This window comes from Haliotis rubra, unplaced genomic scaffold, assembly GCF_003918875.1.
Source record: "Haliotis rubra isolate DU_JTF1 unplaced genomic scaffold, ASM391887v1 Scf63, whole genome shotgun sequence".
Taxonomy (NCBI): Eukaryota; Metazoa; Mollusca; class Gastropoda; order Lepetellida; family Haliotidae; genus Haliotis; species Haliotis rubra.
In genome coordinates, this window is record NW_025767335.1 from 1,191,230 (window position 1) to 1,252,364 (window position 61,135).

At 39.5% G+C, this 61,135-nt stretch overlaps 2 protein-coding genes and 2 long non-coding RNA genes across 5 annotated transcripts; 2 read left to right on the plus strand and 2 right to left on the minus strand.

Annotated features, from left to right (window-relative positions):
* Positions 1-14,131: 14,131 nt before the first annotated feature.
* LOC124256473 lies at positions 14,132-14,615 on the plus strand. The gene is made up of 2 exons (XR_006892930.1): positions 14,132-14,185; positions 14,442-14,615. It is a non-coding gene; the product is annotated as an uncharacterized LOC124256473 (long non-coding RNA).
* An 11,223-nt stretch (positions 14,616-25,838) lies between these two features.
* Positions 25,839-31,265, plus strand: LOC124256513. 2 transcript variants are annotated; one of them, XM_046690503.1, is made up of 2 exons: positions 25,839-26,289; positions 29,100-31,265. In XM_046690503.1, the coding sequence occupies exon 2, from the start codon at positions 29,258-29,260 to the stop codon at positions 30,284-30,286; it is 1,029 nt and encodes a 342-aa protein (XP_046546459.1). In that variant the 5' UTR covers positions 25,839-26,289; positions 29,100-29,257; the 3' UTR covers positions 30,287-31,265. The 2 variants fall into 2 exon arrangements, with proteins under 2 accessions (XP_046546459.1, XP_046546460.1); XM_046690504.1 differs by lacking the exon at positions 25,839-26,289 and adding an exon at positions 26,778-26,940.
* A 1,672-nt stretch (positions 31,266-32,937) lies between these two features.
* Positions 32,938-34,296, minus strand: LOC124256480. The gene is made up of 2 exons (XR_006892932.1): positions 34,226-34,296; positions 32,938-34,150 (listed from the first exon to the last, which is right to left on the minus strand). It is a non-coding gene; the product is annotated as an uncharacterized LOC124256480 (long non-coding RNA).
* A 334-nt stretch (positions 34,297-34,630) lies between these two features.
* LOC124256479 (peroxisomal acyl-coenzyme A oxidase 1-like) lies at positions 34,631-53,305 on the minus strand. The gene is given in 15 exon segments (XM_046690467.1): positions 34,631-35,791; positions 37,227-37,433; positions 38,328-38,474; positions 39,430-39,535; positions 41,118-41,270; positions 42,051-42,241; positions 43,528-43,690; positions 44,656-44,825; positions 45,385-45,500; positions 46,591-46,710; positions 48,087-48,194; positions 48,842-48,861; positions 48,863-49,000; positions 51,754-51,916; positions 53,153-53,305. Coding segments are annotated over 15 exon segments (2,010 nt in total). The 5' UTR covers positions 53,277-53,305; the 3' UTR covers positions 34,631-35,707.
* Positions 53,306-61,135: the final 7,830 nt, after the last annotated feature.

Genomic DNA, 61,135 nt, shown 5'->3' on the forward strand with positions numbered 1-61,135 from the left:
ACACCGCACTCAGCATTACCCCAGCTATATGGTGGCAATCTGTAGACAATCGAGTCCAAGGATATTCCAGACATGTTCGATGGGTGACAAGGCTGGTCTCAGTGCTGGCCATTCCAAGGTGGTTATGTTCTCCGGTTGTAGAGTGAGTGAGTTTAGATTTACGCCACACAGCAATATTCCAGCTATATGGCGGCGGTCTGTACATCATCGAGTCTGGACCAGACAACCCAGTGATCAGCAGCGTGAACCTCGATTTACGCAATTGGGATACGACGACATGTGTCAACTAAGTCGGCGAGCCTGACCACCCGATCCCGTTAGTCGCCTCTTACGATAAGCATGGGTTACTGAAGACCAATTTTAACCCTGGCAGGAGCTTAAGAGAAAAGCTGGAAGTTATGCAGGCTGTAGACGTTTACAACGCCAACGTTGGTGTACATGTAATGAGGAAAGAACAGTGTTTAACAACGGGGAGTCAGTATCTACTCATGTGACGTTTAGTCGTGGGATTACATCACTAAACATGCAAATCCGCATGAAGTGTTTTCTTGTCTATTAAATATGAAATGTTGAGAAATGGGCTCACAATGTTTCATATGATGAACGGAGTTTGTTTCGTATGACCTATTTCTACAACCATGTGTGAACTGTTGTTGACGAGGCAGACGCGGCTAATTATAATACACCTTAAATACACCTTAATACACCAGGTACAATATTGCCAACTGAGGAAGACTGGGTGTTTTAAACTGCTCTACAAGATATGGTCGGTAGTATTGTGTAACTTAAAGTGATGCTAAATGTTAGTTTCATTGCACAAAAAAACAGCTTCCACAGAAGATATCGCTAAGGTGAGGTCATCGATATCTCCTGAGAGAAATCGCACAATAGAGATTACTACATAAATGTCACGAAAATCACGAGATTCTTGTCACTAAACTAGAGTGCAGTCCAAAGCAATAGTGATTTCTACACACGTTAGGATTAAGCTATCTAAAAAGCATAAACATTCTAAATCCCAAGAATTGAACTTAAGTCAGGAGTGGAGTCCGAGATGACCTGGCCCCAATTTCTCGAAACAAACTTAAGTCTGAGTTTTTACTCAAATTTGAGAAAACACAGAAAAATGCATTTCCCAGAATAAACTGAAATCAATATTACACTCAAACCTTGTAGACAATTTGAGTTTGGTGGATAGGTTACTTAGGTTGTTTGGGCTTTTCTATTTTAAAAATGCAGTTGAGTTAAAAATTCAGCTGTTTCAAATTGTCAAACTCAGTTTGATCTCATTCTGGAGAAAAAAAGCAGGGATTCGATCTACCACACACGTTTACCAGTTACTAGTATCTCAAATTAGTTTCTCACTGAGAAACTACATCACACGCCTTTGTATATCATGGCGTCACAATAACATAACATCACTGAGATCCCTGCTATCGGGGCTGCTTAGCTGCACGTTTCATATTCAAAACGCTGGTTATTATTTAAAGAAAAAACTGAAACAAAGATTTCGAATGATATGTAGAAGTTCACCCTTGGTCAGGCGCGTAGCTAGCCAGATTTTTCGTGTAAGCCCGATAGGTTGCAAAACTTGATATTTAGATAGTATTGAGTGCTTGCCCAACTGTTTTAGCAACAATCATGTGTAAGCCAGGGCTTTTTTCACAGTGGTAGCCACGCCCCTGGTGTCTCGTTTGATATCAATTAGGTCAACACTCGTCGGTAAAAGTTAAAACTTTTGAATGTTTCATCGATTCTGGTGGATATATTTGATACCAAAATACATTTTCTTAAGATAGACTGTATAATTACCTTGGGTGACCTCGTTCAGGTGATGTTAACAGTCGTGTCCTGTGATGAACCTTTGGCTACGACAAGTATTTATTTGTCTACACGCATCTTAGTGGCTGTCATTACACGATTGATATAAAAGTGTTTTATCAGTTCAGAATGGAACAGGTTTGTCACATGCATTTACATTTCATGGCTCACAGTTTCTATTTCTCTCAAATTCTCTCTGATGTTTCAAAGGATGTGACCAATTTGAACCTGCCTGCAAAGTACACCGTATCTCTGTTTAAGCACAAACAAGGAGCCGTTGCAATGGAGACGTATCGTTTTCTACCTATCAAGTACGAATATTGCAGTGTATGTATTGAATTACCATTTGCTTCCACACATCTGAAGTCGTTCAGGGAACTCCAGTTGACCACAGACATAGTCACACAGTGATACTGTGCAGCGTGATGAGTCATCTACATGTAAGTCCAGACATCTTTTCTTAAATTTCGAGCTCAATTATTCCATTAAAAGTAACGATTCTTATTGTCATCTGTTTTGGATTATCTAACTACACATTTTAAGTACCCAGGCGTACATTGCCAGAGGGACATTTTCCAATATGTTCAGGACAACAGGAAAAAGCGCACTGTAGAAGACAATTGGGAGTTTTCCCATGTTAAAATGTGTGGGCGTCAAATACTGAACAATATCCGCAATTCTGAACCCGACGAACCCGAATGCGGCGGTGACGGGTAGCCTAGTCGTTAAAGCGTTCGCTCGTCACGCCGAAGTGAGTGAGTTTAGTTTTACGCCGCACTCAGCAATATTAGAGCTTTATGTCACGCCGAAGACCCAGGTTCGATTCTCACATGGGTACAATGTGTAAAGCCCATTTTGGTGTCCCCGCCGTGATATTGCTGGAATATTGATAAAAGCGGCGTAAAACCATACTCACACACTCACTCACTTTGGAGTGCTGGAAAGTCCTAAAATGCTTGAAACGAAATGCTCGCTCCGTGATAACTCGTCAGCAGATTATGGAAAGGTCAATTAAATCTCCCTCAATGAGGTTTGTATCCCATTCAACAACATTTTCGACCTGCACAAACTCTCATTCATTTAACAATCGACATTGGCGGACTTGAATTATTTATTCGGGCAGACAGATGTGGCGTTCGTACAGTTACATTACCTGAATAATGAAACTCTGCACTGGTTGTCAGCATCAGCGTCAACACGAGATGAGTAATGTACCTACATCTAACCAAGACGTGTGCTCACGCCAGTACAAATGCATGATGTTGAGTCCATACCAAATTCTTTGATGTTACTGGGTTTATCCTGAAATCCTGCTAATTATTTAACCATGCAATTATGATCGAGACACTCCACTAATGAACCGGATATTAGGGATGCCCAAGCAGCACAAAATGTCTCTGCTCAATATTCTAACTCCGAGCGCGGGGCCACCGGTTTTGTGAAGAACGTTTCAGAGTAGTTGATTGCATCTTTCAGTGATGACACCGGATTCGTCCCCATGGTAACGTACTAACGTTATTGTCATCATGTCTGTCAAACCTTCTAACCACAAGCACCAACTGATCTCAACATGCCTATTTTTCTCATGAAATACGGATTGTGGTGTTGGGTCTTGCCGGGTTTGTCACTGTGACGAAGTAAGGGAGCAACCGTAGCCTCGAGTAAGCATACTGAAAAGAGAAAAGCTCAACATGTATACGTAACACTGTGTGGCCAGTCTTTGAGAAGCTCGTGTCGCTGTGTCTGGGAAGGTCGTCATTCGGGGATACATCTTGCACTGTAAGTAGACATATGTGAGGTACCCTATGTTAACTTAAACACGTATTTTTTATAGAGAAAGTGGCTTTTATCTGTTACGATGACTTTACTTCACTTATGATAAATAGTGGTGACATTTACAGTGTGTCACGAGTGAAGATTCTTTATTTTCAGTCTGCGTTAGTTCCAATTACAATGTAAATACCCCTTTAGGCCGTTAGGTACAATTGCACTGAAAATACCCTACAGGCCGTTAGTATACAATCACACTGTAAATACCCTTTAGGCCGTTAGTTACAATTACACTGTAAATACCATATAGGCCGTTAGTTACAATTACACTGTAAATACCCTACATACCGTTAGTTACAATTACACAGAAAATACCCTACATACCGTTAGTTACAATTACACAGAAAATACCCTATAGGCCGTTGGTTACAATTACACTGTAAATACCCTTTAGGCCGTTAGTTACAATTACACAGAGAATACCCTTTAGGCCGTTAGTTACAATTACACAGAAAATACCCTACAGGCCGTTAGTTACAATTACACAGAAAAATATCCTTTAGGCCGTTAGTTACAATTACACTGTAAAAACCCTTTAGGCCGTTAGTTACAATTACACTGTAAATACCCAACAGGCCGTTAGTTACAATTACACTGTAAATACCCTTTAGGCCGTTAGTTACAATTACACAGAAAATACCCTATAGGCCGTTAGTTACAATTATACAGAAAATATCCTACATACCGTTAGTTAAAATTACACAGAAAATTCCCTTTAGGCCGTTAGTTACAATTACACTGTAAATACCCTTTAGGCCGTTAGTTACAATTACACTGTACCCTACAGGCCGTTAGTTACAATAACACAGAAAATATACCCTATAGGCCGTTAGTTACAATTACACAGAAAATATCCTACATACCGTTAGTTACAATTACACAGAAAATACCCTTTAGGCCGTTAGTTACAATTACACTGTAAATACCCTTTAGGTCGTTAGTTACAATTACACTGTAAATACCCTTTAGGCCGTTAGTTACAATTACACAGAAAATACCCTACAGGCCGTTAGTTACAATTAAACAGAAAATATCCTATAGGCCGTTAGTTACAATTACACTGTAAATACCCTACAGGCCGTTAGTTACAATTACACAGAAAATACCCTATAGGCCGTTAGTTACAATTAAACAGAAAATATCCTATAGGCCGTTAGTTACAATTACACTGTAAATACCCTACAGGCCGTTAGTTACAATTACACAGAAAATACCCTTTAGGCCGTTAGTTACAATTACACTGTAAATACCCGTTAGGCCGTTAGTTACAATTACACTGTAAATACCCTGTATAGGCCGTTAGTTACAATTACACAGAAAATACCCTTTAGGCCGTTAGTTACAATTACACTGTAAATACCCTTTAGGCCGTTAGTTACAATTACACTGTAAATACCCTGTATCGGCCGTTAGTTACAATTAAACAGAAAATACCCTTTAGGCCGTTAGTTACAATTACACTGTAAATACCCCTACCGGCCGTTAGTTACAATTACACTGTAAATACCCTTTAGGCCGTTAGTTACAATTACACAGAAAATACCCTACAGGCCGTTAGTTACAATTACACAGAAAATATCCTACATACCGTTAGTTAAAATTACACAGAAAATTCCCTTTAGGCCGTTAGTTACAATTACACTGTAAATACCCTGTTAGGCCGTTAGTTACAATTACACTGTAAATACCCTGTATAGGCCGTTAGTTACAATTAAACAGAAAATACCTTTAGGCCGTTAGTTACAATTACACTGTAAATACCCTTTAGGCAGTTAGTTACAATTACACAGAAAATACCCTATAGGCCGTTAGTTACAATTACACTGTAAATACCCTAACAGGCCGTTAGTTACTATTACACTGTAAATACCCCTTTAGGCCGTCAGTTACTATTACACTGTAAATACCCAACAGGCCGTTAGTTACAATTACACTGTAAATACCCTTTATGCCGTTAGTAACAATTACACAGAAAATACCCTACAGGCCGTTAGTTACAATTACACTGTAAATACCCTACAGGCCGTTAGTTACAATTACACAGAAAATACCCTATAGGCCGTTAGTTACAATTAAACAGAAAATATCCTATAGGCCGTTAGTTACAATTACACTGTAAATACCCTACAGGCCGTTAGTTACAATTACACAGAAAAATACCTTATAGGCCGTTAGTTACAATTACACAGAAAATATCCAACATACCGTTAGTTAAAATTACACAGAAAATTCCCTTTAGGCCGTTAGTTACAATTACACTGTAAATACCCTGTATAGGCCGTTAGTTACAATTACACAGAAAATACCCTTTAGGCCGTTAGTTACAATTACACTGTAAATACCCTTTAGGCCGTTAGTTACAATTACACTGTAAATACCCTTTAGGTCGTTAGTTACAATTACACAGAAAATACCCTATAGGCCGTTAGTTACAATTACACAGAAAATATCCCTACATACCGTTAGTTAAAATTACACAGAAAATTCCCTTTAGGCCGTTAGTTACAATTACACTGTAAATAACCCTTTAGGCCGTTAGTTACAATTACACTGTAAATACCCTGTATAGGCCGTTAGTTACAATTACACAGAAAATACCCTTTAGGTCGTTAGTTACAATTACACTGTAAATACCCTGTATAGGCCGTTAGTTACAATTACACAGAAAATACCCTTTAGGTCGTTAGTTACAATTACACTGAAAATACCCTGTATAGGCCGTTAGTTACAATTACACTGTAAAATACCCTGTATAGGCCGTTAGTTACAATTACACAGAAAATACCCTTTAGGCCGTTAGTTACAATTACACTGTAAATACCCTGTATAGGCCGTTAGTTACAATTACACTGTAAATACCCTGTATAGGCCGTTAGTTACAATTAAACAGAAAATACCCTTTAGGCCGTTAGTTACAATTACACTGTAAATACCCTACAGGCCGTTAGTTACAATTACACTGTAAATTTTAGTTACAATTACACAGAAAATATCCTATAGGCCGTTAGTTACAATTACACTGTAAATACCCTACAGGCCGTTAGTTACAATTACACTGTAAATACCCCTTTAGGCCGTTAGTTACAATTACACAGAAAATACCCTGTAGGCCGTTAGTTACAATTACACAGAAAATATCCTACATACCGTTAGTTACAATTACACAGAAAATTCCCTTTAGGCCGTTAGTTACAATTACACTGTAAATACCCTTTAGGCCGTTAGTTACAATTACACTGTAAATACCCTGTATAGGCCGTTAGTTACAATTACACAGAAAATACCCTTTAGGTCGTTAGTTACAATTACACTGTAAATACCCTTTAGGCCGTTAGTTACAATTACACTGTAAATACCCTTTAGGTCGTTAGTTAATATTACACAGAAAATACCCTATAGGCCGTTAGTTACAATTACACAGAAAATATCCTACATACCGTTAGTTAAAATTACACAGAAAATTCCCTTTAGGCCGTTAGTTACAATTACACTGTAAATACCCTTTTAGGCCGTTAGTTACAATTACACTGTAAATACCCTGTATAGGCCGTTAGTTACAATTACACAGAAAATACCCTTTAGGTCGTTAGTTACAATTACACTGTAAATACCCTTTAGGCCGTTAGTTACAATTACACTGTAAATACCCTATAGGCCGTTAGTTACAATTACACAGAAAATACCCCTTTAGGTCGTTAGTTACAATTACACTGTAAATACCCTGTATAGGCCGTTAGTTACAATTACACTGTAAATACCCCTGTATAGGCCGTTAGTTACAATTAAACAGAAAATAACCCTTTAGGCCGTTACTTACAATTACACTGTAAATACCCTACAGGCCGTTAGTTACAATTACACTGTAAATTTTAGTTACAATTACACAGAAAATATCCTATAGGCCGTTAGTTACAATTACACTGTAAATAATTCTACAGGCCGTTAGTTACAATTACACTGTAAATACCCTTTAGGCCGTTAGTTACAATTACACAGAAAATACCCTACAGGCCGTTAGTTACAATTACACAGAAAATATCCTACATACCGTTAGTTACAATTACACAGAAAATTCCCTTTAGGCCGTTAGTAACAATTACACTGTAAATACCCTGTATAGGCCGTTAGTTACAATTACACTGTAAATAGCCCTGTATAGGCCGTTAGTTACAATTAAACAGAAAATAACTTTAGGCCGTTAGTTACAATTACACTGTAAATACCCTTTAGGCAGTTAGTTACAATTACACAGAAGAAAATACCCTATAGGCCGTTAGTTACAATTACACTGTAAATACCCTTTAGGCCGTCAGTTACAATTACACTGTAAATACCCAACAGGCCGTTAGTTACAATTACACTGTAAATACCCTTTATGCCGTTAGTAACAATTACACAGAAAATACCCTACAGGCCGTTAGTTACAATTACACTGTAAATACCCTTTAGGCCGTTAGTTACAATTACACAGAAAATATTCTATAGACCGTTCTAAGATGCCTAGCGGTTAGAACAATCGAAAAAACAACACATTATCAGACAATAAAGGTATACAAGATATTTTTTTATGGATTAAACTTCTTTTTTAATTTCTCTCACAACGTTTCGAGACCATTCCAGGTCCCTTCATCAGGTGAACTGGCAGTTAGGACTATGACGTCGTCACTATGACGGCATAACTGAGTTATGACGTCACAATGCAAGTGACATCACAGTACACTAGGGAGAGTACTGTATAAGTGAGTTAATTACATAATGATGAAATTCATGCTAAATAATAGAGTTGAAAGTTAAATTGTCAATACACAACAACTGCTAATTACACAAAAGTAACTTGATAGCAGGCTTTCCTAAAAAGAATAGTAGACTCGTTTTTCTTTTTTATCTAAAGTTAATCAAGAGGTCCCACGCACTTGGCAGGTATACACCTTCATCACGATTCATTGCTGGTTTATGTCTCCTTATCTCTATTATTTAGCGTGAATTTTCATCATTATGTAATTAACTCTTCAAACTCACTTATACAGTACTCTCCCTAGTGTACTGTGATGTAACGTCATAACTCATTGTGACGTCATAGTGACGACGTCATAGTCCTTACTGCCAGTTCATCTGATGAAGGGACCTGGAATGGTCTCGATACGTCGAGAGAAATTAAAAAGAAGTTTAATCCATAAAAAAATATCTTGGACATCAATGTACAACTTCTAAATGCCACTGAAAGACATAATAAAGGTATAGTTTTTTGATGACGTAACAATTGAATGACGTTATCCCGTCACTGCGCCATTCTAGTGTGCCCCCTCGTAATCGAACCATTTTACATTACGTCACAATGTAAGCGACGTCACGATGCATGTCAGTTGTCATCGCCTCGTACGGCCTCCTACAGTAAACTACTCCGTTGCATCCCGTTTCTTGGTTTGCAGTTGCTTCACGCAGCTAACATCACTGGTGGAAACATTACGTTTATGTTTTACGACGGTTAAAATGTGTCAATTCGACTCACAAGTTTTCAGCGACACGGTAACGTTCGCAATGTTTACATTCCCACAATGCAATCGTGGAATGTCGCTTGACTACTCAGCTTCATCTGGATGTACTGATCTAAACTGACGTTGGTAGTAGAAATGCGACGTTCATATTGCCCCATATGGTTTACGTTAATGACAGATGTAATTAGATAATTCAGAGAAGATATTTAATCCGAACGTAAACCGTCATCAAACTGTTATCATTTGTTTTTTCTGGTAACCTTCGTCTTAACGTAGCGTCCTCGTACTTTAACTATAATAGTTCAGGGCAAAAGTGTGTTGTATTACACTATACATGGTGGTAGAGTGAACTGTATTTCTTAATTAGTTACAATTACACTGTTAATACCCTATAGGCCGTTAGTTACAATTACGCTTTAGATAACCCACGTGTTGTTCATGTAGATAGCTGAGATAATAAATATTCTGAAAGACAAGTTAGGGGTTCTTGTATACTTGGTACTTTAGAACAGATTTGCAACATAACGTTGTCCCGTGCATTTCCTAGGTATTTACAGGTACTGAAATCTACAAGTGTATATCTCTCCAGATTCAGTTGGTTTATGCCATTTGTTTATCCCAATGTGAATATCCTACTGAATTCAGTAGGAGTATCCACGCATATTCTACCCAGTTCAGGGAAAAGGGGCGGTGGGGTAGCCTAGTGGTTAAAGCGATGGCCCGTCACGCCGAAGAACCGGGTTTGATTTCCCACATGGGTACAATGTGTGAAGCCCATTTCTGGTGTCTGGTACATGAAGCAATCGACCAAATCAACACACGATTCATTAAGTCATTGCTTACAACCATCGTGTTGACATATAATAATAATTCAAAGCAGCATTTTAACCAACTGACTGACTTTGTATAATAGCGTCCCTTTACATTTGCAGAATACTTCCTGTAAGACCAAGTGCATATTGTGTTATAAAGAAATGGGCATTCCATACCACAGGGCCAGTGAAGATGATTATCTCGAGGAGCGGGATGAGGGAGACAGAGCTCTCTAGGAACAGTAACTTTATGAAAACAAAGTCAAATAGCATTGTAATCCCATCCATACTCGATGGGAAGGAAGACACCGACTTGGAATACCTTCCCTTTATTCGAGACAGGACGCTGACATCTAGTTCAGAATCGCTGGGAAGTCGAGGAGAAACGTTGTCCTCCCTTCTCTCGAGGGAACTGTTTTCGAAACGCAGATGCTGATGGTAAGACAAGGAATGTTCTGGACGAAACTGACTTCAGAAGATGTGGATCTGTTGGAGATGGAGACTGCCGTACATTGACAGAAGGAATTGCTGGATTAGGAAGAAAAAGAAATCTATTACCGTTTTCACTGATCTTTCAGGCCTTAGTCACTGGTCCGAGGATGAAGATGAGGGATGAGGATGGGATCCCAGAAACAAGAACCATGGAAGTGTTTGTTAAGTACAAAAGTTCTTCTTGAAAAGTATAGAGATAAACAGAAAAGTCTTGAAATAACGGTTGATATTCCCAGCAGTAGGCCTTATAGCATCACCTCATCAGCAACTGCATCAAGAGAAACACTTACAACCTCTCCGGATGGATACAGTTCAAGGGTGAACTCAGACAAATGGTGCAGTTGTTTGTATTCTCATCCTAACAAGGTCGAGTGCAGAGAGTGTTGCATGACGGGCGGGCACGAGCTGTGGTGTATCTCTCGGGCGGGGATATGTGGTGATTGTGGGAAACCAATCAAAGTGGATGGAATGAAATCTTTTATCAAATCACCATCACAGATCAGAACAAGTCTGACCAGTTCATCCCACAACTCAGCTACGTGCTCGGGTAAACACAGAACCGCAGTTGAAAGAACAGAAGACTCTACCCCAACCTTAAAAGACTGAGAAAAGGAAGAAGAAGGTGAAGAAAGTGGACACAGGGACGAATCAGCTAACAGCACCTGATACAACTGAAAGAGGTAGGTCAAGAGGAAGTACTAGACGCCCCTTCCGGTCACGTACAAACCCTTCAGCCTTACCTATAGATCCTAACATCCATAGACAGGCATACCTCTTGGCTCTGGCAGATGCTGGATTCAAGAAGTGGAAGAAGGATCCTTGGGTGTATTACACCAACAATCGACGTTACTTCTCATATTTTCCAGCGTGGAAGAACCCCAAGCCTGAGGAAGAAGACGTTCCTAAGATTGGCATCAGGGGTGATGATGGGATGAAGTTGAAAATAAAAGACGGCATGAAACATATCTTTGGTCCGGTGAAAGTGTCAGATTTCTACCCCACAGGGAAACGATTCCCTAAAATCAAGGAAGATCCTTTTTAACTTTAATGACCAGCTGCTTGATTGCAAAGTGATGTAACAACACGAACAGATTTGCTACTTCCTCTGTCTTTAAAACAAGCCGATACAATATTAGGAACAATAAACCGTGATCAAAAAGAGAGTATCCCGATCGGTTGTTTCTTCAAAATGCTAAAACAAATACAAACTCACGTGGATGTTGGGTACAATGTGTGAAGCCCATATTTGGTGTCCCCGCCGTGATATTGCTGGAATATGGCTAGAAGCGGCGTAAAAATATATTTACTAATACGTGGTTGTGTATTTGGGTTCGAGAGTAATCAGTACAGATGAACTAGAGTCCGTGCAATAAGTCACGTGATGGGTGTGCTATAAAAGGGTAGATTGCACGTGCAACAGGCACTTGAGATTCACGACTGACGGGCCAGGACTGCTGTTGCGTGTCTCGGCTGTATCTGCAAACATGGAGCACTCTTCGGATGACGGTGTACAAGACTCTGCTTCTCCTAAACGTTCGAACAACCTAAAGGTGACGACTTTCAGTCTTTTCAACTGTTCCGGGATCATCTAGATGCTAAACTGTCTACACTTAAGAGAGAATTTATCAGTGAATCAGATCAACTGTCTTTGTCTATCGCCAAGAAAGTCAAATATGATAAATACCCTGACTTCAAATATAAAGGGAACTCTGTGCAATACAAGTTTAATTGTGAGGTTTTGGATGGTCTAGACAACATAAAGTCATCGTTATACAAGAGAGATACTACTGATATGTGTGAAAAATTGAGTCGCTCTTTGTCTCTGTTAAAAACGGAACAAGCTTATCCGTTTAGCGGACAAGTTCCCAGCTGGTTGGGGTGTTGTCACAGAACTGGATCATAAGAATAAGAAACTGAAACGGTTTAACTCAAGATTTATGGTTCCAGGGACAGAAGCAGTGGATTGTTTCACTCAAGATTGGTCACGTGACAATAATTGGGTTGTCCCCCTTATATGTAAAACCATTGATTTTGTTTTGTACAATAGCTGCAGAGCTACTGTTGTGGTACCGTTGTGGAAATCTGCTTTATTTTGGCCAAGATTATTCAACCGTGACGGCGGGAGTAAACCAGGAATATCAGGGGTCTGGGGAAATCAAAGATAGAATCATTTTTGCGAAAGGTGCAGCGAAAACTATATTTGATAAGAATTTCTCGGGATCAGTTTTAGCTATCAGATTTTTCTGATTTCATTCAGATGTGTTTTCACTCGGTGTTTGGAAGGAGAAGGGGGTGGGGTGAGGGCTTAAAGATCCAACTTTGATTAGTTTAGCGGAAAGGTTACCAGAATTTATGTTGGAATCTAGAGCTCAGACTACTGTGAAACAGTATGAAGGTCGATTTGTGAAGTTTAAGGATTGGTGTAAACAATTTGCCATCAGTCATATACCGGCTTCTGTATTTCATATAGCATTGTACGTGTTATATCTTGAGCAGAACGGTAAGAGTCCTGCATCAATTTAGCAGTCGATTTACGCCATAGGCAGGGCACATAATTTAGCAGGCCTACGGAATCCATCTCAGTCACATTTCGTCAAGTCTGTGCTTGAATCTTCGCGGAGAACTATTGGTGTACAAATCAGGCGGAAAAGACCCTATAACAGCAGATATTCTACGAAAGTTAAAAGATAAGTTTCCTGTTGACAGCTTATACAACCTGAGAAATTTAACATTTTGTATAGTTTCTTTTGCTGGCTTCCTTTCGGTTTTCGGAAGCAGCAAATTTAAGATATTCTGACATAAAATTTCGGGAAGGTCACATGGTTATCTTTATAGAGAAAAGCAAGACTGATAAATATCGAGATGGCCATCACATGGTTGTTGCTGCAACCCAATCAGAATTGTCCAGTTAGTATTATGAAGTCATACCTAGAACAAGCATTTGAAAGTTAGTGATGAATATATCTTTTAAACCAGTGAACTATTGCAGAAAGTCAAACACTTATAAGTTAAGAGGCAGCAAGCCAGTCTCTTATACACGTATGCGAGAGATCATTCTGAGTATGATGGAGACTGTTGATCTAAAGAGACAGGATTTGGGGTGCACAGCCCTCAGGTCGGGAGGGGGCGACCGAGGCGGCCAATGCTGGAGTGCCGGATAGGCTATTCAAGCGTCACGGTCGGTGGCGGTCAGAGACTGCAAAAGATTCTTATGTGACGGATAGCCTATTAGCAAGACTCAGTGTGTCGACCCACATGGGTAGAATGTGTGACGCCCATATCTGGTGTCCCCCGCCGTGATGTTGCTGGAATATTGCTAAAAGCGGCGTAAAACCAAACTCAGTCAGTCAGTCAGTGTGTCGAAAAATTGGGAATTTGAATGTTGTGATCTCTTTGTTGCCAGTAATAAATGATTGATTAAACAGATTTGTTTTATCCTTTTTATTTGCCCGCTCTCTTAGTTCTTGAGGCTGACGTGAACGTACCCAAATACAGAGTTGTACGATTATTTGTAAATGTTTTATGTTCGGTTGAGTTTACGAATTAGAACATAAATATATTTACTAATACGTGGTTGTATATTTGGGTTCGAGAGTATTCAGTACAGATGAACTACAGTCCGTGCAATAAATCACGTGATGGGTGTGCTATAAAAGGGTAGATTGCACGTGCAACAGGCACTTGAGATTCACGACTGACGGGGCAGGACTGCCCTCCCACCCACTCCCGTGCAAGGTAAATATGGATCAGGTTAAACTTATGTCAGTGGTTCGTAAACAGCAAAACCGTTTTCAGGTTAAATTTTGGTCACTGAACCTCGGATGTAATAGGTCACTGGACCTCGTGTACTAGGTCACTGGACCCATCTTAAGATTCATGAAGGTGAAAAATCAGTTGAAGTTGATTTGTGATTCAATATGTAAGACAGTATAATAATTTATCAATATCGAATATGTTACAATGTTTTAAATAAGTTTTCTAAGTTTTTCAGGCTTCCGGGAATTCCAAACGGAAAACTCTACTGGAGCACATGGGCAGATATGGTTACCAGATAACACAGCACTGAGGAGCCATTCAGATCGGTTCCAGCCGTTGATGTAAACTTCGTATTCAATGTATTTCAATAAACTTGCCGCCCCGTCAGGCTGACGTGAACGTACCGAAATACAGAGTTGTACGATTATTTGCAGATGTTTTATGTTCGGTTGAGTTTACTCACTCACTCACGTTGTTGTAGATGATGTATAACAGGAATATAATCATTTGGCGTGTAAGAAACTCTTGACACAACTGACCATCAGGTGTCAGCATCACAGATGTGGTACCTAGGATTAGAAGAGTGATTTCACTGATACCTCTCGGGACAACATACATGTTACTATGACATACTATTCCAAAAAGAAACCGCATAACCCAGAAGTCTGTTGCGAAAATGTTGTATTTTTAAACATTTATAATTCGTCCACAAATAGAGTTTAGTACATGAATTTTTATATCAGTTTAGAAGGTAATGTTTATACAACCAAGTGCATAATTTTAGTTAACGAAGACGTTGAGCGCGTGGCGTAGTGATTTGACCTTGAAACTTCTTCAAAACGAATGTCGATTTCCGAAAGTAATCTGGATTTTTATAGCCAGACAATGCATGCTCTTCACTGCACAATTTCAACTTGGAACTTGGTTTCTGTTGCGTTGTGGCGATGCCTTTTAATCCTTGTAAGAAATCTCATCAAAATCAACATTTTCAGTTAAAGTAGATTTTTGAATTGTGTAAAACCATGTCATCAACACTTTTGTTACATATTTTGACGATTGTTTGAACCTAATAGGTACATAATAGAGTTTTAAAAATACAAAATGCCTATGTGTTTCTTTTGGGGATAGTATATTTGCTGTCCCCTGGACGTCAGTAATGGCAATGGTCTCCATGAGCAAATATACAGACGTGCACACAGCGTTAAACAGTTCGTTAGGCGTCAGTTGAATTCATAGAGAATTGAACTCACTTCCTATCTCACTGCTTGCACCATCTTTCTGATCACTGGACGATTTGACGGCATCAGATATCCCGGTCGAGGAGTTTCTCTAGAATGTCTGTTGATAGGCTGGCCATAGCTTAACCCTGAAGTTGTTCGTTCGAGAAAGTGTTGTATAATACGACCCGTTTGAGGTCTTGCATTGTCCTGGTGAATTTGGATCATTTGGTTGCTCTGCAGGAACCGTAACCGAACGTCTTGTGTCAACCATGTGAGCGACCCTGACCACCCAATCCCGTTAGTCGCCTCTTACGATAAGCATGGGTTACTGAATGCCAATTTCCCGGACCTTCACGGGTCTCACCATTCGCCACCACTCGCCCTTTCCGTAAACTCCAAGAAGATAACTCACCCCTTTCCGTCAACTCCAAGAAGACTCGTCCCCTCTCGATGCTTGTTATGTGCAAAACCAATCAAAACGCGCGTAAATGAGCGCGGTGCTTTGATAAAAAATAATCCCGAGTACTTAAATCGTTTATGACATTATGCCATTGTTTTCATGAAAATATATATCGCCATATTGAAAGTACAAAGAACGTAGCTAACAGGATTTTGCTGCATATTATGAAGTTTTTAATAAGAATCATGCGATTGACGGTGAGAGATTCAGAAACACGCACGTGCGTTTGTTGACATTAGGGCTCTCATGGGTCCAACTGAGTGTATTTTGACGATCTTGCGGGCTTGTTATGGAGATTGTACGTGCGCTTCCAACAAATTTTAGGAAATGTAATTATAAATCGCTACGAGTTTCAAAACAATAATATTATATTTGTATGTAGGTTGCTGTTTTGTTTTGTTTTACTTATTTATTTTAAAGAATTAAACCTCTTTGATACAACTAAAAGAAGGAGAAAAACATATTTGTTAAAGACATATTCTAATGTAATTATTACCAGCTGTTCACTTTATATTTAAAATTATGTTAATGTTCTAAATAGGGTTTAATCATCACAAATTGGAATTGTTTTATTGAACATACAAAACAAAATTTCAGCTACATTAAATCCCAAAGCAGATACTCAAAAATGACTTTAAAATATTTCTCAAACTGAAGATTCGTGTAACCTTGCTGTCACACCCCAGGTGGAATTTCAAATGAATTCGCTGAAAAATATGACCAAAAACAGACTAAAATATCCCCAGAGCTATAAAATATAAGCCCAATGTTAAAGATTCAGGTTGATTAGTTACATACAAATACGATATTATTGTTTTGAAACTCGTAGCGATTATAATTACATTTCCCAAAATTGGTTTAAGCGCACGTACAATCTCCATAACAACCCCGCAAGATCGTCAGAAATACACTCAGTTGGACCCATGACAGCAGTTATGTCAACAAACGCACGTGCATATATTTCAATCTCTCGCCGTCTATCGCATGATTCTTATTAAAACTTCATTATAGGCAGCAAAATCCTGTTAGCTACGTTCTTTGTACTTTCAATATGACGATATATATATTTTCATGATTCTTTAAACAATGGCATAATGCCATAAACGATTTAAGTACTCGGGATTATTTTCGTCAAACCACCGCGCTCATTTACGCACGTTCTGATTGGTTTGTCGTATTTTGCGCATAACAAATATCGAGTTGGGGACGAGTCTTCTTGGAGGTTACGGAAAGGGGCGAGTGGTGACGAATGGAGTTGGTCACGAATGGGGTCTCACAAAGCACGTACAACACAACAGTGCTTCACGGGTGCTTTTATGTCAACACACATGCTCTTCCTATATAATATTACAGTCACATGACACGATAGAAACTCTGTGTGAAGAACCTCATGCATCTGGTGTTGTGATTGGCCGTTATGATCAGGCGGCCAAAATCCGGATAGTACACTATTGAAATAAACATAAATACAACAGGAGATATGACCGGATTTGCGGATATTAAACGTACACAAAGCTGGTTATCTCCTTGGGGCGGTGGGGTGGCAGAGTGGTTAAAGCGCTGAAGACCCGAGTTCGATTCCCCACATGGGCACAATGTGTGAACAGATGTTTGATAGACATTTACAAGTTGGTAGGGTAATACAACACACTTGATATGGATGTGCAACTTCTTTATTAGTTACACAATGTGTGAAGATATTAAAGATATCTTCAATAGAGACAATTATCGATATCTGCAATGTAATTCATGATATCGCAGAATTAAGATGTGAATATGATGGAACATATAGTGATATCTGGAAAAGAATTGCTGATAGCTTGAATTGAATTAGAGATATCCTGAAATCAATTAAAGATATCTCAAATAGAGATAATGTATTGTGAATTACTGATGTCTTAAGTTGTTTTTAAGATATCTTGAATTGAACTGAAGATATCTTGAAATGAATTAAAGATATCTTAAATAGAGACGTTCAAAACGATTTCCAGATACTTCAGATACTTCCGGCTACATATCAGAAATACTTCCGGTTTCGAAAATGGCGGGTAACCATGTATAACTTCTACCGGTTAAGTCTCTATTCGCCGACATCTCAATTGGTCTACATCCCATTTCGCATACAAAAACAATGTAGGCTAATGGGGATTAGAAAATGCACCCCTACTCTTATAATGAACCTGACTCACTGGTCAGTGCCATAGACCCGTCAATAGACCATAAAATGTTGTTTTAAGACTGTAGGCGAATTGGGGTGTAGGCGAAATGAGAACATGCCCTTGTACCAGCTGTGAGTCGCGATGCCGTGTTGTACAATCAAGGCATGTCCCTGCCGAGAACACCTTCATAAATCCTATTCAGATTTTTGTGGCCGATTACCCCTCGTATTTTCTTGAGATGTTTTAGAAATATTTCCCCTGGGTTTTTGACTAAAAAGTTTATATCAATGTACTCCCAGATAATTTCCCTGTACATACATGTAAATGTCACATGTTTGTAACCATACATTTAATAATAGGCCGGTAACCCGTTTGATTCTTGCTGCAACGGTAGCGACTTGACAGGTTGACATGATTACGATTTATGGAGGTGTTGTTCTCGGCCGCGGTGCTGGGTCATGTCTAGACTTACACAAGTCTCTAAGGAAATAATCAATAGTTTAAATGGTAATTTCTAAACAAATTTATAAATAACAGACTGGGGTCCTTTCCGCTTATCTAGACTTGCCTCTTTAGGGGATAGAATTACTATACAGTACTTAATAAGGTCACATGCCAATAGTACGTTACAATACAAAATATAAAATCAGACATAGTATAAAAGTATAAATAGAATTGTAAAAGCTCATCCAGCTAGATTGCAGACTCATTTTGCAATTATATTAAATCTGTACATCAGGCTAGATGTACTTATTTTCACACCCACAGGCATATAAATGAATTTTTTCTATCACATCAAACTTTTGTAAACCCCAGACTTCTGAACCATAAAATAAAATTGGGAGTATTTTAACATCAAATATTTTGAAAAATGATTGGTAAAAAATATTTCCCAACAAACTCAAGTGTTTGAAAATACTTACAAAAGCATTTTTTGCTTGGATTGCTGCCTGATATGAATGTTTCTTCCATAACAGATCCCTAATGAAGTAAACACCTAGATATGTATAAAAACCCTGTAGTTTCTAACTTTTATTATAGATATCAATAAATGATTTAAAGATATCTTCAAACGTATTAATGATATCTGTAATTCTGCTACAGATATCAGTAATAGCAAGAATTTAAGATGTCTATAATCGAAAATTGAAGATATCTGAAATGCATTTTTGATATGTGTTGAACATATCTTGAATTGAATTTAAGATATTTTGAATTATTTTCTAATACAGTTATGTACACTATGGTCGTAATTGTTTTATTGATATCTTTAACACATTTAGAGATATCACGAAATATAGGTTCGTGATATCTCTATAACATTTTAAGATATCAGTACAATGTAATTCTATTTGGATATCAGAAATTAATTAAGGATGTCTCCGATATTTTTACTCATATCTTTAAAACATTATTAACATCTTTAAATAGAATGCAGATGTCTTTAAAACAATTGCTGATATATTTAATTTCTTAATAAATGTGAAAACTGCGTAATGCGGATTTCTTGTTGAGCTTGCCATACCCAGATTCCCCTGACTTGAACAATCCGCTTTGTGGTGTTACCTATTTGTTCGCCACTGACAATAACTAAGCCAGCATTGATCTCGCCCGTTCGCTCGTCACGCCGAAGACCCGGGTTCGAATCCCCACATGGGTACAATGTGTGAAGCCCATTTCTTGTGTCCCCGCCGATGATGTTGCTTGAATATTGCTAAAAGCGGCCTGAAACCATACTAACTCACTAATAAAAGCATGACCCAACTCATAGACTATACCTTGTTTACTCTACACGTCATTATTATAACATTTCGTTTCAAACTAATGAAAAGATCCTATGGAACCGCAACCGTCAAACCTAACAATGAATTTCTCCATAAGTGGGTGACAGTGGAAAAACGATTTTGTATAGTTTTCAACAGTATTTCCATATTTCAGAATTTTCAGTACACAAGGAGACAAATTTCAATACGTGACATCTACTTTGTCACAATCATTTTTCCCCAGCAAAATCACGGCTGGGGACAACAGAAATGGACTTCACAAATTGTACATCGTACCTATGTGGAGAATCGAACTGGCCTTCGGCGTGACGTGCGATCGCTCTAACAACTAGACAACCCCACCTCCCATCCTCAATCGGAATAAAAATAGATATATTTAAGAATTGTTTTACTTTGGTATCGTGTCGCTTCGTGGACTATTTTTTTCAAAAGGATACACTGAAAAGTGCACGTTAATCAGAGGTACAGATAAGCTGCGTATCTGCTTAAATTACGCAAATATATACTCTCCCAAAAAGAAACGCATATAGGAATTTCAACTGTATTTTTATGTTTCTTTGAAATATCTTGTAGGCTTTATGAGTAAATGAAATATAGCGAAATTGCACACTGGGAATGCAGACTTATCCGTCTTTGGAACCAACTCGAGGAAAGTCAGTTTGAGTGTCACATGGAGACGTGTGGTGGTGCTGAAGTCAATACCTCGTGTGACCACCGTGGGCATCCAGAACTGCACGGCATAGCAAGAATATGTCTCAGAATCTCGTGTTGCCCAATCGCAGCCCACTCTGTCTGTAGTGCCTGTGCGAGTTGCTGAAGTGTCTGGGGCTGAGGGTTACGGCGTCGCACCCGTCTGTCCAGGGCATCCCACAGATGTTCGATCGGGTTTAAGTCCAGTGATCTTGAGGGAGCACATTGATGTTGTGGTTCTGGAGGAAGTCTCTAGTGTGACGTGCTGTGTGGGGCCTGGCATTGTCCTGTTGAAACAACTCCCTCTGGCGATCAATTATTGGAAGGAGGTGTGGGCGTAGGATTTCGTCACAGTACCGTTGAGCTGTCAAGTTGCCCTGATCATCACCAAATCACTTCTCCTACGGCAGGTGATCTCAACCCCCACATCATAACACTGTCCCGGCCGAATCTGTCCACCTGGGGACGCAAGCGTCGGCGAAACGTTCACGTCGACGTCTGTACACCCGCATACTTCCATCGCGTCGTTCCAATAGAAATCGTGACTCATCACTGAACCAGATTCTACGCCAATTCGGTAGGTTCCAGGCCGGAACGTTGGTGCACCATTGAACTCGATGTCGACGATGTTGTTGTCGAAGCACAGGGCCAAAATAAGGTCTTCTGGCACGTAAACCAGCCTCTCTCAACCTAACCCTGACGGCCGGTGCAGAAAGCCTCAATCCGAGTATTTGTCGAGCGGTACTGGTCGCCGTAGCTGTTCGATGACGCAGGTGATGTACCCGGATGTAGCGATCCTGCGCCGCAGTGGTCTCTCGAGGTCGCCCACTACGAGGGGCATCTTCTACCGCATTCTGCCGGCGATATCTCTCCCAGAGCCGTGAAATGGTGCTTTGGTGAACATTCATGCGTCGGGCAGCTGCACGTTGAGACTGGCCAGCTTCAAGCAAACCAATGGCGATATGACGGTTGGCTTCACTTAGACGTGGCATTTTGCGTTCGTCAACAATATTCCAAATACAGTGAATAATCGACAGACATCGATCAACCTTTTATACCCATCATTGAGACTATCTGATCCCCAATTTTCACGTGCATTGCATGTGAATTGTGTATTCTGTGACACTACACGCCGAAATTGAAAATCATGCTGTTAAATACGGGTATTTTTCGGATGGTGCGTTTTGTTGTGATGTTTCACAACATAAACACCATAGGACTCATAAACAGAGCAAAACCTTTTGTAAAATGAATCACGTTTTAATTCATTGCTACATGAAATTGCTATTTTCATGATGCGTTTCTTTTTTTGGAGGGTATACATGTGAAAACTCAATTCCTATTAAGTACACTTCAATTTTTGTAAATACTCAATAGATTTGATGTTACATGCTTACAAACAGAAATAGATAAAATAACTGAGGTATATTGAGAGTTTCTATTTCAGCACCTTAGCCCTTATTCTCGAAATGTTCGTAGTCCTAAGAATTCTTAACTTTGATCGTAGCCAATGTGTTAAGAATGGGCTTAAGAAATTCGTAGGGCTACGAACGTTTCGAGAATAGCTAGCCTGGACTTGGCAACTTGCAGTCTTTCTTATGGTTTCTCATATAACAGATCAAATATAAATAACAAACACGTAAACCAACATTTAAACTTTTAATATATTTTTACAATTAATGGAAAATGGCAAAATACCCAATTAATTGCGTTTGAGTGAGGTGGGTACAATATATTTGGTTACTCAAAGGAAACTTAGGATACCCAATTAAGATGAACACAAGCGAGTACATAACTCAATGACTCAACAAGTTATCTGTATATCTGAGTTAATATCTTCCGAACAGTAAGTGCACAAACGTATTGATATACACACGGTCCCAGGCCTCAGAAACATCTTAAAATGCATGAGAAGTACGTTTCTTTCAAGTTTTACTTTTAAACAGAACTAGTACATAGTAGCATATTCTGCTTTTTAACTCGCAATATGTAAATTATGTTTATCATCAACAGGAATTGTTGTTGTCAGGGGAAACACGTGATGTACAAAGTGCCGGACGAGACCATTTCCGAACAGGGGTAAAACAGCAAATGTGGATTTTTGTTTGACCTTTGAGAGATATTAATGGTTATCTGTCGACATGTAGGTTAGATAAACAACACTCCCCTTTGATTATATTTCCAGTGATCAGGGATTGATTGTAAGGTGACCCGGGGTTGTTTAGACCCTTGGAACGAGAGCATCGAGCTATCTCTCTCCAAACAATCCGACGCTAGATCTCGGAGTCGTGTATTATTTTTAAGGTCGAAACGTTGTTAAAATGGTTTTAATTGTCTTAGAACCTACACCACAACGTTGCTCTCTACTCGTATTAAAGAAGTTGTTCATTCATATATTGTCATCCTTCCTTATTGATCCAGCATCTAAATTCCTTTTGGGGCGGTTGGGGTAGCATAGTGGTTAAAGCGTTCGCTCGTCACGCCGAAGACCCGGGTTCGATTCCCCACATGGGTACTATGTGTGAAGCCCATTTCTGGTGTCCCCCGTCGTGACATTGCTGGAATATTGCGGCGTAAAACCAAACTCGCTCACTCACTCTAAATGCCTCTCAAAGAAGTTGTCGAAATGCGTGTTGTACATTATTATCAACACGGAAAAACTTTGACAAAGTTTTACCAATATTTTATCATATTACATGTTATTGAAAACTGGAAAAATCAGACCAGTGACCACGTTCCACAATCATAAAACTGCCAAGGGGTCACAATTGATTGTGAGCATCGGACATAATCCGGGACCAGTATCTCTAAAGCTAATAAAACCAAGGCAAAGCACGTTCATCTGTTTTTATATGTTTACTTCTTGCATCCCATGGTCTAATCGTGCCCATAAACCTTCGTGGCATACTCGCAACTGGCCATCTACGCCTCGGTCAAACTAAATGATATAATCTCAAAGTACCTGTGAAGGTGCGGGTTAGAATTGATCTTCAGTAACCCATGCTTGTCGTAAAAGGCGACTAACGGTATAGAGGGTCAGGCTTGCTTGTCTTCGGTTGACGCATGTCATCTTATACTAATTGCGTAGATCGATGCTCATGCTGTTGATCACTGGATTGTCTGGTCCAGACTCGATTATTTACAGACCGCCGCCATATAGCTGGAAAATTGCTGAGTGTGGCGTAAAACTAAAACTCGCCACTCATTCACTATAATCTCAAGTTCACAAGTTATGGTAAGTTTTATCTGTAAATGGAATAGGTATATGATACGGGCGACAGTCACAGATCATTCGGTGGCTGTCTAGTAAAGTCACTCAGGTAACTTTACTTATCTTCTCTTTGCCAAATCTAGATATCTTTATATACATTACGTTGTGAGCACTATGCTGTTTTGTGACTAGGAACGCCCACTGGGGTGATGTGTAGAGTATTTAACTATTGTATTACGTTGTGATTAATGTACATTGACAGCTGATTGCTTTGTGAACATGTTGTAATAATTAATTGTTACCCATACTATTACTGACGTAAAAACCCGATCATCTGACTGCTGTGTAATAAACGCCTCCGTTTATTTACTCAGGTGTTGTGTTAATGTTTGGGTTGGTATCGTCAACCTCTTGCCAAAGGGGCTGACTCCCCCAACACTCGCGTTTTAATGCTACAGTGGACTCCTCTAACCCGATATCGCTCGGGACCGATGCAAAATGTTGCGAGTGTTCTATGATAAGAGGGGCGGTGGGTAGCCTAGTGGTTAAAGCGTTCGCTCGTCACGCTGGGGACCCGGGTTCGATTCCCCACCTGGGTACAATGTGAAAGCCCATTTCTGGTGTCCCCGCCGTGATATAGCTCGGAATAGGGTTAAAAGCGGCGTAAAACTGAACTCATTCACTACTCTATGATTTGAGGGGCGGTGAGGTAACCTTAGTTGTTAGAGCGTCTTCTTGTCAGAAGACCCGGTTCGATTCCCCACATGGGCACAATGTGTGAAGCCCATTTCTGGTGTCCCCCGCCGTTATATGGCTGGAATAATGCTCAAAGCGGTGTAAAGTGAACTCACTCTATGATTTGATTGATCAGAACCTGCTGATATGTGACGTTACACGATTGAGTGATCCACGTGGTGGCCTCGGGCGTGATTCGATCATGTGGAATTTCATCTAGTTAATGAGTGAGTGAGTGAGTGAGTTTAGTTTTTACGCCGCACTCAGCAATATTCCAGCTATATGGCGGTGGTCTGTAAATAATCGAGTCTGGACCAGACAATCCAGTGATCAACAGCATGAGCATCGATCTGCGCAATTGGGAATCGATGACATGCGTGTCAATCCAAGTCAGCGTGCCTGACAACCCGATCCCGTTAGTCGCCTCTTACGACAAGCATAGTCGCCTTTACAGCAAGCATGGGTTGCTGAAGACCCTATTCTACCCCGGATCTTCACGGGTCATCTAGTTAATGAGTTTGACCAATGTAAGTCACCTCCGAACGCTTTCCAAGCTTAACACTTGACTGAGCTTGTCTGGCACTGACGCTTGTCATTGACCACCACACATGTGACAGACTCAAGTCAAGCTTACCCACAATGTACTGCAGGACAGATGCTGAAAATAAACTTCATTTTAATTAAAAGAAGCAATGATGAATAGAGACAATGACTGAACCATCACGAGGGTGCATCGAAGTAATATAATGTGTTTACTTAGGCAGATCATCCTCGTTTTGAGAGTGAGGTATGGATTTTACGCGGCCCTTTAGCAATATTCCAGCAATATCACGACGGGGACACCAGAATGGGCTTCACACATTGTACCCATGTGGGGAATTGAACCCGGGTCTTCGGCGTGACGAGCGAACGCTTTAACCGCTAGGGCTACCCCACCGCCCCTCATCTGGTTGGTATGGAAACTATTGTTGTTGAAAATGTGTTCATATACGGTATTAAACAACAAATATTAAGACATTTCACAAAATGGTTGGTTTCCCGAGAAACCGTGCAGTTTAGATTAATTTATGAACTAAAACTTGTGACATTGGCACTATGGTATTGTTAACCCTTCTTCGTACACAAACCACATTATAGACTTAGACTAGGGAAATAGTTACTATGGCATTTTTATTATAACTACCACTTATGACAAGCATAGACAAGAGACCATTTAGCCGGTATATAATGGTCTCTGGCTATATGTTTTCGTCACATTAAGAACATTTGAAAATTACTTAATTTTTAAGAAGTTGGCGTGACAGCTGGTGAGATGCACATGAGGTCAGGTCACGTTAACACAGCCTCAGCCTGGTTCCGACCGCCCGTTTTCCGTTCTCGGATTTTCAAAAGTAGCGTGTCACCACCCAGTGGTGAAGGCTGCCATTCGGTAGCATCATTCGTAACTACTCACGCCTCTGTCCGTGACCTATAAGACGCCATCCGGCTTGCCGGAATGACGAGTAATTACGAATGCCTCGTGACAGACACTTTGCCACCAGTCTCGGCAAGCTCAACTCGCCGCTGGCTGCCGCATATGGATGCCTCCCCAACTCGACAGAGATGCTGCTCTCGCTCAACTGCAGACAGTTTCATTGATTTGTTACGGTCTGGTTGTGAGTACGGACAGTGCTGGATACAACTTTGAGATAAAACTGTGTATGCCTCAGCATATCAGCTCTGGACAAGCGTCAACTTCAAGAGAACGAGAGCTTTTCACGCAACAACTTGCCAATACCAGCACCGTTCCAACCCGCAGAGCATGGGAATATAACGCATCACTGAGTAAGTAAATCTTATAGTTAGCTGTGTCCTCTTATGTGTCTTGTTGAAGTAAATTACGACTGATAACACGGATCTCACGTTTTAGGGCACGAGTGGGTTGACGAAAGGCGGTCTGGCCAACATATCTTGAGAGAACGACGGTGGGGTTGTGTGGTATGTGTGTTGCACAGTTCATTTTCACCCATTTCCACGAGTTTCAATGGTCATTTAGTAAACTTTTTCAAGACAAACATGTTTTATCATGTTTATTGTCCCTCGCCATGACAGACAACAAGAATGAGTGTGCACATGATGGAATAACTTTACCTGTAAATATGTTTATTTTAACATTTTTACAAAAAAACTCACTTCAAATAATCAAGAAAAAATGACCAGTTTGCTTGACTTACTTTTATTAAAATGCCACGTTGTATTTGTTGACTTCTTGGGAGAAGAATGCATCCTGGGCTTCATACCAAGGTCGTGACCCGCGCTATAACGAGTAACCCGAAAACATGGTACATCACTTCTCTCGCGCTTCGCGCTAGCTACGATGACTAAGCGTGAACGCTGTGTATCTGAGCTAGCTCTGCGCTGGCGGACAGACACGAAATGGTCACTGCATTGGAAACCAACGGATGACAGAACATTCTGACAATAAATTTATGAAAGGTGAAATGATATTTAATTACGGAATTACAGTTGTGATAATCTACTGATACGCAATAATTTACATGGTCATCTTTTTTGCGTTATTACCCCTGAAAACACGTTGCACCATGGTATGTTATTTCACGAATGGCATGAGAAATTCTAAATGGCGATAACTGTTTCAGTTAGTTTTGAGAAAACATCTATTTATACTGTCAGCGATTCCCTTCCGACGCATTATATAAAAAAACACTGATCGGCAGCAGTGAACGGGCTGGACACATCGGTGAAGAGCTAATTATGTATCATAATCAGTTCTGTTTCATTAATCTAACGAACGGCGCGGAGTAATTTTGTGAATACCGTGTTCGCCAGCCAGTAAGCATTGTCATTGAGAAAGACACGTCAAGAACTAGCCGAGAGCCGCGATGCGGTCCAATACAGTCTTGGACCGCATCGCGGCTCTCGGCCAGTCTGGACTCGTTTTGTGGCCCTCGGCTATGTGCATGATGAGGGAATGTTGGGGGCGTTTTCGATATTTGCTTTTTCTAATATCCGATACGTCACATACTATATAAGCGACAGTTTGGCGGAACCATTTTATATGGAACCATATATATATGTTAAATATATCATATATTTCGGAGAATATTTTGCGGTCAACTGAAGGGTAGACTCAGAGGCCATTTATTACATGGAGCAAAGATTATCTCGCGCACGTCCTCGCTGCTTGCCCCACGTTCCAGTGTGGACTTCATCAAGAGGCAAACAACCTCTGCAAACAATTAATCTGATTTCATGTATACATTGCATTCTTTCTTCCCACAGAGGTTACTCCTGTCACTTATCTTCCTACGTAACCTCTGTTCCTAATACGGCCCTTTCATGGTGTAGAGCGTTTCACACTCTGTAGATTGGAGACAATCAGATTTTAGTTGTGCTATCAGCGACGTTGTTTCAAAAGTGAGTCATTCCAAAAAAAGGCCCTCGAAGTGGAATTTCCATTAAAATGCTTTTGAGAAAAACTAAGCCCTTTCCCCTGCGCGCGATGCGCAGCTTGTTTCTTCTAGACAGAACTCGGAGTCAAAATAATTACGCGAAAGCGGATCAGTGGCGTCCTCAAAATCGCCCTCTGCTGACAAACTGGACAAGCTTGAAGTATTGTAAACGTCTTGTGTGTAACATCAAGACAGAGTCCCCAGATGGGGATATTTGTGGCCCCTACATTTGCTTGTGTTAGATCCAAGTTGAATCCCTAAGTCGATGTAGCACGTGTTCTGATTGGATGAAAGAAGGGAGATAATTCGTGCTTGCGATCTCTTTTGCCGCTAAAGGGGATTTTACGAGAACCAGGAAATATGCCATTACGTATTAGAACAGAGGTTCGTAGGAAGATATGACAAGTAACCTCTGTGGGAAGAGAATGGTATACACATTGATGCCCAATGAAATAAGGGAAAGCAAAGCAATATAATTCCACTGATTTGTCTGAGTTTTTTTAATTGGTGGTTACTAAGAGATAAAAAGAGTCATAGATCTACATTATTTAAAGTGAACCACTGGAAAATAAATTTTGAATAGACTTATGGTTTTAAGAAAATGTATTGTTATAATAAACAAGACATAATGATGATAGCTTTACCAGCCACAGACTGTACCCAGGCCGTGCATACAACCCCTCTATGCAACCCTCTCTTATCATGAGAAACTGTTGTGTTGTACTCTGCTTGATCAGGGACATCTTTAGATATTCAGCACCGTAACTTCACATGGGGACGAGGCGATGGGCTGTTTGTAGAGTTAAAGGCTCATTGCCATCGCTGGAAGACCTGAGTTTATTATTAAGTGACAGAATACAGGTCTCGGCAGTACATATAAATTGGATAGCATAACAGATTTTATTAGGGATCCCATTGTTAGCAATTCTGGGATGGAAATTCTGGCAGACTAATAAAACCTTTTTTAGAGAATTCAGATATATGTAACATGACATGAAATGTTTTGAGATCGATCTGGTACCGGTAACTATTTCTTCAGTTTCTCAGAACATGCATAGATTGGCAACTCTTCCAGATGGAAATTCTGGCAGATTAGTGTTTCTTTGTTTGCAATAGAATATCATACAGGCCACCATTATTGTAGATGTTTAATAAATATCATTTTCTTTTCTTTACCTCCAGGTAGTTGCCACAGGTGAAAGAATGCCTTGATGCCAGCCACATTGTAATCCATCCACAGTGACATTAGACATTAAAACCTGAAACGAGATTTGATGTATCCAGCGAGCACTAAAACCTTATGACACAAATTCCTTTCTAGAGGATAATGCTGTTGAACTATGGCCCGTCCAGTCACAATCCACTGGAAGAAGATAGCAGGCATTTCTACTGTTGTGATGATTGTGCTATTTGTGGGCTGTCCGTTAATGTGTAAATACGAAGTGTGGAAGAAGAAGCAAGAATGTCGAGTCTTTCCATATCCGGATATTGTATACTCCAACTCACCGGAAGAGGAGACAAGTAAAAGTTTACCTGAAAGTCGGGTTTTCCGCTGGGATGGGAATTCCTGGATCAAACTAAATAGCTTCTGTGCCTGGACGGATAGCTTCGAGTGTATAAGCCTCAAGACCAACGCTGGTGATACACCCCTGTATCTCCATGATATTCAGGATGATAAATATGTTTCGGGAGATCTGTACTACCAAGGTGTGTATGAGCCCGAGTCGGCAAAGGCAATCCAAGAGACCTTAGCAGAAGATCGGACTCTAGGATTTGTTGACATCGGTTCTCACGTGGGCACATTCTCCATTATGGCTGCCCGTGCTGGGCATGAGGTAGTAGCAGCTGACCCGCTAGTGGAGAATGTGCTCAGGTTTTGTAAGTCAGTTCAACATGGTGGATTCACCAAAAAAGTTTCCATTTTTTTCACAGCTATTTCCAACAGTTACAGAGAGGTTATGTTCAGTCGCGCAAAAGCGAATGTTGGAGGGACTGGTATCTTTGATTCACACCAAGGCAGCAAGGTCCGATTTTATAACCCTGATGTTACACAAACAGTTCGCCTTGATGACTTGTTACCAGAAGCGATGTCCAAATTTCAGAATGCCTTTTTAAAGATGGATGTTGAAGGTCACGAATACCAAGTCCTCATTAGTGGAGAGAAATTCTTCAGCACTTTGAACGTTAAAGCTATTTACATGGAATGGAGGTTTTATAGGAAGGGTTCTACTGGGGAGAAAATATTACAGTGGATGTCTGAAAGAAACTACCACCCGTTCAATCCTTATCGGACAAAAGAAAGATATCCAATGAATACCTATACAGAATGGCCTGATAATGTTTTGTGGAGAAAAGCAAGTCCTAAGTGATCATTGGTGTGAGTGCTCATTGTGTGATGAATGAAAGTTCTTACAAGGCCCTTAGCCTGCAATGTCTTGTCGGCCATTTTGCCATTACTTCCTCATATATTACCTGAAATAATATTCGATGAACTTTACCAGGTTTTCTGTAATTTCATGAAAAATACTCGTACACATTTACTCATCAGTTTTTGAGATGTTATCATTCTATAATTACTCTTTACAAGTCAAGTGTTCATTCAAGCATTTCTAAACTGTTAGCCCATGGCCCACCAGCCCTGAGTTATGTGGGTCATTAAGAAAATATTGTTGGTCATGTCAAATGTCAAACTTTTTAGTCAAACACTACTAGTTACTAGTATGAGTTCCCTTTTTTTTTTAAACTTTCAATCCAGGTGAGGTCAACAAGAGAAACCAAATACCAACTTGAGTTTTGCTTGAGTTGCCAACCAAGAACAAACTTGTGATGCATATCAGATATTACATGTATGGATGTGTCAACACCACCCGTCCGTACCTGTACAGTGTGTCATGTTAAGTATTAATGCGCGAGTGTGCTGCCTAGAATGAACACTGCTTGTCTTCTGTGTGCATTCTTTCTAAAATATATTTTGACTGTTTCTTTTTATAAGATTAGCGTTTCTATGTGCCTTTGAGTGTGAGACAGATGGAAATCTGGGTTCAGAATATCTGTCAACAATGTATGCATAAAAACTGACTAAAGTGATCGTGCTCAGAAATATAAAGCACTAAAAACTGACTAAAGTGATCGTGCTCAGTATTTCGAATGTTTGCATGTCATCGTAACCTGATCACATGGACCGTTGCTCAGAATATTGATCACTGGAATGTCTGGTCCACACTCTATAATTACAGGCTGCTGTTGTATAACTTCAATATTTCCTGGTGAGACATTCAACAAGAGAAAACAAACAAAAACCTTTTGTTATTTCACAATTATGAAAATAAAACAGCAGCTGAATTTTAATTTGTTCAGTTATTTTGCTTAGTGACAGATATGATGTGCTTGGACGACATACTCAACATCCAGACTGTTTACATGTTATTGACAAGTTGTCTCAGAAGACCCAAACCAAAGTGCAAATAACACAATAACTTACAAGTTACAGGACAGAAATAAAAAGCACATCGGCCTCTGAATAATAATTAAACAACTATTGCTGATAATACTTCATATTTTAATTACAGTAATAAATAATCACATTTCACATAGAACACTGCTGGTCATACACTGGCATTTATTTCAAACTGTCGTGTGGACTTGGCACTGTGTATGAAATATGCAAGGTCTATTTTTATATTATTTAATAAAATTATGAGGTTTAAGATACTCCAAGTTTATATGAAGTGTCATAAAACAATGACATACAGGCAAGCAGTGGAATGCGTTCACATAACCATCACAATAGAAAATACAATCTGGCAGCAGTCGTGTCCCTTATAAACATTTTGCTTGATGCTTTATTGTATACATCAAATAAGGGTTCACTCCCATTATGACTACTCCCAGTTTGACTACCCGTCCAATACACAATCTGTTCCAGTCAAGTGTTTTTTAATTACTAGCTCTCTCCCCTACATCAGGTAGACTGTTCCACCAGTTCTAGCTAAAGGTCACATGCAACAACAAAAAACAAACACAATTATCACTTATTCATGCCATAATATACAGGGCTGCCACAGGTCAGGGAAAAGTCAGGGAACTTTGGCATTTCTCTGAAAGTCAAGGAAAAGTCAGGGAATTTTGGCCTGCCCTGCCTGTGGGAACCCTGATATACATTGTTGATTGTGAAAAAACAAATAAACAAAATTATAAGCGGACAATCGCGAATCAAAAGTGCAATATTTTGTACTTGGGTTTACTGCCCTCGAAGCGAAGCACCCGGGAGACTGAACCCAGTCAGAGCGGGTGGGTGTGCACTCAAGTGTAACAAAGTCTTTCATTGGCTGGTTCATTTGCTGATACGCTGAGGGCTCATTGTGTGTATATAGTGATGATCTGTTTGATTGGCATTTTAGAAGTATGGTGAGTAATAAGAAAGTAAGATTCTTTATGGATCACAACTTCTTTTATTGTATATGAAGCGATGTTTCAGTATGAATTCATATACCGTTGTCAAGCAAGAGTGACAATCAGAGTTTGAAACTGACAATCTTTTGAAACTGACAATCAGAGATTGCACCGGTTTCCGTCCGATCCAGTCATCCGAGAAAAATGGACAGTTTTGTTTGCAACCCACAGACATAATAACATGTCATGTGTACAAGTATCACACCTGCCTGTCTGTGTAATTACATAATGTGACAGAGACAGAACTCCGGTGCATGACCCATAAATCAATGTACATGTATTTTGTTTATGGTGTATAGCCTGATATGTGTTAAGTTCAAACTGCATGTGGTCAATGATTGAAGTTGTGTATTGCATATTGTCATTAGCAGACAGACCGGCAGACACATGGGTGTCAATAAATCAGACACTGAGTTTTGTCTGTGACAGAGACTGCTTATCACAATCCACATATTTTTCTATGTTTCCATAGACATGTATATTAAAACATTTCAGTTTTCAAGCTGAGCAATTTTTAACAATGAACGTAGTATTTCTAATGCTACACTTTCTTAAAAACCAAGTATGGGACCAGTGTATTTTTATTACTGCAGACCCAAGATGCTTGTAATCACAAGAAACATCTCTTGTTCTCCAACTTCGCCCACAGCGATTATCTTTACACGCATTACTTGCTGTGTTTTTACGAGTCGCCTTCCTGGTTCAAGCCGCGCGAACCTAATCACTGCGCATGCGCTATTGGTGCAGCGCAGCACAGCTGTTGAAACCACTTTCAACCCAGCACTGGGGTGAAATTATTGAATCGTTTGAACTCTGATTTCGCATGGGGTTTTTCATCGCATTATTTTTATAAGTTGAATTTGCATTATTGATAATTTGTTACTGTAAGTCCATACTGAAAGGTATCAGAATCTGCAAAGTTGTATTTTGCGTTGCATGTGACCTTTAACAAATAAATTATAACAAACAATGAATGATCACAAGATCCCTGATTCACATAGCTTCTGATGATTCAAATATGGGTTGTCCCTGGGAGTGGAACTAATAGGTTTGTTTCAGAGAGTAGACATACTGGGAGTAGACAGCTATACAGGTACAGTACATAAGTGTAGGGGAGCTCCATTACATGTATATGTTCAAGAGTAGACAAAATGGGAGTAGTCATAATGGGAAGATACCCAAATAAGTACTGTGTTGCTTTAAAAAAACAAGAGTTTCTAAAAATCATAATGTTCAAACTTGAAGCTGCAGGATCTGATGAAATACCATTTCATGATATATTTATTTAGGTAACACCTCAGGCTGAGAGGACCTGAAGTGGTTTTCTCAGTAATGTTTAAAATAGTAAATAGATCTGTTATTTCAAGAATAACTTACATAATTTCTGGCTAACTCCATCAAAATATTTACATGTTAATATGTTCATATTTGGCATCAATCTGTGGTTAGAAACATCTGTGTATTATACGTGTTTAAGGTACTCATTAAATTAGCGTGTGATTAAGGTTGAGAGGTTTATTGTATGTTATGATTATAAACAATATAAGCCACATACATACAAAATAGAAAAGTATTGCTACCTGGTTCCATTAACCCATAGTATGGTAAGTACCAGTCCAAAGTAAGTTTGTATTAAATTAAATAAGCAACAATGTAATATGTAAACAAGCTGCTTATTAAAACCATACACAGTTAGGGAAGAGAGTTTTATGGATGTCAAACTTCTTTATTATGAGGAACACAACATTTGGAATATATCCTTCAGCAGGTGAAATGTTCACCTGCTGAAGGAGTAAGGATATACATGTACTTCGAACATTCACCTGATGTAGTAAGGATATACTCCGAACGCTCACCTGATGAAGGAGTAAGGATATACTCCGAACGCTCACCTGATGAAGGAGTAAGGATATACTCCGAACGCTCACCTGATGGAGTAAGGATATACTCCGAACGCTCACCTGATGAAGGAGTAAGGATATACATGTACTTCGAACATTCACCTGATGTAGTAAGGATATACTCCGAACGCTCACCTGATGAAGGAGTAAGGATATACTCCAACCGTTGTGTTCCTCATAATAGAGAATTCCCTTCCTTTTGTGTATCACTTCTAAATGCCATTAAAAGACCCCACACAAAGTTAAATTTGGGTTTAGTATGGAGAATTTGTAAAAATACTTTTTACAGATTTGTCAAGAAGTTGGTCAGGGGAGCTCACTGGCTCAGCCTGTGTGGTACAAGTATGCAAAAATAAACACTATATATTCAAGATCTTTATGTACATATTGTGTGTTCAATTTCATCAACTGGCTCCTTTTAACACACTAAAGACTAAGCTGAATTACTGAATGTAATATGAAATTAAACACAGTCGAACTACACTAGTAAGTGGTTGAATAGGTCCACTTAACATACTGGTGGCCCCTTGTAAGTAATATTTTGCAAATATGCTTCTTGTTTTGAAAATATACCTCTCAAAAACAAATTAAAGAACACAAGGGCGCCAATCCACAAAGCGTATGTAGCGCTAAGAGCTGTTGTAACTGTATAGTTCATCATAGATTTACGTTTATCATAGTGTTTAACGCTTTGTGTGAGAGTGAGTGAGTTTAGTTTTACAGCGCCTTTAGCAATAATCCAGCAATATCACGTCGGGGGACACCAGAAATGGGCTTCACACATTGTACCCATGTGGGAAATCGAACCCGGGCCTTCAGTGTGACAAGCGAACGCTTTAACCACTATGCTACCCCACCACCCACTAACGCTTTGTGGATCAGGTCCCTGCTTCTGTCCCATTATACCTACTCTGTCGTGGCATGATAGATTAAATATAGTAAAATGAAATATTCAGGTGTCTTTAACATCTGTTAATTGATATGTTTTTCATGTCATAAAACTATCAACATTATGGTGTAAAGATAAGGTGACAGTTTGTATTACCAAGAAAATACTTATCACAAACAGAAACTGGTAGTGTTAAAACAATCTTGAGTAGATACTGGCCTATTATAAGGTTCAAAATATTCCTCATAAACCAGATAAAGTACACTTATGGAAAAAAAATCATCAGAAATCTATAAAAACAATCAAATACAGCAAAATCGTATAAAGTCAGCTTTAGTTTCCTTTTTCTTATTTTTGGCTAAAATTTGATAAGTTGCAGTATCCATGGAAACAGTGCTGACACAGATGATAAAGGTTACAGCACAGAAACATCCCATAGATGTCCCGAAAGTCATGGGCACCGTGTTGGCCACTATACCCAACACAAACCTGAAGGCTCCTGCACAGAACACTGAACCTGTAGGACTACCTTGTTCCTCTGTCAGTCTTTACAAGTTAGCTGTCAAACGTGGGGCTCTGGCCTTCATCTCATCCATGAAAGGCTTCATGTGCTTGTGGTATGCATCTGCGACCTGAAAAATACACATAACGTACTGAATGTGCTATCCTCTACCCCTTCACATCAAACATTTTCTCAAAGGTGTTCAGTGGTGATATTATAAGGTTAAGTATAGGATAAAGTATGACCCGCGGGCATTACAAAGAAGTAAGGATGTTTTCCCGAGGGCATTCCTCGAGGGAAAACATCCTTACTTTTTCGTAATGCCCGAGGGTCATGCTTTATCCAACTTATAAACCGACTGAAGATATACTTTAGATATAATTTCAATATTTGGTATTTACTGTTGAAAGCAACTGGGACAAGACTGGCAGCTGACGCCTCGCCTTGCACGTGCAATGCACATGCTCTGCACGAGCTACCCGTGCCCTGCACGTGCGCTGCCCGCACTACCCTTCTTGTGAGGAACACACGGTTCATGCTGACAAACAATCTCACTCTTCACAGCAATCCTTAGCAGCCTAGTGGATAAAACCGCCAAGCTAGTAAGTGAAGGGTTGCAGGTTCAAAACCGGGTATCCGGGCTACATGTTGGAAGTTTTCAATAATGTCATATTTTGCAATCGCATTCAGTGATGGCAAGACAAAGTCATATCACTCTTCAAAACAAGTAATAATTCAAAGTCATGGGTTATTCCTCAGAAAATCCCCGGGCAGAGGGATGATATTAAAGTAATGCCCCCTAATCGACGGGGCATCGGGATATGACAAGAAATACTGCCTCGCTAGAACAATAGAGTGACGTCACTGGAGGTATATAAAAGGGGTTAAAACATAGATCATGCACAGTACAATGAGCGGTGCTTCAGACAATTTTAGTTATAGACAGTTACAAAGAGGTGAAATTTTAAGAGGGACTTGAAAGTATCCTTGGAAGAAATATTTCTGATTTATTTAGGTAATGAGTTCCAAAACCTAGGGCTACAGAAAGAGAAGGCCATTTGGTGATTTCAGTTGGTACGGCATCACTGGAGGGTCAGAGACTTAGCTTGGGTATGTATAGGGAAATAAGAGGGAAAGTTTTCACAAATAGTTACATACACTTGCATACACAATATTCTGCCAACAGTTCCGAGCACCAAAAATAACTGAAGATGATACTACAAACTAATAGTACTGTCAATGCTGCAATTAGAGTGAAGTTGAGTTTTACGCCGCACTCAGCTATATTTCAGCTATATGGCGGTCTGTAAATAATCGAGTCTGGACCAGGCAAACCAGTGACCAACAGCATGAACATCGATCTGCACAATTGGGAACCGATGACATGTCAAACAAGTCAGCGAGTCTGACCACCCGATCCCGTAAGTCGCCTCTTACGACAAGCATGGATTACTGAAGATCAATATTCTAACCCTGATCCTCACGGGTTGCAGTTAGAAGGTCAGTATGTGAGTTTGCACATTACAGCACATTATTCATTCTGCCTATTTCAAGTATGTACTTACGTCCTTCTCATTTAGTTTAGACTCCTTTGCATACTCAAAGAGGGCCTCATACACATTGCCGTCATAGCGACCCAGGGCACTCTGGAGGACATTATCAGGGAAGTCAAACGCATCTACGAAGGCCACTGCATTGGGTCTGATCTCAGCCAAGAGGTCCAGAAGTCGCTGATTCAGCATTGTTGCCTGCTTGCTGCTGACGTAGCCGTCCTGAACAGAATCAACGTCAGTCACATTAACATCTTTGCCACAGACAAATATTTTCAAGTTCATTGAGCGAGGAACTGTATTTTTCTGCCTCTTTACACAAAAAATACTATAAGTATGGTTTATAATGTTATAATAGAAGTCAATGGGAAAATATTTAGGTTTGCATAACCTGTAGGGTCTGTCCCTGAGTTATCTCCCTTTGTATACATTCTCCCTGTTCCACTAATTTTGGGCATTACAGTGAGTGAGTATGGTATTATGCCGCTTTTAGAAATATTCTAGCAATATCTCGGCGGTGGACACCAGAAATGGGCTTCACATGTTGTGGAGAATCGAACCCAGGTCTTTGGCGTGATGAGCGAACGCTTTAACTATTAGGCTACCCTGCCGCCCCATTACCAACATGTCAGGCTTTCACATCATGTCGAATACTGCATAGGTAATTTGTGGTTTTGTATGATAAAGGTTTTAATCATACTATACAAAAATGTACAGCACAAATGGTACAAAAGGAACTGCGATAGTCTATTTATTTAATTTCTACTGTGGCAACTTTTGTTTAATTATTTTCACAAATAACACTTTTAGACACGTTTTTGTGTGACATGCAGAATTTCCCTGTCTGTGATCAGGCAGTCACGTGAATAAGTGACCCCTTCTCATGTAGTCACTTGTACACGTAACGGGGGACCGTCTCACGTACACGTTTTGTCCTCTACTGATAATACTCCTTCAAAGCTGTCTTAGGTGGTTCATAATTAATGTTAAAATGCAATCTGCAGACTGAAAAATACATCATGTAATATTTTGTTGAAATGCAAACCATCCAACAATTTCTGTTTACTAAACTGACAAAATGGGCTTTAATTATTGAAAGAGTGCTTTGTTACTCACGATCATAAACTCTCCCAAATTGGTGACAATTCCGTACACAGCATACAGATGACACAGTGTGTTGAGGGCTGCCCTTGCCGCTGTGTCAGACACACCCGTCGATACTTTGTCCATAAATGTCTTCAGCACAAACGCATGGCAGAAGGCCTGGAACATACACAACAGCAAATAACCACACAACTGAACACTCAGGTTTATATGTTTTGTATATATTGTTGTGGGACACTAAACATCTGAAGGTTACGGAAATGGGCGAGTGCTGATGAATGGATTTCAAAGTGGAATTCTTATCTTTACGACTGTGGAAAGCAGGGGAGAAGGCGTGAGTGAGTGTTTAAGTGAGTTTAGTTTTACGCCACACTCAGCAATATTCCAGCTATATGGCAGCGGTCTGTAAATAAGATAATCGAGTCTGGGCCAGACAATCCAGTGATCAACAGTAAGAGCATCGATCTACGCAATTGGGATACAATGACATGTGTCAGCCAAGTCAGCAAGCCTGACCACCCGATCCTGGTAGTCTCGTCTTATGACTAACATGGGTTACTGAAGACCAATTCTAAGCCAGCCAGATAATCCTATCACTGTCCATATTGACACCATGAGTATTGATCTCAAAAATGGCAAACAATGACAGCCATCTGTCAAGTCATCAGACCACCTGATCACCTTTTATGGTAGGGTTGGCTAAAAGATTGATAATTGCAAAAATCTTTCAAGCAAAGAATTCTTACTGATTATCGGTATGAAACAATAAAGCAGCACTTTGTCACCCTTGAAAGTACAGAAATTGTGTTTCATTTAATATATAGCTATTAAATCCTTAAATACACAAAAGGATCTGTTTTCATCAAAAAAATGTGTGTGTGTGTGTGTATGCAATTATTTATTTTGTTTGCACATTGTCTATTACAAGATTTGACAATATGAGGAAGAGATCAGAACAAATGGATTTAGCTTTGACAGTAAAAAGGACTTAATAGATATGTTTGGGTGTATGCTGGTGAATCTTATACATCCATGAAACATCTAATGTAATGACTAGCAGACTGAATCCTTACTGAGCGACCGGAGAAGACTCTCTGTATCTATGCGCACTTACATTGGCTGCAGCAACAAGCTGCACTGAGGCCTGATTGGATGCCTGCTGGCCTGTCTTCCCTGATGTGACCAATCCCTGCACTCGACCTGCAGCCTCTGTGATAAGTCTGACAACATACAGTTAAATAAGGACCACACACCGTAACAGTGGCAGCACACAGTGACGAGAGAGACAACCGACAGTGACAACAGACAGAGACAACAGACAACAGACAGAGACAACACACAATCACAATGGGCAACAGACTTCAGACAGTGACAACAGACAGTGATAAAGACAACAGTGACAACAGACCTCAGACAGAGACAACAGACAGTGACAATGGACAACTGACTTCAGACAGTGACAAAAGATAACAGTGACAACGGACTTCAGTCAGTGGCAAAAGATAACAGTGACAACAGACCTCAGACAGTGACAACAGACAGTGACAAAGACAACAGTGACAACAGACAATGACAGACAACAGGCTTCAGACTGACAAAAAACAACAGACAATGATGACGGACAATGACAATGACAATGGACAACAGACAGTGACAACAGACAGTGACAAAAGATAACAGTGACAAAGATAACATTTCAACAGATGCTGACAAGGAACAGTGACAAAAGACAATCAGACAGTGACAACATCTTTATTACAAACAACGCTTAATCATTGTGAACATTTCAACAACAGTCTACATTTGTTATATCTATTGTTACAATCAACAGTCCACATTTTTGTAATATCTATTGTTACAAACAGTCCACATTTGTTATATCTATTGTTACAAACAGTCTACATTTGTTATATCTATTGTTACAAACAGTCTCACATTTGTTATATCTATTGTTACAAACAGTCCACATTTGTTATATCTATTGTTACAAACAGTCCACATTTGTTATATCTATTGTTACAAACAGTCCACATTTGTTATATCTATTGTTACAAACAGTTATATCTATAAAAACAGTCCACATTTGTTATATCCAAACAGTTACAAACAGTCACATTTTTGTTATATCTATTGTTACAAAACAGTCCACATTTGTTATATCTATTGTTTCCACATTTGTTATATCCATTGTTACAAACAGATTTGTTATAACACATTTTACAAACAGTCCACATTTGTTATATCTATTGTTACAAACAACAGTCCATAACAGTTACCAACAGTCTACATTTGTTATATCCATAACAGTCCACATTTGTTATATCCATTGTTACAAACAGTCCACATTTGTTATATCTATTGTTACAAACAGTCCAATTTGTTACAAACAGTCCACATTTGTTATATCCATTGTTACAAACAGTCCACATTTGTTATATCTATTGTTACAAACAGTCCACATTTGTTAGATCCATTGTTACAAACAGTCCACATTTGTTATATCCATTGTTACAAACAGTCCACATTTGTTATATCTATTGTTAGAAAGTCCACATTTGTTAAATCCATTGTTACAAACAGTCAACATTTGTAATGTCTATTGTTACAAACATTCAACATTTGTTACATTTATTGTTACAAACAGTCCACATTTGTTATATTTATTGTTACAAACAGTCCACATTTGTTATATCCATTGTTACACAGTCCACATTTGTTATATCCATTGTTACAAACATTCCACATTTGTTATATCCATTGTTACAAACAGTACAAAGATTCTTGAACTGGTAGTGGACCTACCGGACAGCTCTGTGTTCATAGGCATCAAACAGTGCTGCGAGCTCCAGCCGACTGTCAATGGAACTGGAGCCACGTAAGGGTCTGTTGAGGCAGGAGACTAGGCCAGGCAGCTTGGCCCCAGACTTGGCTTGAGCAAAACATTTCAACAGGAACCTGAAATATGAATGCATTTATAAACAACTCTCCTTACCAAGGACACTATCAAACTCACTTTCCTTCCAACAAATCTGATTTAGGCTTGAACTAAAGTTATTGATAATGATTTTGTCCTTTGCAGATCTAGCTTGCCGCAGCTTCATGACCCTAAACAATTTCCATGAGACCTCCCTGACAGACCTAGGATATTACTACCTTGCTTGCCGAAGCTTCATGACCCTAAACAATTGTCCATGAGACCTCCCTGACAGACCATGGATATTACTACCTTCCATGCTGAAGCTTCATGACCCTAAACAATTGTCCATGAGACCTCCCTGACAGACCATGGATATTACTACCTTCCATGCTGAAGCTTCTTGACACTAAACAATTTCCATGAGACTTCCCTGACAGACCATGGATATTACTACCTTGCTTGCCGAAGCTTCATGACCCTAAACAAATGTCCATGAGAGTTCCCTGACAGACCATGGATGTTACTACCTTCCATGCTAAAAGCTATTTGACACTGAACAAATGTCCATGAGTGTTCCCCGACAGACCATGGATATTACTACCTTCCATGCTGAAGCTTCTTGACACTAAACAATTGTCCATGAGTGTTCCCCGACAGACCATGGATATTACTACCTTCCATGCTGAAGCGTCTTGACACTAAACAATTGTCCATGAGTTCCCCGACAGACCATGGATATTACTACCTTCCATGCTGAAGCTTCTTGACACTAAACATCTGTCCATGAGAGTTCCCTGACAGACCACTGATATTATTACCTTGCACTCTGAAGCATCATAACTACATTCTCCCCTTCATAGGTGCAAGCTGGAGTTATATCGACATAGATTTTGGAGAAGCCGCTAGCGTTGAGGTAACCATGGCCACCGCACGACATACGACACTCCTCCATCATCCTAGACGTTGCCCAACTGCTGAAGGCTTTGAGACCTGACGAAAGGCCATGGAGCTATGGATGGAAGATATTGAAAATGAATCATTAAAAAATCACATAAGCTGAATAAGATTTCAGTTTGTCATCAAGACCAATTTACACTTTCACAAACCTGATATCAAAAGGTGGCCAATTCTAGATTTCATTGTTTGTTGTTCAAATATAGCCACTTGATGCATCATGTATATATTCTTTATGCACTTCAAAATAAAATTGTTTTTGAAGTTCTTAAATAATAGTTTATTATTTCTTAAGAACTGTAAACACTTGATCAAGGGGCCATTTCCATGCTTTAGTCATCATACTGTATAGTAACTATGTGAAAACAAAAATCATTTGTGTTTCCTGCATTATTTGCAAGGATGACATAGCAATTAGAATAGCATATCCAATCACAGGAATCAAAATAACAGAAGTATGTCCTCAGCATGGCCTGAAGGCATACAGACAACATATTTGGAATAAAGACCCAGTTGTAAAAAGAACTGTTGCTCTATTTAATGAATTTCCATTTGGTTGTTTGTTCATTGAATGCCACACTCAGCAATATTCTAACATTCTGATGGATGCTTAGACCAGACAATCCAGTGATACACACCATCAGGACTGACCTACACAAGAGGGATACAGCGACAACCAAGTTCACTCATCCTGATAGCTGCTTATGATGAGCACATTACTAAGGCTGGCTAAAATGATCGATAATCGGAAATAGAGTTCACAGGAAGAATTTTCAATTATTATCGATATGAAAATTGTATCATCAAAAATCTCATACTTAAACTATTGAGATGAAAAATAGGTTTACTTTAAACACGATAGACAAAGTTATGTCTCTATTCAGTGAGTGAGTGAGTTTAACACCACTTTTACCAATATTCCAGCAATATATATTATGGCGGGGAACACCAGAAATGGGCTTCACACATTGTACCCATGTGAGGAATTGAACCGTGGTCTTCTGATCATGAACGAACGTGTCTATATTCAAAGGTTGCTTCTAAAGTATGTTCAGGACACTGTTTTTGTTGGTCATCCATGAATAAATGTATCACCGCTTGCCAGTGATGTGAAATATTTCTTTTGGTCTTGTTTTGGCATATTTGCTCAAAGTTTACTTCTCGAAATTTATCAATAACCGATCAATATTCTGTAAACTATTATCGATTTCCATGAACTTTATCGATAGCCATAATGATTGTTCAAAACACATCTCAATAGATTTTAAAGTCACAAGTTCAGATTTCCATGAAGTATATTGATAGCCAGCCATGATTTGACTTGATCATCCTCCATCCCACCTGTGGCAGTTCCTCCAGGGCACCTTTCTCAATCTGCTGCGTGACCCGCAGGTACACGTCCACCATGTACCTCCCAGCAAACCACAATGCATAGGATGTAGCCAGGCAAGGAAATACCCGGTACTGCTGGGTCTGGTAGTCTAGGACCTGCGCCTCCTCACCTCTGCAACAACAGCAACCTTTCAGCTTGACTGACAAATACATCTGTTACCATTTTAAATACAAATATCTGCACCATGGCAACACAAACCCATTTAGAACCATGATAATGCATAGACTTCTGTAGTCATGTAAATGGAAATACCCCTGTAACCATGGTAACACAAAGGCCTTAGTAACACAGGACTAATCTGAGAATGATTGGATGCTGTTGTAAGCTGTAGTATGATTCCACTTTCTAAACCTGTACCTTTAAAATCTATACACATGATTTTTGAACAATCTGAGAGAAAGAGAGAGAAAGAGGAGAGAGAGAGAAAGAGAAAGATGAGAGAAAGAGAAAGAGAAGAGTAACAGAGATAGAAAAAATGAGAGAAAGAGAGAGAGAGAGAGAGAGAGAGAGAGAGAGAGAGAGAGAGAGAGAGAGAGAGAGAGAGAGAGAGAGAGAGAGAGAGAGAGAGAGAGGAGAGAGAGAGAGAGAGAGAGAGAGAGAGAGAGAGAGAGAGAAAGAGAGAGAGAGAGAGAGAGAGAGGAGAGATAGACACAGAGAGAGAGAGAAAGATATCTCACTTGCATCAGAGAGCGAAGGAGACTAATCAATATTCACAAAAATAAAACATCAAATTAAAATTGAAAAAGTATGTTTCTTGTTGTTACCTTTGTTAAAACAAACAAAAACAACTGACACATTTTCCTGATTCATAAAACTGATTAACATTGATTATTGATTGATGATCTGATGATCAATCTGCATATTGTGAACAATAACCAGTGCTAACAATAGTACCCTTGTAAGAAAGCATATGCTGGTCTCAAAGAGACAACAAGGAATGCTTTAACGACAAAGCACTGATGGGACAAGTGTAGTCCAAAATTCAATGTGAACACGCATGAAAAGATGACAACTTCTTCATTTACACTTTGCTAACATTTTGGTGTGGAAGTATCATTTTATATTTTCATTCTCACTTTGGGCTAACTTCTGTTTGTCTGCGGACAGCGCTGTAGCGGATGGCGATGGTGCAGGCTTGACCAAGGCTGCGTGCACAATCGTTTGTGATGACAGAACGTATGAAGACCATGGACCCATAAACGAGCTTCTCGTTGTCTGGCTTAATGAAGGTCCCATCTTCCAGCACCTGGCAACCCAAACCCATCAGACATGAACACAAAACTAGTTCGCCATATTCCACCCGGTAACATCACGCCCACTTATTACTGAGTGAGTGAGTTTAGTTTTACGCCACTTTTAGCAATATTCCAGCAATATAACGATGGGGGAGACCAGAAATGTGTTTCACACATCATACACATGTGGGGAATCGAACCCGGGTCTTCGACGTGACGAGCAAACGCTTAAACCACTAGCCTACCCGACCGCCCCCACCCATTTAGTATGTGATGTAACATAAGAATATATAAATACATGTGTTTGGTATCAATCAAACTGTATAATTCAGCTCCCTCAGAACACTTGACAGAGTCAGTGTTGTTCAATTACATAATGTTTATAGTTTGATAAATGAGAAAAATAATATAAGCAGTAACAAGATTGTGTGGTGTTACTGGGCATCTCTTTTACTTTGAACAGCGAAAAATATTTCTTGTGAGTGTGTACTGGTAATTTTTGGCTACCTTAAGCAATATGCCAGCCATGGCTAGCCATGGACCTCAAATAATGGCTTCACAATGTTTTACCTTTGCATATCTCATAAGCATATTCATCCTTGGAATTCGGACATGATTGAACTTCAGAAAGCCATTGTCTATACTCTCATAGCCAAACTTGGTGCCAATGTCTCCCACAGTCACACCTGGTGAAACAACACTCACATCAGTAAATGGTGGTGGTGGATCAATAATGTACACACACTGTGTCAGTTGAAGAGTCTCAGTTTGTTAATGACAAGTCTAGTGTTTTTATATATACATATTGTCACCAGCAGTAGCAGTATTAGTAACAGTGAGTGAGTGAGAGAGAGAGAGAGAGAGAGAGAGAGAGAGAGAGAGAGAGAGAGAGAGAGAGAGAGAGAGAGAGAGAGAGAGAGAGAGAGAGAGAGAGAGAGAGGGGAAGGAGAGAGAGAGAGAGAGAGAGAGAGAGAGAATCGTGGGGAATCGAACCTGGGTCTTCAGTGTATTGAGCAGACACTTTAACCATGAGGCTTCCCCAACGCCCCCAGTAGTATTTCCAGTAGCAGTTTGGTCACTGTTGTACTGTGAACTAATACGTGGAATCTAGCATGTCCTCACACCTGTGCAATGAGTTGGTTGGTTGCTTGGTTTGTTGTTTAATGTAGCAATATTCCAGCTATATCGTGGCAGTCTGTCAATAACCGAGTCTGGATCAGAGAATCCAGTGATCAACAGCATGAACATCAATTTACCCAATTGAGATATGATGACATGTGTCAACCAAGTCAGTGAGTCTGACCTACCGATCCTGTCAGTCGCCTCTTATGACAAGAATGGGTTGCTGATGACCAATTAACCCGGAACTTCACCGGTGCTGTGCAATGAGAAAGAGAATGAGGGTGCAAGGTACATCAGGAGGTGGGGGACATACAGTCAGGTCACAGGAGATTGCACTGATGTGTAACCTAGTGTCAGTGACCATGGATGTGTTTGGGTAAGGTGTTTCTGAAGCTAGAAACTATGTTTTAGGAGTGTTCCACGCTAGGATTGAAAGAAAATGTAACTTATGCACAGCAAGAGATATCATAAATTGTTACAGTGTTAGACAAAATAAACAGTTACAGTGAGATAACATGAATTATAACCTAAATTGTTACAGTGTGAGATAACATAAATTGTTGCAGTGTGAGATAAAATAAATGGTTACAGTGTGAGATAACATAATATATCACATAAATTTCGTTACAGTACAAAATAACGAGTCCTTGTTACCTGGCAGTGTCTGGTGGTTGTCAAGGCGACGAAGTGGCACAATAAATGCCTGTATCCCACAGTTCTGACCCTGTGTGAGAAGCTGGGCCATCACTACACAGTAATTAGATGTCTTGCCCACTGGAACAGAATGCATAATACACTGTTAGACACTAACACTAGTCCTCAGTCTAGTAACCTCTCTCATCAACCAATTGATTTTATTTGACAGTGGTCCAACAAAACCATTTTTTTGAGTAGTATGTATTGTTTTCTTCAATAACACTTGATAGTGAGGACAATCACACTGAACCATTAGCGGTCACAATCCATCTGGCCTGTTGAACAATTGTAGTCAGAGTCACACACTGAAGGTAACATGCTCCTTGATATGCACTCTCCTTCCCAGAGTTCCATGCGGACAGCCAGCATAGTACCTCTGCCACAGGCCAGAAAGATGTGACAATTCGTCACATCTTGCACCGTCCATTCAATATAATGTACATATTTCTTAACTCTTTTAATTTTGATGAGCATACACATCTAATTAAACATCTTTGATAGAATGGTTTAGTTTCACTGAGAAAATATCCAAAAACATGTGACACTATTTCGATTTTCGTAGCGATCCTTCATTTACATAGGTTGTACGGCTTCACGTGTTGTCATCGAAGCCGACGGAGAGCAAACGATGTAGCCAGTTTGATATCTAAATGTGTACTGTCATAAACCTTACTGTCGCATTTGTGGAAGAATATATATGTAACAATGTAAAACATTGTGAAGAGCGCGCCGAAAAACTTGCATAAGGCCAGTCTCTTCTTATTATGAATATGCGCGTTTGTTTACAAACAAGAGAAAAAGTCCGGTCACGTGATATGCAAATTAGCCTGTGGCAGTGATGTTATGCTAAGTCATCACTGCGCCGGGAGTGTGCTTGATATGGTGCCTATTTCCAGCCTAGCTGCGGACTTCATACAAGTACCAGATGTGAGTGAGTATGTGAGTATACCAGATGTGAGTGAGTGAGTGTACCAGATGTGAGTGAGTATGTGAGTGTGGTTTTACACCCCTTTTAGCAATATTTCAGCAATATCACAGTTGGGGACACCATAAATGGGCTTCACATATAGTACCTATGTGGGAATCGAACCCGGTTCTTCAGCGTGACGAGCGAACGCTTTAACCACTAGGCTACCCCACCGTCCCACCAGATGTGAATGAGAGAACTCCCATATACAGGACCAATACCATACATACATTGGTGAAGGATGATGGAGGATAGTGTTGCAGATCTTAAAGCTGGGACACTTATTTTGGGTATGTCAACTATCAAACATGTTCATATAGCTTACAGCTAGACTTTCATCTTTCAGACACAAAATTGGCTAAAATCATAAGAACTTCAGGTGAAAATCTAATCATAGACTCAAAATACTGACTGATTTCATCAATACTGATTTTGAATCCATCAACACGATTCTGATTTCATCAATACTGATTCTGACGATACTCACATGCCCCTGGCCAGAACTTGATGGAGGTCAAGTTCGGGGAGTTGATCACAAACTCCTTATTCTTTGGATCATAGGTTGCTGTTGTCTCCAAGCCTCGTACAAATGTACCTAAGTTAAAAATGCCAGTTGTGAGAAACCACCCCATAATCATGATAATGCATGTGACTATAAAATATCAAAAGAAAATGTTAAAGAAATGTAAATATTTGGATTTAGCAAATGGGCGCTGTGCTCCAGATAGGTTTTGAACCAATGAGTATTTGTTTATCATTATTATTAGTATGAGTGTTTACTCGTGTATTATCGTGACTATTGGTTGAGTCATAAACTGGTAATGTTCAATACCAAATGAAGTCACAGGGTGGGATAAATTGTTTCTTCTTTATTCATCCTCGAAGAGTACCATTTTAAGTAATTGTTCTGTGCCAAAATTGAAAGAAAGGGAAGTAAAAATCTATAAATCTCCTTTGCTAAAAACCCAATGTTTGAAACCATTACAGCCATGTACTGATCACCATGTGTCTTGAGCAAAACACAAGAACACCTTTTCTGAATCAATTGGACGAGGATCTTGTTTCACCTGAAGTCATTAAAATTGTGCAAAAGGTTACTTCCCATTACAGTCTTTATTTCAAAATGGCTCAAAAGTGACAACCAGATCTGCATTAGACATAATCAAATTGGTCGATCCTTAAAATAATTGATCTTGCACTTGGACAGTTGTCTGGTTTTCAGATATAATTATGTTGTCTAACCATGTCCGAGTTCCGTTTGGGTATGTTCCGATGATCTCAAATCTCTTTGATCTGGGGATCCATGCCTGCTTCTGCTCCTCTGTACCCGTCTTCTCAATGGTCGGGATGAACATGCTGCCATGGAGACCAAACGCCGAGTTCTCATGAGCCATACCTGCCCTGCGGAGGATAAATTAAAGTGTAGAGAAATGTAACTTTGATAATTTCTTTAGAGCTTGGAATGAATCATCGGACATGAGGACCGATGGATGAAATGATGCATGTAACTGCTCTGAGAGAAACCAAAAGTTAGCAAAGTATGGACTGTTATATCCTCAAGGCCTCAAGTCTTTGCCTTAAAAATCTTGTATAATCACCTTGTAAAACGATAAAGCACTGTATATGGATTGGTATATCTTCCAAGCCTTGAGGTACTTGTATAGTGCCAGGGCTCCAGATAATTTTTGAACACCAGGAGTACGTACTCCTTATTTTTTCAATATAGGAGTACTCGAAAACCTTAAGCCTGCATTTAGAGTACTGAATGGAATTTAATGGTGTATCAGTAATCTTGTGTTTCGTTTCATATATGCACCACAATATTGCTAGTCTTGTGTAAACAGGTCAATATACAATAAAACAATACTTTTTTCAGATAAATACGTCTGTAAATGATTCTAAGACCGTACATCTTTGCCGTGGTGCGTATCTGCTACGTTTTATAAATTATTTCCTACCGTATCGTGCAAATTTTTTATCCGTACATACGCCGATACGGCCCTTATCTGGAGCCCTGAGTGCCCTGTAAAATTATGCATCACTGTACATGGACTGTTATATCTTCCATGCCTGGATACACCTGTATAAGTACCTTACAAAATTGATTGCATCACCACATAGCCTTGCTGTACATGCATAAGTTCCCTTATAATGTATGGACCATGTTGTACATAGGGCTGATGGCCCACACCACTGTACCGAAATAACGAGATTTGAATTGAAAGTCCTGGATGTGTTGTGAGTATACTGTACAGAGAATAATATTGTGCATCCCAAAAATATTCTCTGTGTAAATTCTCTTCATTTGTGCATACTGGACACATATGTGTAAAACCCTGCCTGAGATTATGTCTTACAGGCATGTTCCTAGCTTATCATCACATTTGAAAATTAATTACTTCACTTTTGTTTTACTTGAAGGGCTTTTAAAGCAGGTTTTGCCAAAAGCAGTCATTTTTGGCTAAAACCATCAAACCTGGAACACCTTTCCAAATATTTCTGAATGTGGATTCAGTTCTAGTGTCCTGCAGTGCCCCTAGTGGTCACAAAATCCAAGATGGCCTCCAATGCTGCTGAAATCTCGAATGATGCCAATGTACTCAATCTATACTATCCAATACGGCCACCAAAATGATTCAATTTTGTATAAATTGCAAAAGTTTGTTTACAATATCATAATCATTTGACCTATACAATTCTGTTTGGTTAAATTCCAGGTAGAGTTTGACCAACGTAAGCAAGAACAGCGACATTTATCTACAGAGATGCCTTGACCTTGAAACTCAAGATATATTGAGTGTATAGATTGTTATCATTACAGATTTTAGCCATGTTGGATTCAGACATTTTGGATTTTCTACCCTCAGGATATCATTCATTATCATCATGATTATATTCTTGTGTATTATCATCCCACTTAGCACTTACATTTTCACAAACACACACATACTTCAAAAATACATTAATCAATTGTATCTTCCAAATTATCAGATCAATATATGATACTTACATAATGTAATGAGAAATCAAAACAAAATAAATGGTGTTTCAAAGGAATAAAATGCAGAGGATAAATATCAGAACCAACGACAGATATAAAATGGTCCAAGTATACAAACAGATGTTTAGTTTAAAACAAAATATCTCATCTAAGTTGTAAAACACTATGGCTTATCTCCCCTTTCATTATCACACAACTGGCATCCAGACATGTATAGTCTGAGTCAAATGAATTGCACTCTAACTCAAAAACAAATAATCGTAAATGACTCAAACCAACGCGAAAGTTAATAGGAAAAACATACCAACTCTTCAGAATTTTGTCATAAGTTTTGTCTCCAAAATAAAAAGTTGTTTAACAAACCATCATTATTTTCATTAGTTATATCGATTTGTGACAAGGGTATATGACACCAGGTAACAACATTGCGAGAACATGCTAATTGGTCGTGACTGTTTATCCTACTGAACATTGATTCATTTTCAGATCAGTAAATTTGCTTGTAAAGGATTCTAAGACCATACACCACTGTTGATCACTGGATTGTCTGGTCCAGATTCACAGACCGCTGCCATATACTTCTAAATATTTGCTGAGTATCGTAAAAACTTATTTTATATGTCACACAATGAAGTTTACTTGTGATACGATAACTGTCATGAACACACTTTATGTATTACTGTCATACAAAGATATATTACGTATTTTTGTCAACTGTCAGACACCTGTGTTCTTATTTCTAAATGATTCAGAAACAGATTAACTTTATTTGCAGAATATATGTAGTATGAACAAGAAATTCATGTAGAATGGAAGTTTACATATGAAAATAATTCTTGGAACAGTCATTGTGACTGAAATGCAAAGTTTACTGTCAAAACTACATCAGTGGCTATCGGACACCTGTTGACAACGCCAGTCGGAAAAAAATGTGAGATCTTCTAGTGACTTCTACCCCTGTATTAGGTGATCCTCCCTTCAAACCCATCTAATTCTATGTATGAAAAACTTGCCTTATGTGTGGTGATATACAGTATTAGTAGGTCCTCCACGGGCACACTATCTGGAATCAGCAAAAACATAGCCCAGGCTCTGAAGCCATAGTCTTCCGTTTGAAACATATCCCCTGTTCCGATTTATCTATTTCACTTACTCTCTGTAAGCGAATATTTCTTCTGGTTTGGTCAGTCCCAGGTCCTCTATTCTTTTGGTGTAGTACACCGTCTTGCGCATAACCTCTTCATACTTCTGTTCACGACTCAGGGTGTGCCAGTTTGGGCTGTTGGCAATCACCGGATCGTTGATGGCCAGTGATTCTGTCAGACAAATAGACATGATCAACAAGTAGTGCTTGATCAGCCGTCTGTAGCACACAGTAATCTTTATGAAGCATACAATTTTATGGATGACAACAATCTTTTCATATTTTTACGTACAAAATTGCTGACCCCCCTAGAACATGTGAACAAAATTGATTCCATGTATATGTATAATGCTGGATATGTCACCTTTGGACCTCAAGACTTCACTAGAACTGAGACGTCATCTGTTATACTTACGCCAGGGCTAGAATTTATCACTACATAGCCTGGTGCCAGTACATCAACCGCTAAGTCCAAAATGTCCTATTTCCACATTCTTTTATATGACAAGGACGTTTTATCTTTTACCAGGATAGTATAGATTTGAAAGTAACTCATGTTACATTTTGGTATTACGCATTCTCAGTAAATGGCATTTTGTATTCATAGTATAGCAGTGTTCATTCTAGGCCGTGCACTAATATTTAACATGGTGAATTGAACAGGTACGGGCGGGTTGTGTTGGCGCATCTATGAATGCAAATCTGAAATGCATCACGAGTTTGTTCTTGCTTGGCAACTCAAGCAAAACTCAAGTATGTCTTTGGTTTCTCTTGTTGACCTCACCTGGATTGAAAGTTTAAAATAGGAAGTGAACTCATACTAGTAACTAGTAGTGTATGGCTAAAAAGGCACAGCAATTTGACATGACCCACAATATTTTCTAAATGACCCACATTTATTTATGTATAAGTGGGGGCTGGAGGGCCATGGGCTAACATTTTAGAAACGCTTGAATGAACACTGGTATAGATTTGAGCTAAAAGTAATAGCCCTGCTACGGTTACTAAATATATTAACACTAAATTGGACTTGAATAACTTTCACAATATAGTGTATACGACACTGCATCAATTTATCCTGATCAATTCAACTGTCACAGGTGCTATGAAAAGTCGATTGTCAAAGTCAACGTATATTGCTACATATAAAATACCGACATTAGTTAAATTGTGATATTTTTCGTCTCAAGATACAGTTAGTGTCATTCAGACAAAAGATCGTTTCCATATAAAATGGGTATAATAACTATATGCATGTAAGTGCCGGTATCTCATTTGATATGGACTTTGCCCGCAACAAAACTTGCCCTGTCACTGGGTCTTGAGTCTAGAACTTGGGGCATCAGAAACGTAATTCACTCGATAGAAATGTTCATAAGAAAAGACAACTCATAAAAACAATACTCACGTAAATATCGGTTTCTTCTGACCTTCTCCGGTCCATCATATAAGACATAGGTCAGTTGGATGGGATCAAACGTGGCTCTCTTTCTCTCGCGAGCTAAGTCCGGGTTTACTGTTGAAGACGCCATATTGCCTGTGTCAAAGTTCACGAGCACCAGCTATCGTCCTGGCGTGCGTCTGAACGAGGTCGCTAACTGAACATTGTGTTCGGTAGCCCAGTTTATATACCTTGGCCTCGTGTTATTATTAGAATGTTGTTTGTGGTGATGGTCATATACTGATCATGGATCATCATTACATTAAAAGAACACATCTTAAACTTGATGTTTGTCAGTATGTATGTCTGTCTGTCTGTTGTCTGGCCGTCCGTCCGTCAGTTGCCAATTATTTCCCGGAGCATATCGCGAACACTTTACAATCAAGCTTTACGAAACTTCATGATATATTCACCAATGGTCCATGCATGTTGTTATGTAGATTTTCAAAAGTTGTGTTTTGGACAGTTACCATGGAAACGTGATGAAACTTTAACTTTTACGGATAGCCTCATTTCTTTAGCACGTATGTCTAAAATTATACAACCATATAGAAGCACACCACTTATAATTACTTTCAGAAAACTCCCTGCACTTGTTACGCCTTTGAAATATTTATAGATGTTAAAGAAACAATATTGGCCTTGAAATTTTAACAAAGTGTGTTCGTCTGTCTGTTGGTCACTAAAACACACACACCTGTGCCACATATATGATCTACACGGAACATATTTCTAAAATGTGTATACTATATGGTGGATATATTAACTGTTACCTTGTATAAATATATCTCCCCTTTATAAATATAATCTTTATAATTGCCGTTATACATTATACTAAATGTACTTAGCACAATAGAAGTGGTAGGCCTAGGCCTATTCACATAATTGTCATTTAGATAAATGCACACAGACATTCCGAAGTTTTACAGATACACAATCATATTTACAGCAATTGGATGTCTCGTTAGTGTATTACTTGTTTGTTTGTTGTTTTACGCCGCACTCAGCAATATTCCAGCTATATGGCGGCGGTCTGTAAATAATCAAGTCTGGACTAGACAGTTCAGTGATCAACAGCATGAGCATCGATCTACGCTATTGGGATACGATGACATGTGCCAACCAAGTCAGTAAGCCTGACCACCCGATCCCGTTAGTCGCCTCTTACAACAAGCATGGGTTGCTGTTCAAAGATCAATTCTAACCCGTATATATTACTTGTATACACATAGGCCTATCAGCAGACTACAAGTGCATCAGAGATATACTCCAACATCACCCATTTCATAAGAGAAAACATTTTTGGTTTCTCGTCGTAGATCGATATTTTCAGTTAGATTTTGTATTTCCATATAAACAGTTTCAAGATTATATCAATCTTATAGAAGTAACAACTGCATCATAAACGTAAACGTAATGAGTGAGTGAGTGAGTTTAGTTTTACGCCGCTTTTAGCAATATTCCCGCAATATCACGGCAGGGGACGTCAGAAATGGGCTTCACACGTTTTACCCATGTGGGGAATCGAACCCGGGTCTTCGGCGTGACGAGCGGACGCTTTAACCACTAGGCTACCCCACCGCCCCGCTAACAGTCGAAGCCGTCATCCATGACACTCAATCACCCAGCACACACGGTATCCTCCCATTTGTCAGACGTGCCATTTGTCAGACAGGTTAAAACAACAAACTATCTGCTTAATCCTCATTTCAACCCCCTTTACGTCAACACCAGGTGGGGCGGTGGGGTAGCCTAGTGGTTAAAGCGTTGGCTTGTCATGCAGAAGACCCGGGTTCGAATCCCCACATGGGTACAATATGTGAAGCCCGTTTCTGGTGTCCCCCGCCGTGATATTGCTGGAATATTGCTAAAAGCGGCGTAAGACCTAACTCAGTCAGTCAGTCAGTCAACACCAGGTCTATCTAAAGACATCGTTGAATAAAGTTGAGAGTAAAAATATTGGATAGTTCAGCAATGCCGTGTAAACATTTCTCGGTTTGTTGTGACTCACACACGACTCCCCAAATCGAGGCCTGCCAGTACCGTCATCCCGGCAACAAAGGCCGTCTTGATTGTGTCACAGAACAAAAACTGTAGCTCAAATTCTGACCTCTGGAAACCAATTTTCTTTGAGGGTTACTATGTCATTGTAATATCAGATTACACCGGTATAGTCTCTGATAGAAGCAAGGAAAATGCGTAATAATTCTTACAACAGCACAGTTATTTAAACCATTAATTGTCAGAAATTTTACTGTTCCAAGGGGAGGGAATCCAGCACCCAGTAGGTATCTCCCAGTCGATGTAATTGATTGCACAGCTGTTGTAGCAGGTAGGGTGATGGACATTTGTCATGCTTTGTCTCATCCAGACATGCAGTCACATGCGATCAGGTTTATTTTTATTTCCTTCAAAACTGCTGATTCAGTGAAAAGATATATTTAGTAATTGTATTAAATCTCCAATTACCTCCAAACAATAGGTAAGGCTGAACGACGAGACTGGAAAATTGCCATGTGTAACAGGTGTCCTTTAATAGAATATGTACCAGAGATTTTCATTTGTTCATTTGACGAAGTGTGCTGAAATAGACACAAACCGTGAATGAAGAAGGAACGACATTGAAATGTTAAACTTAAATACAAAATAATAATACATCTTATTAGGTGTTAATGTTTAATTTAAATACAAAATAATAATACATCTTATTAGGTGTTAATGTTTAATTTAAATACAAAATAATAATACATCTTATTAGGTGTTAATGTTTAATTTAAATACAAAATAATAATACATCTTATTAGGCGTTAATGTCTAATTTAAATACAAAATAATAATACATCTTATTAGGCGTTAATGTCTAATTTAAATACAAAATAATAATACATCTTATTAGGCGTTAATGTTTAATTTAAATACAAAATAATAATACATCTTATTAGGCGTTAATGTTTAATTTAAATACAAAATATGAATACATCTTATTAGGCGTTAATGTTTAATTCAAATACAAAATATTAATACATCTTATTAGGCGTTAATGTTTAATTCAAATACAAAATATTAATACATCTTATTAGGCGTTAATGTTTAATTCAAATACAAAATATTAATACATCTTATTCAGTCAATAACACACATACATGATGAGGCTGTTTTGAGGGCAATTGGAAATTCCGAATGTACACAACTCATTTACACATGGATATGAAGCTGCTCTTATGTACAAGGATCCTCGGATTTCCGGAAATTTAAATTTCTGCGCTGTGCAGAGTTGGTTGTATTGGGCTGGGTTAAGAGGATGAGGGATGTCGGTTAATAAAGAACAAAATGAATTTGTTGCGGCCTTAACTGGTATCACTGTCCTAGAAATGGTGTCGAAAACCCTAACTATGTACAAACATGGTGGTTATCACTGCTTACTGACCCCATTCTCGGCTATATCGCGTTGTAAACTCGTGCGGAAAGTCACGCGCTATTCAATATTGGACTTCGTCAGTTTAACCAAAAGACATACATTGTACTCACATAAACTTTGAGAAGTGTGCTAACCTTTATCATGGGGCTGGTTATGTGTTTGGATGTGACTGTGAACGTTTGAACATTCAGGTTAGGGTACAGGGAATTTTCTCTGAAATTAAATATAAACTTAATTCTTCATGGTCGAGGCGCAGTGGGCTAACCTGGTGGTTAGAGCGTTCGCTCATCATGGCGGTGACCCGGGTTCGAGTTTCGACGTGCATACAGTGTGTGAAGGCAGTTTCTGGTGTCCTCGTGGTGGTATTGCTGGAAAATTGTTAAAAGCGGCGTAAATATCAACTCACCCACTTACTTCATGGTCGAAAGGACATCCTGCACGCGAGTCGAAAGGCGTGAGCGCACGTGGGCATAAGGTGAGGTGAGGTGAGGTGAGGTGAGGTGAATTGGGTTTAACGTCGTGCTTGAGAATATTTCGCTCATATGACGACGTGCATGCGTGTGTATGTGTATATGCGGCTGCTTGTACTAGCCCAGACTGAAGCTGGTTTTATAGTGCTAGCGCACTGAGATACCATGCCGCAGTGAAGCATGAATACCCCACTCAGACACATTATACTCACTCCGAGCCAACCAGTCCTTGTTGTACCCATTAATGCCGAGCGCCAGGCAGGGACCAACAAGTACCATATTTTTACGTCTTTTGGTATGACGCGGTCGGGGATCGAACCCGCGACCTTCCGCTCTCCGGGCGGAGTGGGCATAAGGTGGGCTTATGATTAAGATAATGAACATGAACCTTTCTTGATGTCTTTATATTCATATAGCCACAAAATTGGATATTTGTCCACAGCCTGTGCATTTCTTAAAGGTTGCCCGAGATTATATCGGTCATAATGAAATTGACTTGTACCCAAATATACTAATCTGTTCCCGTGACCCCTTGAACGTGATCAAACGTATATGCCACTAATTAAAATCCATCGGTGTCAGATCAAATGAACTATAAGCAATGCATTCATATTAATTGGTGTTAGGTCAAATGACTTATATGCCACTAATTAAAATCCATCGGTGTCAGATCAAATGAACTATATGCCACTCATTCATATTCATTGGTATTAGGTCAAATGACCCATATGCCACTTTTTAATATTAACCGGTGTCAGTTCAAATGACCTATATACCACTAATTGATATTCATGTGGGCCAGGTCAAATGGCCTATATACCACTAATTGATATTCATCTGGGTCAGACCCGTGAAGGTCCGGGTTAGAATGAACCTTCAGTAACCCATGCTTGTCGTAAGAGGCGACTAACGGGATCGGGTGGTCAGGCTCGCTGGCTCGGTTGGCACATGTCATCGGTTCCGAATTGCGCAGATCGATGCTCATGCTGTTGACCACTGGATTGTCTGGTCCAGATTCGATTATTTTCAGACCGCCGCCATATAGCTGGACTATTGCTGTGTGCGGCGTAAAACTAAACTCACTCACTCACTCACTCATCTGGGTCAGGTCAAATGGCCTATGTACCACTCATTCATATTCGTCTTAAAAATATTTCTCGTGTCATTCAACTCAAATTAATGATGTGTACGGATCACTGATGAGCCACAGAGCGATTGTGTAGATTCACCAGAGTTGAGGGTTCTGTGTACAAGTCACCACTTGATGAGCCACAGAGCGATTGTGTAGATTCACCAGAGTTGAGGGTTCTGTGTACAAGTCACCACCTGATGGTATATTCCCCTCATAAAATTGAAGGTGTATGTGAAAGATGTTTTTGAACACTAACTAGAAACACTCCAAACAACGCCCTGTAGTATTTCAATGGCACATCGGCGATATGTCATATTTTCACACACCTCAAATACACACTAACAATTTTTTTAAATTATAAAACTATCACTATTACTTGCAAACACCTTTCACCTGATGGTATATTCCCCTCATAAAAATTGAAGGTGTATGTGAAAGATGTTTTTGAACACTAACTAGAAACACTCAAACAACGCCCTGTAGTATTTCAATGGCAGATCGGCGATATGTCATATTTTTCACACACCTCAAATACACCCCAACAAATTTTTTTAGTTATAAAAATATCACTATTACTTGTAAACACCTTTTAACAAAAGGTATATTTCCCTTCTAAAAATGAAACGAATATGTGAAAGAAGTTTTTAGCGATATAAGTTAGTCTTTCTTCGCTGTGTACTGAGAATTGAAGCCAGTACAAGTCACCACTTGATGAGCCACAGAGCGACTGTGTAGATTCACCAGAGTTGAGGGTTCTGTGTACAAGTCACCACCTCGAAGCACAAAGGAGATATCCGTGGATAAATATTCGTTTCATCACATCGTACAGGGAGCCGTATAGTCTGTCATACAGACCCTGTAGCAAATATATCCAAGAAAGTCCAAGCAAGTCTAGAAGATGTGGCAAGATTCAGGGCTTTTTTTACTTCTTTCGCTGTAATCTCCATTGACTTCTATACCCACGGCCTAGTGATGCTGTAGCAGACCTGCCAACCCTCAATAAATCCTGCGGGTTGAGATTCGTGATAATAATACTAATAAAGTATTAGTTTCATACGATAATAATCTTTAACACTGATGCATTGACGATTCAATATAAATCACTGAACACGGAGATAAATATCAGATGAAGTTACGTCTTATTTTCTTTTAGCATGTCTAAATTATCTGATCCCTGTTGCTGAAAACTACAATCATTGACGTCTGTGGAGGTGACGTGAAGCTGTAAAGGGGTAATGTTCTCATTTCTTATGCCTTTTCCTTCTAAATTTAAAACTGACATAAAAAGAACCCCCAACACATCGCAATGCACCATGTAGTAAGGTAATGGTTTGGTTTATGGTCAAAGGGAGGTAATCGTGTTTGTAAACGAGTTAATTCCCCTGTCGCACGGCGTCTTCTGTCAAAGGGAGATAATCCCGCACAATGAGTAAGAGTTATGTCCATTGTCCCAAGGGAGGTAAGTCTGTTTAGAAAGTTATATTTATCGCTCTTTGATCCTCAACGGCACGGTCCATCAAATCCAGTGAGCACCATCAATGTAGTGCGATATAATGGAAAAGACGTCGGACCTGTAATCGTCATTACTCAGCCTACATTACCAAAACTGTAAGAAACACTCAGATGATTGCGTGAAACCGATGATCATTTGCCCCCACTGATCTGGGAACCATGACCAAGCTCTTCCCTGGGAGGGAATCGTGTTTGTACGCCCCTGCACATCATCTTGCTTGAAACTTCGCACACTGCGAGTGAACTGCATTCAACAAAGTCAAGAGTTGTGTCCCTTGTCTTAAAGGTTGATGATGACGATTTGGAGATTTTACGTGCGCTTTCCGATCCTGTCTTGTAGGTCGCTTGATTACTAGTAGCAGTTACTTCCCTTCAATTATCAACGCTCCTCTGATACATTTGTTCATCTTGAAGCATGTAGTCGACGGAATTAGTTGGACTGACCCGAATGAAACTGAAAATCGTCAATGCGGTGCCCCGTGAAACCACACCCTTGTAGATATTGGCCGCAATACACAAACATTAATAGGTTTACACGAAAGTGTGCAGGAACGTTTTGACTGAGTTGCCTCCCTTTGACCGTGAACTGACCAGAATTCTTCCGGCGCGTAACTAGTGGTGTGACGATTCATCGATACGCATCGATGCATCGATCCATGGGCCGCCGATACAGTGAACCGATACAAAGCTTTACATTGTCGTATATTCCGATACGATACTTCAAATGGGCCACGATACATCGATATTTAACTTTGAATATTGCCGAATCGCGATATCTGTCAAGTAAAAAGACTTACTTTTGTTTACTGATTAAAATATATACTTATTTATTTTCCCTTAATAAGTAGGCGTTTTCTCGGAAATTCTTGCGTCAAGAACTGTGTCAGACATAGCGCTCACATCTTATTAACATTCACAAAGTCCGTGTATAAACTTCATTATCTCGTTTCCGAATGAACAGTGAAAAACGCTGGCGGAATATTTTAAAATGGTTTTGTTTGATCTTAAGATGTTTTATAGCTGGTGTTAGAATTAAAGATTTAAGTATCGTGATACGTATCGTATCGCCACCCATGTATCGAGATTCGTATCGTATCGCAGCTTGAGTGCATAATACTTTGGCAATAAATCGTCTTGACCAAAATTTTAGTATCGTGATGTATCGTATCGCACGTTGTATGCCAATACCAGCACTGCGCGTAACATCCTCGTCAGTATTCCGATATTATCGCTGCGCTAATAACACTGAAGTAGTATCAACGAAGTCACCTAGTCGGACAACCCGATCCTGGTACGAAAAACATACATGGATGAGGACGAATATTTCTATACCCGGAATCCGTTCGTGCGATTTCTTCAGGCGGTTCCCATCTAAACATGCTGCCTGTGCTATATATGTTCTTTAATTTGAAAGGTAG

What these genes read in the sequence shown, in the direction of transcription:
- LOC124256513 (XM_046690503.1), top strand. Translation starts at nt 29,258, where the DNA reads ATGGCCCGTCCAGTCACAATCCACTGGAAGAAGATAGCAGGCATTTCT.